Source organism: Quercus lobata, chromosome 2, assembly GCF_001633185.2.
Source record: "Quercus lobata isolate SW786 chromosome 2, ValleyOak3.0 Primary Assembly, whole genome shotgun sequence".
Taxonomy (NCBI): Eukaryota; Viridiplantae; Streptophyta; class Magnoliopsida; order Fagales; family Fagaceae; genus Quercus; species Quercus lobata.
Window position 1 is genome coordinate 69,496,524 of NC_044905.1, and position 70,573 is coordinate 69,567,096.

The window sequence follows — 70,573 nt, forward strand, 5'->3', positions numbered from 1 at the left end:
AATATTTTTAACACACACACACGGGGAGAGGGGAGAGAGTTTTAAATAAACTTACAGTGGTATATATCCAAAAAGACCTAACTCTTAAATATACAGCACAAACTTTAAACCTTTTTAACTCAACCTCATTTTTCCAATGTGGGATTAACCCACTATTTTTCTTTTGAGAATACTAAATATTTTTAACACACACATATATGGGGAGAGGAGAGAGGGTTTTAAAGAAACTTACAGTGGTGTATAACCAAAATAGCATAACTCTTAAATATACAGCACATGCTTTAAACTTCTTTAACTCACACTCATTTTCTAATGTGGCACTAACCCACTATTTTTTCTTTTGAGAATACTAAATATTTTTAACACACACACACGGGGAGAGGGGAGAGAGTTTTAAAAAAACTTACAGTAGTATATATCAAAAATGATCTAACTCTTGAATATACAGTGGTGTATATCAAAACTCTAGCTCATTGGTCTTCTTTGTATATAAAAATTACATAAATTTACAACCAAAGTTGAAAATAGATAGGTTTATTAAAGAAGAAGAAGAAGAAGAATAAGAGGAGGAAATAGATGGGAACCGGTGGGATTTTGGAGATGTTTAGATAAAACATTAAACGTGTCTTTTCTAATTTTGTTTTAACAATTTGAGATTTTTTTTAACAAAATAAAATTGTGTCCGACTTTTGTAAAGCAACATTTGCACATTTATCCAAATGTATTAGTTAATGAATTTCAATGATCTTCTTTTCTGCGTTCCAAAGTATTAAATGTTATAATGAAAGAAATAGGAAAGGTTGAAAACAAATCATTGAAACAAAAACAGTTAATGACATAATGTAATTCACCACCACAAATCGACATGATGGGAGTTCATATTTATAACTGGAGTTATTGTAAGATCACAATTAATTACACACATTTTTTCACAACTATCTTATAATTAAATCCACTACCATAAAAAATAAAAAATAAACAAATCCACTACTTTTTTCTTACCATTCACAAATAGTTGTGAAAAATATGTATGGAATTGGTTGTGGTCCTAAATTTTTTCTTGTAATTGTGAATTGAGATCTAGTGTATGCCCCAACAATAATGTGATGAAATGAAGAACAATAATTCCATATATTTGAATTACAAAATCAACACAAAAAATGGTATTTTAAGTCAACTTTGTTGTCCTTTTTTTTAGGTTGTTAGATCATAGTGGGAGACCTCACAAATTTCAATCAGCCTAAATGCCATTTGCAACAAGTCAATTATTCGATCTCATAATTCACACCAAATAATCATGGTTTTAAAAACCGAATCGGACATAGAACCGTTTTTTTAATTTCCGGTTCAACCCCGGTTTTTGGCCGATTTTTCGGTTATTGACCGGTTTTGGGGCTTTTAACCAGACTGGATTGGCTCTCGGTTTCTGGTTGAACCGGTCGGACCGACCAGTCCGGTCCGATTTTTAAAACAGTGCAAATAATCAATCTTTTGATTCAATCTATATGAAAGATAAATCATATTTCCCAACACACTTCAAATAGAATAATTGGGAAATTGTTTGTGACAAAAAATATATATATATATTTTTTAGAAAGTGTTTGTAAAAATATAAACAAAAAAACTTCACTAAAGAAAACAATAAACAACCTTGGCAAGTGCACAACTATTAGGGCCCGTTTGGTAGAGGAGTTTAAGTAATGTTGTTTGTAGTTTTTTAAAATACGTGTGGGTGAAAAAGTGTATGCAAATGTGTGTAATATTGTTTAAAAACTAAAAATGAGTTATTTAACAACTCTACCAAACGGGGCCTTGAGACACTAGATATTTATTTCTCAAAAAAAAAGAAAAAAAAAAAAGACACCAGATATTTATTATTAATATATAACATAATAAAGAACAAAATGGAATAATTGTTCATGAAATATCAAATTGAGTAATTTTTTTTTCCTAAAATACCCCACTTATAAAAAATGGTCAACTTTAAAAATGTGTCTTTTGATTTATATATAAATACTTAAATAGAGATACAATAAGAAAGATTTTTTATTTTTATTTTTCAAAAAAGGCTTTTCTCCTTTCTCTCTTATTGTCATACTTTTCTAAACGTGTTTAATGATTTATAAATAGATATTTGACCACCCCCCCCCCCCCCCAAAAAAAAAAAAAAAAAAACTAAAAAGTTGTTACAGATAATTGAAGAGTTAGACCTTAATTTTTCTTACGTTAGGCATTGTATCTTGAAGCTACGATTTTCATGAGATCACTTCCACCATAATGATCAATCTCAATTTATCAAAATCTCTCTTTTCAATTCAATTTTATCTTTAAGTTCTTGTTTTTCTGACTATAGTTTGTATTTCACTACATCATCACGTATAACTTTTCTTCTCAATCTCTTGTCGGCGTCGTCGCTCTCCTTTTTTGTGTAGTCAAACTCTAATCATGCAACCAATATTGTCCAAAGATAGAAATAGCCTCCATTTGACAAAAATTATTTTTGTCGACTTATTTTACTATTTAGCTTGTTTTTGGTATTATTCATTGGTTCCACTGTACTATTTCAGCTAACTTTTACCTTTATTTACAGTACTTTCAACAAAAAGTTTTCAGTTTTAGCAAAATAAGCAGATTTCAAACGAACCCATAACATAATGAATTATTTGTTATAAATATATATATTCACTTGGTACAATCGAATCTTAATTTACATCTACTTTTTATTATTAGATGAAAACACCAGTTGGTTTTTAATATAAGTGTGATTTAAACTTTAAATTTTATTATTTGACAATATAAAATTTTATCAATTGAACTAATTGAAGGAAAATTATTAGGTATTCTTGGAGTACCATAAATGTGTACTCTCCCCTCTCATATAAATGGTGGGTCCCACTATGAATTTAATTAGTAAGATCCATCATTCATGTGAAAGGAGAGAGTACGCATTTATAGTACTCCGGGAGTACACAATAATTTTCCCTACTTGAAACCCATAATTCACACAAAACAAGCAATACTATGATTTGCAGCATTGATGACGCCATTTTCAACTGTTTTTCTCCACAACTTTTTTTCTCAATCCCTTGCCTTTTCTTTCTTTATTCTTCTCCCTGTTTTTTTAGTTAAAATTTTAATTAGCCACCCAGCATTCTCCAAAGGTGCAGAATTGTGGATAATACAATGAAATATTTGTTTATTCTTATTTTTTATATTAAAATTAAGAAAGTAAAATCAATGAGGAATATAATCTTGCCTTTGGGTGATGCAAACATGGAAATTAATTATTCAGGACATTATCACAAAAAAAAAATGGATTATTTATTTATTTAGACACATGAAGAATCTTATTAGACTCTTGAGAGGTATGCAACATATAAAAGAAAAGTGAAAATTTTCACATGCTAATCAACTAAAGATATTCTTTAAACAGTAGAATATATAATTTCATATAAAAAAAAATCTTAATAAATATCTAATGTCATAATATATAGTTCTATATACAAATACATTCATAGTAAATAAATGTCATAAAATAATTATAAAAAATTATATTTAGCAAAAACACAAAAGAGAAAAAATATATATTAATTTGTTTATTGCATTACACTAGTTATCGACTAATGTTATTATATTGGGCATTGAGGTGACAAGAAATGAAAAGGGGTCAGGATGGTAGGTGTGAAAATATTGACCATTTAAATGGTGGTTTTTTGAATTTATATTTGAAATAATTTAAATATTAAATTACTATTTTGGCCATTCACATAATGTTTGGTAGCACCCCGAGAGAGGTAGGAAAAGGGAAAGGGCAAGAGAAAGGGGAAATAGAGGAAAAAATATATCTTCTGTAAGGAGAAAAAGAAAAAGACAAAAAAAGAAATTGCATACTATTCTTTACAAAGTTTCTTATTTTCTAAACAAATAAAAAAAAAAAATTTATAAGCTTCTTCTCTACCATTTTCACGTGTATTCAAAATAATAAGTCATAATATCCATTAATTTTATTCTAAGAAATATATCTATTAATTTTGATTTATTTTTGTTTGTCATATAAAATGACAGGTGATGTGATAAAGGAAGGTAGAAGTAAAAGCAAAGGGGGGGGGGGGGGGAATAAAGCTAAAAAGGTCGTGTCCCCTCCTCAATTGCAGAAATGGAAGCATTAAGGGTTTGTTTGGTTTCAAAAAGTGGTGTATCAATTTTTCTTTTTTTTAATTCTATCAAATCTCGATTTTGAATATAGAAAAAAAAACACTAATTTTCACAATTAGTAGTATTTGGTAATTTGTTTTGAATATATGCTTTAAGTATAGAATACATTATTCTTGGATTTGGTCATTGTTTTTTTTTTTTTTTTTTTTTTAAAGTAATTTTTCGCACTCACACACATCACATCACTTAAAAAAAGTATATTTTTTGTTTTCACAGTATTTACGAATATGCAACTGTATTCATATTCATAGAAAACGAAAATATTGAAAAGTTGTATTCATTTTCTGTATTCAAATCCACTTTATTTTTTTTTGAAAATTGAAAATAAATATTGAGTACAAAACACAACCAAAGCAATTTTTTGGTGGTGGGTCTCACAAAAAACCAAAAATGAATACTGAAAACGTCACTTTTTTTTTCTTAACCAAACATGCCCTAAATACTTTTTGTCTTCTTCTTATTTTAGCATTACTTTCTACCTTGAATTATTCGTAAAGACTGGATTATTTAGCTCATATCACTATTTCATCCAAAAATGTTAATCGTTTATTTCATTTTGAGATGTCCTTGAATACGTATTTTTTTTAAAAGACAATAATATTAAGGCAAAGAGTAGTGTTACAGTCATAAATTATTTTATAACATTTTTACAAAAAATTGATGTGGCTAGCCTCTTTTTTGGTTTTCATTTAGGCCTACAATTAATTTTACTTTTTCATTTACCAATAATCACTCACTACATTAGCAGCTTGTAAAATTTTGTGTAAAATAATTGAAATCTCTAGCATTATTCGCAAAGGCAAAAGTATTTTTTTTTGGATAAATTATTAACTTAATATTTATTTCATTTAAAAATCAATACGTCTCTTTTGTTAAAAATTTAAATTAAGGAAGATAGTTTTAGAAATCTTTACATTTTGAATAATGTTAGAGATACAAACTTTTTTACAAAAAAATTTAGAAATTGCTAATGTAATGAGTGGTTATTGGTAAATTAAAAAGTGATGTTAATGGTGGGTTTAGGTGAAAGAGTAATGTTATAGCCACAAACTATTTTACAACATTTTTACAAACGGTTGATGTGGCTAACTTTTTATTAGTTTTCATTTAGGCCTATCATTAATATCACATTTTTATTTACCAATAACCACTGATTACATCAGCAGTTTGTAAATTTGTTTATAAAAAAGTTTGTAGCATTACTTTAGGTGAAGAATAATTGTTCACACAAGACATCTGTAAAAATGTTATAAAATAGTTTATAATTATAGCATTACTCTTACATTTTTATTTGAAAAACAATACATTAAATAATATTCCCGTAATAGTTTGCCAATTTGATTTGATAAATACGAGCAAACAATATAGGAGGAAATCATGGTTGGGTTTGGTAACGGTGTTTAAACAACGAAAACTGTTGTTTAAACTCCACAACACGTATTTTCACACACTTTTTCACCCACACATAAATCTCTTACCAAATGGTCCCATATCACCCACAATTATAGCAAACGACTCAATTGAACCAATAAAAATTTAGGGGGGTCAAATAAAATGGCAATTCAACTCCAAATCGGTAGATGCCAGTGCCACCAACAAACCTCCTAATTCTCTCTCTCTCATTATTAATCTTTTATCTTCGATGGCCGTGATCACCCCTTCTCCCCCACGTCAATCACGTTGAAAGAGTAATTATTAATTAACAGTTGAAATATCCAAATTACTATATATATATATATAATATACATATTTGCAGTTAAAAACTTTAATACTTTATTATATGACTCTTAACGCATACAAATATAAATTTTTTTAGGTACATTTTGTCACTCAAACCGCAATTACACATACACATTCTCTCTCTTTCCTTTTGCAGTAAGCCTTGATGCTCATTTGTTTGCGAGGTAGATGAAAAAGTAGAGCGGGAATCCATAACAATAGGAAAACTCAAAAAAAAAAAAAAAAAAAAAACCAAAAGACAAAATATATAAAGCTATAATAAAAGGCTTGTCCACTTCACTCTCACTGCCCTCTACTGCCCTCCTCGATTCTTGTAGTAGAAACTAAATTTTTTTTACTATTACTCCTCTCTGTCCTATCACCACCGTCACCGCCACCATCAACTCTCAAAACCCTAACAAATTTTCAAATTCAAATTCTTAATCGTTAATTTCAAAATCAGGTTTGCCCGTCTAACACTCACTTTATTTTCAACTTTGTTTGATTTTCCTTTCATTTCCGTACATTTTGGGTTTTGCGTGTAGGTAGGGTTTTTTTTTTTTCCTTTTCTCTTTTGGTGTGGCGAAGATGGTTGTGCAGTCACCGAAATGTGTACAGGAGAGTAGTATTTCGAACGGAGAGGTGAGTTTGAGGACCGATTCGGAGTTTCAGAAGAGGGTGAGTCCGAGGCTCAAGGAGAAGCAGCGAGTCGAGAAGGAGCTTTTGGTTCGGCGAAGAGTGGAGCTCTTGGATGACAACGAAGAAGTTGTAGCATCAGCAGTAGGAGGAGGAGGAGGAGGAGGAAGCGAAGAAAAAAGCAGCGAGAAGAAGAAGAAGACCTATAAAAGGAGGTGTATTGGTGGAAATATGAATCAAGAGGAAGAGAAGAAGGTTAATGGAGAGGTGGCGAAGAGCGCCGAAGATTCCGAGGCCGGCAATGGCGCCGTTAAAGGCGTGGTGGCTGAGAAAAGTGACATTGCTAAGGTCAAGGAGACTATCAGATTGTTTAACAAGTACTACCTCCTTCTTGTTCAGGTTTGTTACTTTTTTTGCCCTCTCTTGTTTTTTGGTTTTTGTGTTTGATTTTGTGTTTTGTTTGTTGAAATGTGTATGTGTATTTTGGATTGGGTGTGTAGGAAGAGGAAAAGAGGTGCAGAAAAGTCGAAGCCGATAAGAAAGCCTCTAAAGTTTCAAAATCTAAGGTTAACATTATCTTTTTTTTTTTGTGGTTTTGGATTTTGGTGTTTATTAGGGTTTTTATATCTTTGAAATTGATTTTGGGGTGAAGGGGGTTGATGGGTTCTATTTGTATATTGTGATTTTGTGTTTGCTATTGTTTTATTTGCTATATTAAGACATGGGTTTGTGCAGAAAAAAGAGTCAAAAGCAACCAAAGGCTCGAAATCTAAGGTTAGCATCTACTTTAGTTATATGTTCTTAGGGCTTTGTTTTTATGTACAATGGTGTGTTTTGTATCTTTATCACCAGGGTTTTTATTTGTTTTGCTTTGATGTTGCATTTTGAAGCTTTATGGGTTGTATATTGTGATTTTTAACTGCGGTGATGTTTATGTGCTATGTTAACATACTGATTGTGCAGAAACTGGTTGTCCCTGTCCTTCCGGAAGATACAAAGAGCAAGGCCAAGCGACCTGATTTGAAGGCCATATCTAAGGCAAGTTGAGAGTTGAAGGGCTAATGGTTCTTTCTTAGAATCTTCACTATAGCTTTCTTGAAATAATTTTTTACTATGCAGTAAATCATCATCATCCATTTCACTAATAATGCTTGCAAAACATGACATTTTAATTTTAATTTTTTTTATAATAATTATCATGTCATTTTCATTTGGACCGATGTTACATTCTTCCCTCTTGTTTGTTTTGAAGGGTTTATCTCTTATGTTATATTTTGTACTAAACCTCAGTCTGAAACATTCTGAACAATAGCCACTTTAAAGCAACTCATGCTCTTAATCTAGTTTTACCCTTTTGCTCTATTAAATAGGCACTAAAATATTTTGTGTGAAACATGTAAAGTAACATGGTGTTTCATGGTATTAAAGGTGATGATGGTAATGTGGGAATGACATAAGTTCTTGAATCCATCTTCTTTGTCTATGGTCATATTTCTGAATTATGATAATGGTGAATGATGTTGGTTGTGGAGAATATGATGGTATTAAAATGGTTGCAGTTACAACGTTCTGATAAAATCCACCCCTTGTTTTTCCAAATGAAAATCTCTGGCAGATGATGGAGAATGGTGAAATATTGTACTCTGAGAAAAGAATTGGTAATATTCCAGGTCGGTTGCTAGCTCTTTTGTTGTGTTTGGTAATTTGTGTTTTGCTGTTGTTTGAACTAGTTTATAGCTTATAACCTTTAATATCTACTTGTTCACTTACATTGTAATTAGTTTTTATTAGGAGGTATTGATAAATGCTTTTTTGATGGCAGGCATTAGGGTTGGGCATCAGTTCTATTCACGGGCTGAAATGGTTGCTGTTGGTTTTCATAGTCACTGGCTGAATGGCATTGATTATATGGGGCAGAATTACAGCAAATTGGTAATTTAATCTGGTTATGGGTGTTTGAGAATGCAAGCAATACATTTTCTTCCTGTAGTTTTTCATTTTTCATTTTTCATGACAAGTATCATGATTGGATGTATAATTAATATAAGGCTGTTGTATTAAATAAATAGTCTTCTAAAATTTAATCAATTGACATGCAGACGGATCTGTTGTTTGGTTTTTTTTTTTTTTTTTTTTTTTTTTTTGTTTTTTTTTTTCTTTTGGTACTCATGGAGTTTATTTTAATAGGTAACTCATGGAGGATATTGAAAATTTGAAAATAGGCTGTACTGAAATGTTCTTTCTTGTTTTTAAAAGCTTTATGAAATGATATTGCTCAAGCTGATTCAGTGTTGGTAAAAGTGCACTTTAAGCGCTAAGGCTCCAGCACTTTTTGCCTCCAAAGCAAAGCGCACTTTAAAAAAAAGCTCAGTGTGTTTTTTGTGCTTTTTTATGTTCAGATAAATAACCCAAAACTGAACTGTAACCATTGGATCCTAACATTATTGACGTAAACCATTGATTTGACATATTTTTAGTGAAACTTGTCTTGAAACTCACAACCCTATAGTCCTCTATTATTATTTTTGTTATGCTTGTCTTTTTCTCCCTGAAACATTAACCCATCCATCTTCTTCTTATTTTATATTTTTCCCCTTCAAGTATCTGCTTGGTACCAATTACCATAATTGGTTTGTCCTGAAATTCTTAGTTCATTTGTGGGAAAATAAAAAATATGATATAATTTATTTTTGTTAATTGTTTAGTTACTTTGGTAGTTGATGTTAAACATAGTACTACTTATATTGAGCAATTCTTATAGACTTGTAGTCATTAAGTCGTATAATTAGTGATTAATATTAGTAATTAGTAACAGGGCATTATGGCTACTGGAGATTCAAGAAAGGATATTGCATGGAAGTTCTCAAATCTAGCAGATCTAAAAAATAATAATGACTTGACTTGCAATTTTTGTGGTAAAACTCCAAAAGGAGGACATATATAAATGTTATATGAATTATATAAAATGTCTTATTTCAATATATATAATTATTTGATCACTTGATTGTTGTATTGTCCATTAATAATTATTTTCAAATTTATTAAATCAATTTTTTAAAATGTGCGTTTCACTTCAATCAAGCTTGCACAAGCTTTGCGCCTAGGCTTCAAGAAGTCTTTGCACTTAGGTGCGCCTCGCTGTTATACCAACACTGAGCTAATTGGCTTTCATTAGCACTATCTTCTTAGTGGCTTTATGTTTTATAGAACTAAATTTTTATTGTCTCTTAGAAGAAATCTATTGTGGGATGCTAAGCTAAATACAACCTGCATGGGTAGCAAAGTTTGTTGGGGTTCTTGATGGGAACTAGAGGTCTTAGGTTTGAAATGGTATCGCTCAACGTTTTATTCTCATATGCTTAGCATTCGATAGCTTTATGTTTTATATACCTAAATTTTTTAGTCTCTTGGAAGCACTATCTTTGAATACTAAGCCATTTACTTCTCAGGTAGCATAGTTAGTTGAGGCTGTAGTTTGGGAACTAGAGGTCTTAAGTTTCTTGGTTCCACACTACCAATGCATGCCATTTGCAACTTACTTGGTCTGCATATTATACTTAAAAGCATTGTTATGAATACCATTCTGTTCTGTCTGGAATGGCCAGAATAGTTTGTACCAGCCTCTCAACCGGAACGAATCACCCCTTTGTTCCACTTCAAACTGAATTTCGGTTCATGCTGGCCTGTTCCGGCCATTCTGGCCGGTTTCGGTGAATTTTGGTTGGTAGAACAGTTTCGGCCAGTATTGAAAAATGCATAATTTTTTTTGATACTTTCAAGTTTAATGACTGTTATTTACATGAATAAACCTACCCATGGCACTCACCACCACTTCGCGGTAGTCTTAACACACCCAGCAGCTTGCCCCTTCTTGGCTTCTTTTTTGTGTTTCAATCTTTGTTCTTCACTCCTTCACTTCTTTTTATTTTTTGGTCTGTCCATTTTTCCTCCAAATTTTTTTTTTTGACTTTTATATTCCACTTTTTTGTTTTGTGAGCCACTACACGTGACTAACATGGGAACTTGAAAAGTAGAGTAAATGTTTCAGCCCTTGTGTCTTTTCATTTGTAGCCTCCACCTGATACTCTTTGGGCTTTTTTTTTTTTTTTTCTTTTTTCTCCCATAATCTAGTAAATAATAAATCCTATCGTTATTATATTTTTAAAATATTGTTATTATTGTTATTACTATTGTGATTATGATTATTGAACTTGAGATTGATATATTAGTTAAAATATGGACTTATTTTAATATTTTTAGTAATTTATATGGGTATTGACCAATAATATATATATATATATATATATAGAGAGAGAGAGAGAGAGAGAGAGAGAGAGAGAGAGAGAGAGAGAGAGAGAGAGAGAGAGAGAGAGAGAGAGAGAGAGAGAGAGAGAACTGCAATTTTGAAATGGTACACTGAAATAGACCGGTACCGAAATATTCCGTTCCAATAGACAAACCAAAATTGGCACCGAAACGGTATTGATAACATTAGCTCAACTAGTTGGCACTTCCTAATATTTCCAATGGAGACATCAAGGATTTAAATCCTCCCTCCCCCAACTATGGAATTATCATATACATATATATTTAAAAGAGAATGCCAACTATTTACAGTTTTGCTAGTTTATAAGTTTTTCTGTTGTTCTTTAGTGGTATAACCTTGTATATGCTATGCTATGTGTTTAGATGCTGTACTGTAAACCATGGACTAAATAATTAAAAGCAATCCCTGACTAAATGACATTTGTTCTTGTTGATGTGGTTAGGAATCTAAACCAAATTAAAATTCATGAAAAATATTCTTTTTGGAAACAGGAGGAGCACAAGGGCAAAACATTCCCACTAGCAGTTGCCATTGTTTTGTCTGGCATGTATGAGGATGACTTGGATAATGCTGAGGATGTTTTATATACGGGTCAAGGTGGACATGATTTAACTGGTAATAAACGTCAAATTCAGGATCAAAAAATGGAACGTGGAAATTTGGCACTCAAGGTGTGTATTTTAAAGCTCTCCCATGTTTGAACATTTTTCTGTCTACAACTCACTTGCATGGAACTTGTCACGATTCTCCTTATAACCAAAGTGACTTTATCTTCACATTAACCATTGTGTGTGTGTGCGGACTGGATCAACAGTTCGAGATACACTCTGTAGTTGATCCATTCTTCTTTTATTTTAATTTTTATATTTTGGGTTAGTCCTGATTTTAGCCAGGAGTTCAGTGTGATCTAATGAGGGAAATCAGTTTGCCACAAGAACTAGTGAGAGTGTATGAAGTTCCTTCTGAATTTAAAATAATATTACTTGACTTCTACCTGCTGCACTCAATTGCAGAACTGTGTGGAACAGAAAGTTGCTGTAAGAGTCATTCGTGGCCATGAATCTAAAAGCAGTTACTGCGGCAAAGTTTACACGTATGATGGCTTGTACCAGGTTATTTTCTAAAACATCTCTATATAATTTGTTTTATTTCTTGGGTCCCCATTGACTTCTATCTTGCATTAGTTTCATTTACCTCTTAATTTTTTTGAGTTTCTCTGCTTGAAATATCTAAGTCAGTGTTGTTAAAAGCGCTGAGCGCACTTAAGCGCAAAGGCCTCCTGGAGCCTAGGCGCAAAGCGCAAGCGCGCGCCTGATCGATGTGAAGCGCACAATAAAAAAAAAAAATTTTAATAAATTAAAAAAAAATGATTAATGATCAATACAACAATCAAGTGATCAATTAATCATATAAATTACAATAAAACGTTTTATATAATTTATATAACATTTACATAATTCTATTGTGCTTTACAAAATATATGCAACCATGATATTTGATGGCCATAATTACAAAATATGGTTGAATCAAAATAGAAGTATAGAACCAAAAAGGCAAAGGCTAAAAAGTACTAGAATGTTAAGTAATGTTATCTTTGCCTAACAAAATCAATGCAAATATGCAATGAAATCCTAATCTACATAATCATCATCATTCTCATCAAGCAAGGGACCATCATCATTTTCATCACAAGATTTGTAGCCCTCATAATTTTTCCTCATCCTTTTCATTTCCATCATGAGGAGCATGTTGTGAACTAGAACTTGAACCTGTAGCTTGTCCTAATGGTTCCATTCTTGATCTGAAGTTGAATATTTCTTCTTCAACTCCAAAAGCTCTAGCAACATTGCTCCATGTCAAAATATCATCATTAAACACAAGATCATCTTCAGCGAATTCTTCTACTTCATCTTCTTCTACACTTCCAATCAACCACTCATTGCTATAATCTACATCTTTCCAGGAGATTGGATCAATTGTGTCACGCAAATTATATCTCCGCTTCAAGGCTCTGTTGTACTTGATATATACCAAATCATTCATTCGGGATTGTGCTAACCTATTTCTTTTCTTGCTATTCACCTACACAATCCATATAGCCATATTAATATGCATAGATGATGATATCATGATAATTAAATCATGAAATAAATTTCACAATTAAGTCCCTAACTTTTTAGTCACTCACATGTTCAAACATACTCCAGTTCCGCTCGCACCCTGATGAACTACAAGTAAGGCTAAGAACTTTTACAGCAAATTGTTGTAAACTTGGAGTTGAAGCTCCATAAGCAGATCACCAATTAGCTGTTAAGGAAAATAAAAAATGGTCTTAACTCTTAAGTCTTAATCCTCAACTCAAACTTTATAAGAACTAAATAATTTTTCCATTTAATAAAATGGGCAAACTAATAAGTAACAACTAACAAAAGCTAAGAGCATTAGCATTGGAAAATTTCAATGCTACTCTATTTTACAATTCTAAAAAGCCACTTTATCATTATACCATTTTATTTTACAATACCTCCACATCCCAAACTTCTATTTTCCTCTTTTACTCATTAAAATAATATATCTCAAAATTATATATTTTCTCTCCCATCTCTCTCCTCTCTCTCTCTCATTTTTAGCTCTCTAAAACTTCTGCCGGAGCCTTCCATCCGCAACTCAGCATTACTACCACCGTCACTGCTGCCAGCATCACCACTACCTTCACCTCTCCCACCAGAACCTCCATATCCACCCGACCCACCATCCGAAACCACAGAAACTCGAAAATGATCAAAACCCAGTTGCCCAAATCGCATTTCAGAACGGCCCAAATTCTTAAACTCGGCTCCATGGCCAGAAAATAATGGGTGAGAGTAAGAGCAGCACGAAGAACAGGTACGAAACCCGCTAATCTGAACTGGGTTTGTGGGAATTCGGGTGGAATGTGAAATGGGTCTGTGAGAAAACCCCATGAAACAGTAAAAGAGTGGGGATTTGCGGATGAGTGATGCTGGGTTTGGAACCATTTTTGTTTCTGTGAAGATTGAAGAAAAACAGGGGATGTGGGAAAGTCTGTGTGACTGTGCGGTGGGTTTTGGTTTTTGAGGTTTTTTTTTTACACAACTAGTGTAGGATAGTGATATGGGTTTTTTGGATTTTGCTGTGCTCTGTAGTGTTGGGTTGGCTGTGCTGTGTGTTGCGGTCTGGTGAAGCTTCAGCGATGGAGAGACACAACGATGGAGAGACAGAGCGATGGAGAGATGAGAGAGACGGAGATAAAATAATATATATTTTTTTTACAATACTGCTACAGTGCAATTCTAAAGGTAGAATTGCACTGTAGAAGTATAGCAAAAAAATTTGCAATACTTGGGTTTACAATTCCCTGATGCAGATGGTTTTGAGGCTTGAAATGCCAAATTTCCCTTAGATATGACATTAGTATTTCCCAGTGCTAATGCTCTAACAAAGCAAATACCTGGTGCTTTTTTCTTTCTTTGCCTCTTAGCTATTTCCAACCCAATGAGGCCCTCTTCTCCCTTATATGATGTCAACTCTTCAAGAATCTTATCTTTTTGATTAATGTTTGGAACCAACCTTTGTATGCATTTGTATAGGCCAGCCATCACCTCTTCATCTTGCTCAATTTTAGAGCGATTATCATAAAAAAATTCTGGATTCAAGAAATAGCAAGCCGCATACAAAGGACGGTGGAGTTGACAATCCCACCTTCGATCTATTATTTCAAAGATTTCTTTGTATCTTTCTTCCCTTCCATTAAAAGATTTTTCAATTGCTTCTTTAGCTCGATCCATAGCCTCATAAATGTATCCCATGGCAGGCCTTTTCTCTCCATCAACCAATCGAAGCACACGAACAATAGGACCTGACACTTTAAGGCTATAGCCAACAGTGTTCCAAAATGTAGGCATTAGAACTGTTTGAGCCACCCTTTTTCCTGTTAGCTCCTTTGCCCACTTGCTACGGGTCCCATCCTCTGAAGTAAACATTTTTCTCAAGTTTTCCTTTTGCTTATGTATACTTGATAATGTGAGAAAGGATGTAGCAAACCGAGTTTTAGCGGGCCTAAGCAAGTTCCTTTGCCCTGTAAACTGTCTCATCATGTTTATGAGACCAGTACGGTTATATATATACCCAATAAGCTCAATTGCCCTTTTTATTGTTCTCATGATTGTAGGAAGCTTTGCAATGTCTTCCAACATCAAATCCAAACAATGGGCAGCACATGAGGTCCAATACAAATGAGGTCTTTTTTCCTCCAATAATCGTCCTAATAATGTAAAAATATAAGTATGACAATTAGTAACAATTAAGAAAAAAATAAAAATAAAATATGAATACTATTTTCTAATTTCATGAGATTAAGATATATAGTTCTATATATAACTTCTTACCTGCCATCACATAACTTGAGTCATTATCAGTTATAACTTGTATAACTTTGTCTTCTCCAATTTTCTCCACCATGTTATCAAGTAGTTGAAACATCCTTTCTCCGGTCTTCATATATGAAGACGCATCAATAGACTTGATAAACATGCTTCCCTTAGAGCAATTCACCAAAAAATTTATCAAAGATCTATTACTTTTATCTTTCCATCCATCAGACATAATGGAACATCTAGTTCTTGCCCATTCTTCTTTATGGCTCTTCATTATATCATTGGTGTGGACCACTTTCTTTTTCAATAAAGGAACTCTCATTTCATGGTAACTTGGGGGCTTCATACCAATTCCATGTCGTCCAATGGATTGAATTGCAGCATTGAAACTATCATAATTAACAGCATTGAATGGAATTGCTGCTTCATACATCCACCTTGCTATATCAACACAAGCCTTTTCTCTTAACTCTTTCTTGTAAGCATCATTAATTGTTGTTTGGACCCCTTTTCCACTCTTTCCCATTTGTGTTGATTTAGGAGGAGAGACAAATGCATTCATAGGACCTACATGCCTTGGTTTCTTTTTACTAGTGCCATTGCCACCTACATTTTGCACTTGTTTGCCAGGATTATCAACTTCAGCAACCTCATCTTCCTCTTCATCAAAAGCCACATCATCAAATTCAGCCGGCAAATTTACTTGCTCTTTTTTTTTTTTATTCTTTTTTTTTTTCTCAGCATATATTGATTAACTTCTTCCTTCACATGTTTAGGGCACTTTTGACAACCAACAATAGCTCTATAACCTCCAACCAAGTGTTGCTTAAGTCTATAAGCCCCTCCTTTTGCAACTTTCCCACAGAAATTGCAAGTTAAATCATTTTTATTGTTTTGATTAGCTAGATACGCATACTTCCATGCAATATCTTTTCTTGAATTTGAATCTCCAGTAGCCATAATGCATTAATTCCCTATAACTAATTACTAACATTAGTTAATAATTTAATCACTTAATAAATTTAAGAAAAATTCAATATGAGTCTAAGTGCTATGTTGACGAATATTAAAGTGACTAAAGTTACTAAAAAATTAAACACATAAGTAATTTCATACATTCATACATTTTTTTTTTTTTCATGAATGACCCAACTAAGAAAGAGAGTAGCTTTGGGTTTCATTAATGAGGGAAAAAAATGGAACAGGTTTAAGAAAAAAAGAAGAAGAAGAATCAGAGGAGTTGTGTGATTGGGTCGTGGGTTTCAAAATGAGGAGAGAGAGAGAATGGAACAGGTTTAAGAAAAGAAAAAAAACAAAAGAAGAAAGAGGAGCTATGTGACTGTGTCGTGGGTTTCAGAATGAGGGGAAAAAAAAGAGAGAAAGAGGAAGAGAAGAAGATTGAGGTCTGGGTTTCAAAAAGAGTAAAAAAAGAAAGGTTTAAAAAGGAAGAATATAAAAGAGAGAGAGAGAGATGTACCTTTGAATCTTTGAGCTTGATACCGAGAGAGCACTGTGATTGGGAGGGAGCAGTGGGGTTGGGAGTGTCTGATGTGTTTGTTTGAGTGGTTGTGGTTAAAAGTTAAAAAATATCTAAAGAGATAGGCTTAGGTGTATGGTAGCACACCACACTATTAGTTTTTATATATTAGATCAATGGCTTATATAAAAAATATTTAGATCTAATGGCTAAAATTAAATCAAGACTTTTTATAAAAAAATATACGAAAAGCTCAAAAAAGCGCGCTTTGCGCTTAATAAAAAAGCTCAAAAAAGTGCGCTTAAAGCGTGCTTTTGAGAGGGAGCTTCGCTTTAGAGGGAAAAAGCCCCAAGGGCTTTGCGCTTTGCGCTTAAGCGCGCTTCTAACAACACTGATCGAAGTTCTGGATGCATATAGTTAATTTGAAGAATTAAGTAATATAAACAAAGATAACTAATTGGGGGATATATTTTTCTTTCCAACATGCATGTGGTACTTTATCATACTTGGAATTGAAAATTTTGCAGTTGGTTAAAGTGTTCTTAAAGCGCAAAGCATCAAGAGTGAAGTGCTTTTTACACCTAAAGTGAATTGTGTTTTAAAAAGCGTGGCTAAAATGCAATTTCTTTGTAAAGCACACTTTTTTTGCACCTTTCTTGGGTTTTAAAATGCAATTTCTTTGTAAAGCACACTCTTGGCATGGGCCCTTGATTTGTTGAAAAATAGTCACCTTGTGGTGTGATAGTGATACACTACACAATAAGATTTCTCCGCATTATAATTTCTATAAGAAGAGGAAAAATATTGGAGGGCCCCATGGTTTTATTTCTTTTACATGATGGATCTAGTATGGTTGAAAGATGGATTACAATTAGTGGTTGATCAGGAGAATGGAGAAGAGAACCCAATTAATATGCTGAACATGAGCTTGTGCTCGATGATAATTACTTGACATTGGATTTTTTTTGGGGTGGGGGTGGGGTATTTAGATGAGGAGGATGATGAGGGTTACAGATCTTGCAATGCATTGCTTTTTTTAGGCATAGAAGTCACTACTTACAATTCTAGTGCTTTTTGGTCGTTGCCTTTTTGGTGTATCTGATACAACAATGTACTTCATTTTGACTATGCTTATCAAATATTAAAGTTGTGTTACTGTATAGCACAAAATAATTATATAAAATGCTATGTTTAAATTTTAGTGATTTGTTGTAGTTGATCACTTGATTATTATATTGTCCATTAAAAATTTACTACATTATGTTTGTAAAACATGTGCTTCAATCAAGCACATATTTTTACTTTGCACCTAGGATCTTGGAGGCCTTTGTGCTTAAGTGCACCTCATGGTTTCACTGACAATGAATTGTTGGCTTTATCCTGAATATGCACTACTCAAAATAAAAGACTCTACGTGGTAAAAGTAAATAATTCCTACAGAATTTTCTTTTGTGAATGTGTTCTTGGGTTAAAATTGCCTTTTTATGTTATTTCCACTATAATATTTGAAGTTTTTTTTTTTTTTTTTTTGGTCTCGGTCTTGATGGAGATATAGCCAATGCTAGAATAATGGTCAAATGACCAAATTCACTCTTTCTTGACAGTTTAAGCTTTTGGGACCGATAGCTTATGGGTTTTAGATAATACAGTCCTAAGTTCAAACCTTGTCTTTACTCTAACTCCCATTTAAATTTTTTTAAAATCTCACATGTTGTGCCCCACTTTTAAAGGGAAAATTTGGGCCCACACATGAGGGAGAGTGTTAGAATAATGATTAAATCACCCTTTCTTGATTGCTTAAGATTTTTGGGCAAACAGTAGTTTTTCAGCTAGTTTCTAAGATTTGAACAGTGTGTGATGGTTGATATGGCTTTCATGTGTTGGTTTCATTTGTTGTTCATTTGTCTTATATTTGTAGAGTTGTGAATTTGTCATATGACAATGTTAGTGATGATGATGCCCAAGATTTATAATTTTATTGTATTGATAGTCAATTTTTAAGCAGAAATTTATTTTGGTTAGAGCTAGCATTTGGTTATCTGTTCTTTTGTCTAATCTTTATGTGAAGGTCCTTGTTTGGGCACAAATAATTCATATATGAAACTTTGCAATTTTTGAGATTAAATGATGGGAGATAGAATGAGTTATTTTTGTTGAATTCTTTGTACCGCTTATGATGTAAAAAAAGAAAAATTTCATAGCTAGTGCACAAGGCCTTTGCTTCTCCTGGGTTTGTACTACTTTTGATGAGATTTTGATAATTTTGATGATAATGTTTGCAGCCTAGTTGGTTGGAGGCTTGGGATGAACTGTAGACCTAGACATCTTAGATTCAATCCCCATTAGGAGCTCCCCTAGATTACCTAATACATGGTTTTGGTGAGGTTCCACATTAGAGCTTGTTTGGCATCAGCCTTAGTTTTTAGCTTTAGCCTTTAATTTTTATGTATAACTTTTTAAGACCTCACTTTTTCCTGTATTTTCTCACTTTTTCAAAATTTTTCGAGGTACAAGTATACTTTAGTACACTTTTAGTAAAAAACTAAATAAACTGTTCTCAAACGAACACGTCATAAAAAAAAAAATTTGCAACATATGTTTGATCCAATTCTTTCAGTGGTGGGGGATCTTTTGAAAACTATTCATTGATTGCATTCTGATATTAAATTTTTTTTTTTTTTTTTGCTTTCTTAAACTTGAGAGATCTATGAATTTTTGATTTTCCAGTGCACGCAATTCGCTATAACTTTCCATTTCTTCAATCAAATTTGCTTTCTCTTTACAGGTTGTTCATTACTGGGCAGAGAAGGGTATTTCTGGATTTACCATATTTAAGTTTCGCCTAAGGCGACAAGACGGGCAGCCACTATTGACCACTAACCAGGTTTGCATATTTTCATTGATTGTCTGACAGACATGCCTATTGTTCCAATATTGATTCTGGTTTCTGGATAAGAGGAGTTTGGCATAGATGATTAGTTTGATTGGAGAGTAGGCCAGCCCGGGTTTTTTTTTTTAAATTTTTTTAATGGCATTCCCATGTCGGATTCTAGAGTTGTCTCCCCTTGAGGAAGAAAGAAGAGGGTGACTACAAGGGAAGAAGAAAACAAAAGGTCACTCTAGGCGTCTTACAGCAAATTGAGTTAGCAGATTTTATCCCAACTTTGTGGAACACTGTGTCTGTCAAGTATGATACTGACTGGAGAGTGATTGGTCTTATTGGAACCTGGCCAATGGTTTTCTGGAATGCTGTTAGAATTGCCCTTTGAACATTTGTTTGGTTGTTTGACTAGGAAATCTCAAACGTTGAAGACAGCCGAGGTATTGACATATTGTGGGTGGGAGCTTATCTTTAGTTAGCTGCTTCTGAAAGAGGAAGATACACTTTATGCTCTAGTTATGTGTCAACAATAATTGAGTATATCAACTTATCAAAAAACAATAATTGAGAATATTAGCCAAGTGATATGACAATGTTTGTACATCGTAGTCCTGGCTACTCATGTCAACTAAATTATACCATTAAGGTCCATTTGGGTTGGGAGGATGCAAACTGTAGGAAGGATAGAAAATGTTCCAGTTTTCCTTAATGTGTTTGGAGAGGATGGAAAAGTGAAAGGATAGAAACTATGATTTGAATAAATTTATAATTATACCCTTATTACATAAAGAATGGATAAAAAATATTGGGCAAAATAGTAAATTCCAACTAAAAATCATTGTATCCCCAATTTGGGAGGATGGTTTTTGATGGACCCAGTTGTCACCCCTTTCCATTCTTTCTCTTTTCCACCACACCAAACAAATTTTAACTCTCATATTCCATCCTACACTTTTTCCACCCAACCAAATGGAGCATTATGAGTAAGCAAGGTACACTAAATACACAACCACCTCTCTATTGCTTTTTGTGGAGGAATATCTAGCAACTCAAATGAAAACAGTCATTTCTGAGCAACTAATTGCAGTAGGCCTTGTTCTGACAGTGTGGAGCCATGTCACATGTTTTCAATTCTGTTTGGAGTTTGTTGAAGACTAGCTGGTAGTTACTTTTAATAAATTTCTATGATCTGAAATTTTACCCTTGTCTTTGATTACATGGTTGGCCTTCTGTAATGAGTCAGATGCCAAGCTAATCTCAGATATGATGTATACTGTTGAACTGTATTCTTTCTAATTTCTAGAAAAGTTTGGATTCCATCTTCATTTAGACTATTCTTGTTTGGCAAGCCAGTGAGCCTTTAATGAATCTTTAGTTTATAAAAGTTCTCTAATTGCAGGTTCAGTTTTCTTATGGGCGTGTGCCGCAGTCTGTTTCAGAAATACGTGGGTACGTAAAGAACAAAATATCAAGAATCAAAGATTTTATATTCTAAATTGTAAGTTTAAACTGTGCTTAAATTTTATTATCTTATGGCTAAGGTTGGTGTGTGAGGACATCACTGGTGGTCAAGAGGATATTCCCATTCCAGCTACAAATTTGGTTGATGATCCACCTGTTGCACCCACAGGCAAGTTAAACAGTTGCTTTGATACATTTATGATGGGTTCCCTGATCTTATGAATTTTTTTGAGAATGTTGGCTTGCCATGTTGTCTCAGTTTTGTTCTTTGCTAATGGTTATGAGATTAGATTGGCTTTATTTAATTGATTTTTATCCTCAACAAGCCTGTTTAAAGCACTTCATTGAGTTCATTGTTTAGCTTATTTGCCAATTAAGGAAAGTGAGGTTGAGTTTCTTTTTCTAATGTTGTTACGTCCAAATTTGCGATGTTGGCATGAGGCTCTTAAGTTTCTGAAAACTTTCTGAAGACACTAGGTTGGCAGAAGAGATGATGGGGAGGAGCATAGAAAATAAGGGCCACATAAAATAGAGGGAGATGTGTATTGGCTTGAGGTTGGGATTGCTAAGGTGTTCAGATGGGCTGAAATATTGAGCTTAAGTTCAAGCTCTATTTTTGTGTGTTACAAAGAAGCTTGGATGAGCATCTTTACAAGCCTAGCACATTCTTCTCTTGAAGAGTATTACAACCAAGAGCCATCTCTAACATTTCTTTTGTTAAGGCTTTGTTATTGTATTTTCCTTTTGCGTTCTCGCTTCTAATACTGTTTTTCAGATTGAATGTAATAAAGTTCTTTGGTATGCTTGTTACATACTTAACTTTCAGGTTACAAGTATTGCAAGTCTATACAAGTTGCAAAAAATGTGAAGCTTCCCACAAATGTCCCTGGGTGCAACTGCAATGGAAAATGTGTGGACCCCAGGACTTGTGCTTGTGCTAGGCTTAATGGCTCAGACTTTCCTTACGTATCTCGTGATGGTGGCAGGTGAGAAGCTAATTGATAATATTAGGCTTGATTGAATTTGTTGAAATATGTTTTAGGTGGGAGGACTTTAGCTTGAGTTATAGAGAATTTATATGTTAATATATGATTTAATGGTGTCCTTGCATATGTTTCATCTCCCAGATTAATTGAAGCCAAGGATGTTGTCTTTGAATGTGGTCCAAATTGTGGCTGCGGACCAGATTGTTTGAACCGTACATCTCAGAGAGGGCTGAAGTATCGACTTGAGGTAGAGCTTGTTTCCTCAAGTTCCTAAAATGCTCACTATCTATCTAAGACTATCAACAAATTTAAATGATACATGAAAATCTTTTGGTGGTGTTAACAGGTTTTCCGCACTCCAAAGAAAGGGTGGGCTGTTCGATCTTGGGACTTCATACCTTCTGGGGCACCAGTTTGTGAGTACACAGGAATACTTATGCACACAGAGGATACAGATAGTGTCTCTGAGAATAATTATATTTTTGACATTGATTGCTTGCAAACAATGAGGGGTCTTGGTGGAAGAGAGGTATTGCTATTTTAACCTCAATAAATTTGCATTATGAATTTATTACTTTACTAAATCATGCTGTTCATTTGCTGTTATGTGCTATATAAAACTACATAAAGGTGTCTTTGTCCTGCCAAAGCTTTAACCTCTTAATTTTTTTTTTAATGTTTTAGTGCTTTGAGATCAAGTAGCAGCATTTCCCCTGAAATGAAGTAGGTGTATTATCTTAAAGTTTTGGATTTTATTGATAAATTGAAGTATGAATCAAGAAGTTAAATTCTGCTTGATTGAGAACAAGTCTAAAATAGTTTCATTGTCCATATGATAAGAGTTTATGGACATTTGTATCACTTGTTCCTGTGTTCCATTTTTCCATTTGCTACTAATGAAAGTATGAAACTTTATTTAAAAATTTCGAAGAAACAAAATCATGATTGAAACTGATGGGACTATGTGAATTTTTCTATGGTGAGAAACTAAATGTCTGATTTATGATCTGCTGATTTATGCTGCCGCCCTTCATCTACGTATGAATTAATGTACTCCTTATCCTTGTTACTTTCAAGTCGCACTGAATTTATATTGTCTGATATTTGTTCCTTAACAGAGGCGATTTGGAGATGTATCTGTACCAACAATCATTTCTTCAGACAGACATGATGATCTGAGATCAGAAAGTGTGCCAGAGTTTTGCATCGATGCAGGTTCAACCGGAAATATTGCCAGGTTTATTAATCACAGTTGTGAGCCTAATCTTTTTGTCCAATGTGTTTTGAGCTCACACCATGACATCAAGCTTGCTCGAGTAATGCTATTTGCAGCAGACAATATACCTCCTTTGCAGGTTCTTCACTGGTTCTCTCTCTGTGTGTGAGTGTGAGTGTGAGTGCCATTTGGGGTGCGGTGGGGTTCTTAATGAAGTTTTTCCAAACTTGTTAGGCTTGTTGTCTTGATTGTTAGGTCTACCTTTGCTAGATTCTCTGTCCAGATAAGATCTAGTTTTCTATTGGATTGGTTTGTTGAACTGTTGCATATTTCCATCTACCATAATCTAAAAAGAAAGTGGTTTACTGATTTTGAGCTTTTTTTTATGAGTCTAATATTATGCTGTAAAATAATAACCATATATGCTTTCATGCTAACATCATTGATTAGAAAGTGGTTCACGTGTTTAGCAAATTGTTCAACTACAAACCCATTAATACATTCCTTTGATGAATTGAGGAATGGGTTAGATTTGAAACATTGCATATGTGTAAGGATGAGTAAGGCTGGAAGAAAGTATAGATGTATGCTTGCTTATGTTAAGTGGACATGCTACTTAGGACTGATAATGCACTTGATATTTTGGTTGGACTTCCGTTACTTTTAGAGTCTCTTGCAAAGGTGGTGATGTTCATTGTTTTCTCAACCCTTTTTTTAGCAGAGCCTCTAGGTAGAAAAACAAAGTGGCGAGATTCATTGACGTGTTAATTGTGGGTTTTTTTTTGCACTGCTATGATAATTTTGTTCGAACAGTCTTTTTTGTTGTTGTTGCACTGCTATGATAATCTTGCGCTAAGAGTATTTTTTTCAACTGATATTTGAAGTGACCAACCATTTTTTTTTTCTTGTAGGAACTGACGTATGACTATGGCTATGCCCTTGATAGTGTGTATGGTCCAGATGGAAAGATAAAACAGATGGCTTGTTACTGTGGTGCACCAGATTGTAGAAAGCGGTTATTCTAGGTGCTTAATTGTGATGAACACCTCTTCCTGTCAGCTCTTTTGGTGAAACATTGGTTTGCCCTAACATTTTGTACACTGTGACTGTTCGCTGATTTGAATTATGTAACCAACTACATCCTGAGTCCCCTTTTTTGGTGGTTCGTACATCATTTTTACTCTTAGGTTCCCCTGCGTCCGTAGCAAGTTGCCTATATATGGATTCTGTAACTGAGGGACTAAGAAAAAAACTCTTGATATAGAAATTCTTGATGAAAATCAATGAAAAAACATTAAAGTTGATACAAATGTGGTTACATACAATTTAATTAGATTTTAAGATTCTCTCTTTTTCATTTATATTTTGTTACTTTCAGATTTTTCTTCACCTCTAGTGTAGAATATGGAGAGGGTTGCCAAATTTGTTGCAGTAACCGTCATCCTCTGCACTGCTGCCATATGCCTATATGATTACAAAGCTATATACATGTTATCTTTTAGTATATATGATCTTATTTGATTGCTGCTGAACAGAAAATGCCTTGTAATATGTAGCTATCCTACTTTGAAGGTAATGGCCATTTAGCTTCAATCCAACAGGCAACCAAAGCCATGAACATGACTTCATGCTCAGAATAGCTTTGGAGAGAAGGGTTATTCTGGAAACGTTAAACAGGTAACCTTGCACTTCAACAGAAACTTGTCTTTCAAATGATGTACAGGCCTAGAGGGAGGCAAACCACGTGGCAGACTGGATACTGATCCCAACCTATTGCAAAATGAAATGAACTCCAGGGATTTTTACCTGTAGTTCGAATCTGAACTCATCCTGATGGGGCCGGAAATGCCTGAGCTCAGAGGCTCTTGGCAGAAGACTGAAATGGAAGTGACACCATTTTTTGGTCTCTATATATTTTCCGCTTAAACAAATTGGATGATCTTTTTTACTTCGATATTGATTAGTAGAGCCTTTTTCTCTTTTTTTCTCGTTACTCGTTCCGTTCCTTTTTATTGGATTTCTACATATCATTTTTTTCATTAGAAATCTTTTATGTAATATCCCTCCCGTTTAAAATTTTCAGTTCCAAATTTTAATTAGACGTGAGACGTGATTTTATTTGATTGTGTGCTTTATGTGGTTTTTTCAAGCTTATTAGAATTTTTTAAATGCCAATGGTCTTGTATGTTCGATTAATATCCGTTGAGAATGGCATCTATGACAATCTTGCAGTCTCCTCAATTATCACAGAATGAAGCTTTGTAACCCTTGATTCAACTCAAATCGGGTCTCCAATTACATCTCTAGTTTTGCTGACCTGGAGAATTTTCCCTTTGGAATCTCTCCAAACCACTTCAAACTACCACTTCAAACTTGATTTTGTGGGGCTGTGTGGATGGAATACCTAGGCATTCAAGTGGACTTTAAAAATTGAATCGGACAATTAACGGGAAAGGAGATTGCTTGTTGGTTCTCTGGATTGATCAGCGACGTGATAAATAATTTTTTTTAATAATTCTAAAATTACTAAAAATAATTGAAATGAATATGTAATAAGCCGTGATAAATAATTTTTTTAATAATTCTAAAATTACTAAAAATAAATTAAATGAATATGCAATAAGCCGTGATAAATAGTTTTTTTTTTTTTAATGATTTTAAAATTACTAAAAATAAATGAAATGAATATGTAATAAGCTGCCTTTTTTTTTTTTTTTTTCAATAACATTACCCCAAGTCGTCATTGGTCTTGATGACAAAGACTTTTATAAATTGTATATGAGTTCTGAAATTATTGAAGGTGATTTGCTTTAACAAATTGGTACAATACACCAAATGTACAGAGAATTGTATGGCTACATTAATATGGGCTTAAACCTAGCATCTCGTAAATTCAAAAAAAAAAAAAAAAAAAAAACCAAAAACCTAGCGTCTCGTATGGGCTCCACTCAAGGATTCGCTTGGTGTGGTGAACTCTTTGCAAACAGTAAATGAACAATTGTGCACCAATGTATATAATTATAGAAATTTTATATGATAAAAAGATAATTGTATATTAACACTTAATCATACTTGTAGGGCCCAATAATTTGTGGCCCTGGCCCATTTATTCATTGGGGCCCAAGGCTCGAGCTGAGGAAGGTTATAGCTTAGGCTCGGTAATACAAGTACAAAATAGTCTTGGAACACAGCTGATGACGATTCAGTCCTCGGCATGTCCGAGGTCTCACTGAAAGGAAAGGCAAAAACGGTATAGGAGCAGTTTGGAAAAAATCTAAAATATCTAGGTCAATAGAGAAGGATGCACTGGAAAGTATAACGACCGGGGAAAGCTCCCCTTACTGCCATTCAATACTCTGCACCTGACAGAGCCATACTCTCCAGCTTTTACAACCACCCCCAACCACTCTGGATATAGGCTGATGGGACAAGTATCAGTCTTGGAAAAGTCGATCCTACACGTGGACGAAGGATAAGGAACACATGCTAGTATAAAAGGAAAAGTAAGCAATCTAGAGCGGTGGCTGGGAAAAATGGCCAAAAACCAGAGCCTCCCAGGCCGCCTCCAGGAGAAAGACTCCTAGGGCGAACACGATTTTAATTACGTATGCCCGCCACGAAAAACCCACTGTCTTGTGATCAAGGCCTAGCCTTTTAAACCCACGCTTTATAAATGATATTGTTTGGGCTTTTTTACGTGTGAACCCAATATTATTACGGGTCGTTACGAATCGTGTCCTTACAATACTCATTATTGTATTTGTAGTAGATAAACATTTATCACGAATGACACCACATTATCTTATTGTCTTATCTTATCTCTTTCAATTTAAGAGACTTATGATTAACTTTTTGATCATATAATTTTCTTATAATTACGTACCTTGATATACAATTGTCTCTTTATTGTGTTCAAATGTTTCACCATTTTTCTAATTATTTTTTAGTGAAGGTTACTTCTCCTCTTTTTTTTTCAGAAAAAAAAAAAAATCTAAAAAAAAAGTTGCTTCTTCTCATAACATTTTTAATTTTATAATTCTTGTCTAGGAATCATTGTTTCAAAAAAAAAAAAAAAAAAAAAAAAAAAACCCGGAAAGTTAAAGTGGGCTGCTTGGGTTGGAAGTATAACGAATAGGTGTTGGCTCATATGTGTTAGTAAAAAGTGTTGGACTCGGCCCATCCAAATCACGAGGCACAGCCGCATACCAAAAAAAAAGGAGCGTTTATTTATGTACAGATTTCTTGAGAAAGAAGCAGATGATGGTTCTCTTTTTTAAGGCAGATTGAGAGAGAAAGAAGGAAGATTTATTTTAGCAGAGAAGACTGAGAGAGAGAGAGAGAGCGAAGTTATTCAATAAGCTTTCACCCAGAAAAGAAACAGTGAACGATCGAAGCTTTCAGTTGGTCCGATCTGCATCTGGTAATCAAAATATCTCTCGACATCTCTTTCTCTCTTAAACCTCACTCCTCCACATTTCTGATCTCTCTCTCTCTCTCTCTCTTATACTTAGACTAGGTTGTTGTAAAAACCCTAATTTTGTTTGCAATAATAGCATTCAATTTTTGCATGAACCCTAGAACTGATTAGTATATGCTGTTATTGTCAGGGTGCGCTAACCCTTGAATTGTTTGTACACTAAATTGATTAGGATATTCAGTTTTCCTTGAATTGTTTGTGCACAAAGCTTCCACTTTTATATTTTGATTAAAAGTAATAATAGATATGGCATGGTAAAAAATAAGAACAAGTACAATAAATTATATTTAACATCAACACTAAAAGAAAAGAAAAATTAAGTGAAAAAAAAAAAATTACATTGCTGCTTTGAGGCACATGAAACTGTGTCTTAGGCGTGTCAGTATTGTGACGGACGCGGAGAAGTTTTTGTTGTGTCCGTGCTTAGGTTGCTACCTATCAATTGTGAGTAGGGATATCTTTCAAACAATAGGGCCTTCCAACGACTTAGCGCCTGCTTGTTTATTATTTCATCTTATGCTACTGAGCTTGGCTATGGAATATGTCGTTAAGTTTGAGAGTTTTTACATCAAAGAGTTCTAGATTGATAATAGATAAATGAATAGGGAACTAATGGAGCATTTGGTTCGTGGAATCTAATGCACTCTCAACATCCAGTTCCTAGAAGTTTTGGCAGGCATAGAAACATAACTTTTTGGAAGCTGTGCCGCATTGCATTATGTGGTGTTTTTGGCGAGAATGGAATGCTAGAAGTTTTGAGGGATGTGAATGGACTATCCTTGAATTTAAAGCCTTTTTCTTTCGTACTTTGTTAGATTGGAGTTTTGCTTTTCATTCTCCTCCTTGTTTTACTCTTTTAGATATGTTTGAGCTTTGTAATTTGAATTGATGTACTTCTCCTTCTCCCTGAGTACACCCTCGGTGTACTTGGTATGTTTCTTTTTAATAAATTTTTTTCGTTACTTATCCCAAAAAAAAAAAAATACAGTTCCTGGGAATATGATTCCTTATAAATTAGATGATTGGAAATGTAATTATATCCACTTTTGGTTTGTTAGGAGAATATGAGGCCACCATGTTGGGTTTATTCTTAAGTCCTTTAGAAATTAATTATTCTCCTCAAAATGTCAAGCGTATTACCCGTCACTTGTGCGTGGCTTCTACAAATAAATAATGAAAAATATAGTATGAACTGTGAATTAAGTCAAATCCCTTAAAGTGAAAGTTTATCATTTCTGATTTACACATAAAAGACTAAAATAATTATTTCAAATTCCTTTGTTTCATTGTTATCAGGGGGGATCAGGCCTTGTCTATCAAACTGATTTATTTTGTTCAAACACTAATCAGTTCTGAATAGAAGAAAAAGAAAAAGAAAAAAAATCAAAGTTAACAATAATTGTTAAAGGTGAATATATATAAAGGAAATTTAATGCATAGCATAAGAGCATAAGCACCTGAGAATAAAGAAGAGATGTTTGATTAGAAAAGTATTCTGTTTTAGTTAGTCAAATGGTATTAAATTGGGGGTGTAATTGTCACTTCTAAAAAGAAGAACTTTCCCAAGTTATGGGAATGTGGATACTTTAAAGTAAATTCACAGTCCTACAAACGTGAGGGGTTTTGTGCCCATCCCTTGAGCTATTTGCAACCAGAACTAGGAATGCTCTGGAATGAGGAATTCACTTAAAATTCTCAGGAATCCTAAAAGATTATCCCAAATCAAATGAAGTGTGAATCTCTATTACCTATAAAAGAAAAAAGAAAAAAAAGAAGTGTAATCTCAAATATAAAATATATTATTTTTTCCTCTGTATTTTGGAAAGGGCAATTCTACATTGTAGTGTTGATTCTTTCTTTTACTAGTTACCACTTATTATTATCATCAAATCATTATGCCAATGGCTATCATACTCAAGTGGTATGTTTCCTAAAATATTGGTGGGGTCTTGGGTTCAATCCTTGAGAGCAGATGGATTTGGCTGTGGGAAAGCTACCCCCATCTTTTTGCCTTCTATTACCTAATGTCTATTTCTACATATATTTGTGTGTTTTTGTATGTGTACACATCTTTTTTCCTTTTTATATATTACCTGAATCATCTGTTAGCATTTTGAAATAGCTTCTAAATCTCTTCAAAGTTGCAAATATGTATGCTTTTGATTCATGTTCTTGGATGCTTTCTAAATATGTTTTGATTATCATATCTCAACATATGTACTTCAAGTGCTTAAGTTGGGTCTTCTGCCTGTTTGTGTGTGCTTTGGCTTCTAGGTTTGTCCTATTTTGCTCTGCTCTAAATTTTTTTGTAGGTTAGCCTTGTTAATGTTATTTCATTTTGGTTATTTGCTCATTCAAGTCATGATAGTTTCCTTTTTTATTAGTCCAGGTCTAATTCAAAATGTCTCGGAGATATGACAGTCGTACAACAATCTTCTCTCCTGAAGGTCGTCTCTTCCAAGTTGAATATGCAATGGAGGCTATTGGAAATGCAGGTGCCGCAATTGGGATATTATCAAAAGATGGGGTTGTCTTGGTTGGTGAAAAGAAGGTTACTTCCAAACTCCTGCAAACCTCAGCTTCCACTGAGAAGATGTACAAGATTGATGATCATGTTGCATGTGCTGTGGCTGGAATAATGTCTGATGCCAACATCCTAATTAACACTGCTAGGGTCCAAGCCCAACGCTACACTTTTGCTTACCAAGAGCCCATGCCTGTTGAGCAGCTAGTTCAATCTCTCTGTGATACTAAGCAAGGGTACACACAATTTGGTGGCCTCCGGCCTTTTGGCGTTTCATTTCTTTTTGCAGGATGGGACAAAAATTTTGGGTTTCAGCTTTATATGAGTGACCCAAGTGGAAACTATGGAGGTTGGAAAGCCGCAGCAATTGGTGCAAACAACCAGGCTGCACAATCAATGCTTAAACAGGATTACAAGGATGATATGACAAGGGAAGAGGGGGTCCAGCTTGCACTGAAGGTGCTCAGTAAAACAATGGACAGCACAAGCCTAACTTCAGATAAGCTTGAATTAGCTGAGGTTTTCCTCTCTCCTACTGGCAATGTGAAGTATCAAGTTTGCTCACCCGAGACTCTGAACAAGCTGTTGGTGAAGTTTGGGGTGACCCAACCAGCCGCTGAGGCTTCTTAAATTATGTTAATCTATACTGTTTCATTAAAGTACGTTTTCTCAGGATGTTTTGTTGTATTTTCATAATTCCTCTTTTGTATTGGATTGCAACCAATGTGTTTGATCTGTCCATCTAATTCCTCTCAGATGTTCCTAGTATTTAATCGGGCATGTAGCATAAAACCTAATTTCTCACATTCCTGGTATAACTTGTTTTATTTGGAAATTTGATCTACTTCTTTTTGGTTATTTTAGCATGGAATTTGTTTCATCTTTGTGCAATTTATGTATTGTAAGAGGTGTATAGATGGATTTAAAGATGATGTCGTAGTAGATGCTGCACTCCAGTTTTCTGGAAAGAGCTGAATGTGTAATGTTGGTTGCTTCTATTTGTATTTTTCCTCGAGCTTAGCTTCGAGTAACAGATGACTTGGGTGACACACGAGGTCCTTTAGATCCATCGGATTGCCTATTCTCGATAAACAAATTCAAACATTTTTGAAAACAAGTCTACCCTTATAATACCATGTTATCACTAATCCTTGATGCTCATGAACATGCATATTTGGATTGAATTAAGTTTCCTGAATATGATTTGAATGATGGAGCTTGGACATGATTTTCAAGCATGTGATTATCTTCGATTTTTGGTTTTCGTAAATGGGTTGGTCTCATATATCAATATGGCTTGGTCATTCAAAAGCATTTTGAGGTTTCCAAAAGCCAAATCCATCTCATTTTTTAAACACCACCTTACTCTAATAAATTTTTATTTTTAATCTTAAATAAATTTAAGTTACCTTAACAATCAGCCAAAAAAAAAAAAAAAAAAAAAAAAGCTTTATCTGTTTTGGTGAAAACAAAACCTGCAAAGGCCCAAGCCTATTAACTGCCAATTATCTGTGTCGGGCCGTGATTATTTAGACCCGCCACCAGCACCAGCACCACTGATATTCCAAAGCCAAGGTAGGGGCGAGGGAAACAAAGTCAGAGCGAGCAAGAAGCACAGAGATTCGAAGGTTCAAGTTGGGTCTCTCTTGATGCATTATTCTGATTCGTGTTAGTTTATCTGTTACTTGTTGTTCAAGCTAGTAAGCGGACCCTACTTGTTGATAGTTGAGCAGGACTATCAATCCTAACCCAATAGCTACTACATGCAGTTTAAGCAAAAATGTGAAAAAAGGTAACCAACCATGTTTCGCGCCAGAGCCACTTGGGTCCGATTCGCAAAGCCATTATTCAATTCCAAAACCAGACCATTTTGCACCAACAACAACAAGACGACCAAACCCACAAGCAATAACAGTATCAGTGTCAGTGAAAACAATGCTGTTGAATCCAATGTGAGTAATGATTACCACCAAGCGTATAAGCAGCTGGACAAGCTGGACATCATCACTGCCGCTAAGATGCTCTTCACGGATCCTCCCAAGAAAAAGAAATTCGGGTATTGTTTTGCTTTTTAGCTACTTCATGTCGTAGCAACTGCTTTTGGGTTCTTCGGTTTTAAGCTTCTTTTTGGCATTTCGTCAAACACTTTTGCTTCATTTGTGTTTTGATAATTATGAATTGTGAATGCGATGGAATTTAGGAATGAGGATAGTAATTTGGACAAATAGAAGAAAAGTTAGTGAAAATTAGAGTGGTACCAGTTGGATTTGAGGATAGTGAAACTCATTAAGGTTGTATAGACTTAAATGTTTAGTTATCTTTCATTTTGACTCTGATAATAGTTTCTTAAGCCTTATAGCTCTGTTGGTACCTCTGCCTCTCCCTGATGGAAAGATTGTAGTTTTGATATGTGGGGGGCATAGTGCCCTTAAAAATCTATTTGTAACAAAAAAGAAGTTTCTTAACAACTGTTTGTTACAAGTTTGATGGATAGGAGAGGTAAGCTTGATGGTTTCTTAGTATGTAAAATGTTTAAAAATTGAATGTGGGAAGGTAAATTGGAGTGATGACAAAACTAATTTTGTCCAAAATGTTGATATATGAGTCGGGTTCATTGTCATTCCTCTTATCTAGATGTAATCTCTACCATGACACGCACACATATATTTGAATTACATTTTCTGTAGGCTTAGGCATATTTAATATGGATCCTATGCTGTATGTATTTTGCATATCATCTTCTAATAGACATTTTTGTTCATCAGCACAATTATCATCCTAATAGGAGAGTGAATAATCCATGATATTCATCAAATATCATTTTCCACAAGGGTTAGCATCTAGCTAAAACAATATCTAGCCCGCTCACACCTTCCATTCTGCATCATACCATGTGTATACCCTGGAATGTCATAAATTTAGATCTTTTCAGTTGGTTTCATTCTTGTCAAAATGGATCCACATTTATATCCTAGGGGTTTTATTCTAATGTAATCTATTGGTTCATTGCTCAATATGCTACATTCATTCCACAAAATCTAGGATATTGTATGAAAAAGTGCCTTTTCTGGCACCTTGTGATTCTTAGTCTGCACCCTATGAGTAAAATAAAATATGTAACATTCTCTGCTTATGATAATACTCCACATTGTTTAAGATATCCATGTATTTTGTCTGCTGAACTTTTGAATGTATCCTACTTCATGTTCTGGCTGCATATTCCATATCCATACTTGATGTTTTTGAGTGCCTGGAATGAGCAACATTTCATTTTTAAGTGTTTACAGAAATGTTGCGTGCTTGTTTGTCAATGTTTTTATACTGTAAATTATTTCCCAGAGGAATGATATATTAGTCATATTGTCCATATCTAAAACCCTCTTTGCATTTTCATTTCTATTATCAATGCATATTCTTACATGTCTCTTCCATGGTCAGGTTTGATTTCCATCTGGTACAATTCTTCTTTGCCTGTATGCCTTCCTTGGGTATGTTAATTTATACATCTTAACATATACAAAACACTTATTTTTTAGACATATCTTGTTGGGATTTATTTTTAGACATGTCTCTAGGGTTGGTGCTACTATCTAAAAATACTTATTTTTTGTGACAGCTGTATATTTGGTGGCTCAATATGCTCGCTATGATATCAGAAAAATGGAAGCAGTAAGTAAAGTTTGTTTTTTCCCTCTTTTCTTTACAGGCCTGCAATGAAGTCAATAAGATTATTGGCCTTTCTTGGATTGTTTTCTCATTTGTTCCCTCTTTGTTTATAGACTGTTGATCCTTGTTTCTTTCCTTAACTATATATCCTCAGTTCTTTCATATATGCATTGGAATTCCTTGTTAACAGTTTAAGGACAGTCATGGTGCATATTGATCCACTTAGCAAGTTCTCTGCCAGAAAACCTTAATGCATTATAATTACTGTATGGTACTAATTATAACTTAAAAACTTCTATGCCATCAAATTCTGATTCTTGTATCTTTATAAATTGTGCTTCTGCGATTGATGTCTATAGATTAGACAGTAGTTTTCATTTGACAATAAATTGTGAGAATGTGAGGAGCCAGCATGTACAACTTTTGTAGGCACTCTGCCTTTTCCACCTCATATGTCTTAATATCGGGCTGACTTTCATGGAAACCTTTCTTGTGGAAGGGAAAATATCACAGAGTCGCATTAGTTAAACATTTGGCATGAAACAATTCTGCTTTATAAGGAAATCATGCAAATTACTCGTGAAGAAACTGACCATGAGAATTTGAAACAAAGGAGCGTTCTACATGTAGGACATTTGTATTCCACAAAGCTTGTGAAGAAAAATGAATTTATACCCTGTTTATTCTTCATTGTATTCTTTCTTGATGGCAGTGACAAACTCTTGATGAAACATTTAGTGTAAGTAACCTAAATTAATTCTCCATATTGATGTGAGAACCCTTAATTTAGGGGCCTTGTTGGGCGTGTAATTTGGAACTTCCTCTCAGTTATTGATATCAACAGTGACACAGCACTTTCAGTACAGTGGTAGTTTATGCTTATTGGAAGGAAATAATATACATATAGTTTAGCTCAAATACTGGAGACATCATGTTCTAAAATAGCCACCTCCTTTTTATAGTTAACTTCTCTCATCCAGGAAGCACAAAGAAATATTTATTTTTATTTAATTACAAAAGTCAATTGTGTTTTTTAGGTATTATTAGTTAATTAGGTTAATGGTATTTTATTTCCTAGAGTTGAGGTTGTTTTTGTAATTCAATAAATGGGACTTCCCAAGCGAATTAAAATTTCCCAAGTCATTGATATTAGAGTTTAGTAGGCTATATAACTAATAAGGGTAGAATTGTACTCATTACTAAATTATAGTTTGCTTGATTAATGAAATTTCTTTGGAAAATTTCCATTGGTTTGGTGTTGACTTTTTTTATTTTTTTAATAAATTTTATTGATTAACAATTGGATTGCACCAAGTACATAGACATATACTTAAGTTGAGCTCATAACTAAGGGCATTTTTTTTTTTGGATAAGTAATAAAACTTTATTGCAATCAAAATAACAGACCCAATTACACAGAATGTACTATGGGTGCAATACAATTAAGATCCCAAAAAACAATGATCAATCAAAACAGGAAGAGAAGAAAAAGAAAAAGAAAAAGATCTAACTAAGTGCTAAAGTTACGATAATCAATAAAATCCAACAAGCTTGAGAAAGAAAAAAAAAATCCTGCCATTGTCATCCATTCAAACAAAGTTCTAATATGTTGTTGTTTCATATATAAGATTGTTTGCTCATATCCCTCAAAGCTTTGCACATTCCTCTTCCTCCAAATACACCACATAAAAAAAAAAATGAAGGATGGCCTTTCAAATCCCACTATTTGGATATCGACCAAAACATAAAGTAACAACCCCTCTAGGCATCACCCATTGAACCCCAAAAAGGGCAAAATCATATTCCACCACTTTAGCAACGAACAATGAAGAACCAAGTGATCAACTATCTCCTCTTCCCTCTTACACAGACAACAAAAACTCACTGAAATAATGCTTTTTTTCCTCAAATTATCCACTATTTAGATCCAACAATGACACAATTTAAGTGAAGAAAGCAATGCCTGTCCTCTCCATGGACTCACATAGAAACTGAGTAAAAGATCCAAAACAGAAGAAAAGGGCTCCAACTCACAATCTAGTACTGGATGTATAAAATTCAACACCATATTAATAGAGTCCTTACGAAGTAGCATATGGTCTGCTACTGGAGCTTCCTTATCACTTGTCATCACACATCCACCCAAAATTTATTTCTGGTGGCATCCTCTACCTCAAAGAGACTTTAACCAACCCTAGGTGTTGATTTATAGAGGTTCTCTCTTCCTTAGTGTTGACTCCTAGGTTATCTATCATTTGTTTTTCTGTTTTTCAATTTTATTATTTTAACATTCTAGTTTTGTCCCACATCATTCTCTCTCTCTAAAAGAAACATGATGATATCACCTTGTGGCATTCATTCACATCTCGCTTGCCACATGCTATTGTTGTGCTTTATTCAATCATTAATGGTCTGCTACTGGAGCTTCCTTATCACTTGTCATCACACATCCACCCAAAATTTATTTCTGGTGGCATCCTCTACCTCAAAGAGACTTTAACCAACCCTAGGTGTTGATTTATAGAGGTTCTCTCTTCCTTAGTGTTGACTCCTAGGTTATCTATCATTTGTTTTTCTGTTTTTCAATTTTATTATTGTAACATTCTAGTTTTGTCCCACATCATTCTCTCTCTCTAAAAGAAACATGATGATATCACCTTGTGGCATTCATTCACATCTCGCTTGCCACATGCTATTGTTGTGCTTTATTCAATCATTAATGACTACTGAAAAAAAGTTTCTAATGATACCTCTAGTGGGGATTAATGACCACTTTGAAATTTTAAATTTATTAGTGTTGTGTTTGGATGTGGGGACTAACAATCAAAGTATTTGAAGAATAATTATTAATATTAATTTATTGATATTAATTTAATAACACAAGATAATTTCAGATTTGGGGATTTTTCTCAAACAAAGACACTTGTGATGTTATGTATTTAAAATGACATTTTACATCTAATGATTTCAAAACCACTTATTAATTAAGCTCCAATTCATTCATAAATTTCATCAAGAGAAAAAAGTTGAACTTCTTATCTTTATTCAATTCACTAAATTACAAATCCAAATCCAATCTTTCCTAAATGTTTCTAGTCAACAAACCATAGTCGAATTTGAAACACATTTTATTTCCCTCTCATAAAAATTCAATGACTTTAGTAGTGTTGTTTCAAATAATTTTTGAATTTATGTTACTCCTGTGTGGAAAGTAGATTCCTAATTTAAATTTGTCCATAAGTAAAGGACAACGAGCTCAAATTACAGTCTTATCCAAAACAAAAAGATCAAATTTTGACCAAGCAAACTACTAAATTCATGTGGAAGCTGTTGGATAAAAAGTATTTCTTTTGACAGTAAGAATTTCACCCCCACCCCCCCACCCCCAACTTTTCCAAGGGTTGGGCAACAAAGTTGGGGGTAGTTCTCTCCCATTATAACCACTATACATAACTTGCCATTAGAGGTGGCAAATTTCAAGCCAATTTGCAATCGGGGCATTTAGAGTGGAATTGACAACAAATTCCTTCCTGCCTAAGTTCATACATATAATTTTGGAAATATGGGCACAAGTGAACATTGACCAAGTACTTTTATATCTGAACTTATAGCACTTGGACCACTCTACTACAAGATATGACATTTAAAATATATTTATTTGATTCTAATAACAAAAATTATGTAAAAACTGTCATTCCACATAAATCTTTTACATAAATATATAGGTGCTCTTCTGACACTCTTGACCTTACAATGGTTTCAAAATTGCTGCTCTCTAGCTCTCACTCTGCAAAGCAAGCCCATAACTGTTCAACTCGAAGGTGGGGGTTTAAGCTTAGTCTCTAATATTACACCATAAGACTTTGCCAGTTGAATTATCTAGAACCTTCCTAATTAAGAATCAATTTGCAAGATTGGAATTGACACTATGCTTCTATTGCACACTGAAGTACACAACTAGTATTTGGTTAAACATTTGGAAGCCTTTTAAACCACTTCATTTTACATGAAATATTTTGAACATAGGCAAACACTCAGATAGTATCAGCGTTTGTGCAGAACCTAACAGTTAACACAGCCTCATAAACTGCTAATATGGCTAATCTGTATGCTTTTTGTTTATTGACCTTAGGCTGTAATTTGAAAATCGAAAGTATCAATATATGTTACTTTAAAACTCTCCCTTTTTTGTCCCCTAAACGTGAGGAGTAATACATAACTATGTGCAAATTATTATAATGCGTCATAGTTTGGATAAAATCTATTGCCATTGTATAACTTATTTAAAACACAAGATCTTGATGGCATGGCTGTAATTTGACAAAAAGGTTAAAGTCACTAAAATGATCTTAATTTTTTAAATTGCAGACACTCCTCTATACAATTAGTCTGCAGTATTAATTGGAATAATGATATCTGTTTTTGAGATTGCTTCATTTAGTTTTAATCCTTAATTTCATAGAAGTAGCATTGTAAGGTTCAACATGTAAGAAGAATGCTATCTTAAGTGAGATCAAGCAGTTTCATTTTAATGGGGATCAATTGCTGGATGTTTGTCAGCAATCGATAACTTTCTACTAACTAGTATACCCCTTTCTTTAGGTTTTCCCCCCTCCTGTTTTTCTTGGATTTTAGTTGGTTTCCTTTTAGATTATTTAAAAAAAATTACAAAATCTTAGGAACTGGAGCAGAAAAAGAAGCAAGAAGAAGAAAAGAAAGCAAAAGAAATGGAGTTAAATGCCACAGAAGAAAAAGAAGCAGGATCTGATTCAGAGCTTTTGGAGGTGAAAGTGAGACTGGATAAACTTGAGGAGGCTATAAAGGAGATAGTGGTTGAAACAAAGAAGCAACCTGCTAGTGGTCTAGCCAAAAATCAGAAAGAGGGTAGTGAGAAAAAGGATCTTGCCACTGAGCCAACCAACACCAAAAGTAGATCAGAACCCAGCAATATTGTAGGTAAAGATCATCTCAATAAACAGGAACCTGTGGAACCGAGAAAAGGTTCCTGAAGCTTCCCTGCAGGATCAGAAGGGCAAGACCCAAAATGGAGGGTCTTCTCAAGATGCGAAAACATGAACACAAGCTTCTTCAATTCATGTAGATATAAAAGCACAAAGGTTTTGTTTTAGACAAAGCATGCACCTGAATTGTCTTCTTTTTTGGGGGGAAAGTCCAACAATCAATTTGCATGGTTTTGGGATCAGCACAAGTTACAGTGGGAGATCCATTGATCAAAAATTTTAATTGCTTATTAGCGGAAATTTTATGCAGCTGATTTGTCTCTCTTGTTGGGCATTTTCTGTGCTTGCAACATGTAAGAGTATTTAATTATAGATCTTATTTTCTTCCTTTATTTTTTTTTTCGTGATAAGTAGTGTGAATGCCTTAAGGAGAGTAAATTTTGATGCATCACATTACCAAAGAATGTGAGTTATTGGTTTCAAGCTGTGGTGATCGACTGGTTTTTATTGGTTAGTTTACATACCTTAATCTCTCTGAACCAACAAGCTCAGAGTATTGTTCCATGGTTCTATCAAATATTAATCTACCTTGTCCGTACGAGCTAGATATGGATTTCAAAGCAAAGGTGTACAATATGCCTTATCATTCAAAAATTTGAATGATGACGGTTTATACACTGTTAGATCCAAAAATAAAATCTAAATAATGAAATAGACGAAATGTATAGTTTTTGAAATGGAGAAGATCATGTGGTATAAGGTATTACAGCTCATAAGCTTTTTATTTTCTCGTGTAGCTGCATGCACATGTGCACGCAAATGAAATGAAACCAAATGCAAGGGCACAAGAATTTAGCAAATTCCATACAACAGCACGACCTATTTTTAAGTTTAAGGCAAACTTTTGTATGGCTGCACATTCTCTCAAAAGTCTCGTTCACTGAATCAAGTTGTAGCATGAAATTCAAAAAGATGAATTGAACACATGTAATTGATTTTTCACCTGTAGAAGTTGGGTTATGTTGGTATTAATTTAAAATATTCCAAGTTATTATGGAAGTGACAAGTGGTGTAATTAGAGATATTACACTTGTAAGAGCCCCATAATGTCGTAGGAAGCAGAAGTGACAGTTCCCATGACATTATTATTCATGTAATAGTGCATACAGTTAAGTAACATCAAAGTAGTTTCAAAAAGTTACAAACAACATTTACATCATGACAAGTGTCATTCAAGCCTCTAGAGAGAGAGAGAGAGAGAGAGAGAAGTGGAAGTAACTAACAATTGTCGATAACTGTTGTGCCTCAAGTATAAATAGAGGACACGTTCTTAAGAAAAAAACACCATTCTCTACTAACAAACTTGCTTTAGTAAGGTTTTGTAAGTTGTTCATGCGAGTTACTTCCTTATAACTTGTTACTTGTTTAATCTTGTTTCTATGGATCCACAACCTTAGTTTGATCTCAATTCTTAGTTGTTACTTTTGTTTGATCTTTAATGCATCAATCTCATTTGATGTTTAGAATGTTTATTTAGGCTTCGATCTATTTCCTATGCAAAGTACTGAATCATTTGATCTATTTATTGTTTAGACTAATTAGGCCTTGATCTGTTCTGTTTGCAATGAAACTTAGCTTAATCATGAATTGCTTAGCTTCCTGTGAATCAATGGCATTGGATCTTACTTAGATTTTAGGTCTGGTACTTGTTAATTTAGAATTTACTTGTATTCCATAAGTTTACTGTTGAGAGAAATGGACCATGGAATGAAAATCATCTTGCTTATTAGTTAAGTAGGTAGATTTTGTAGTGAATCTACCATTGGTATTGGGAAAACAGATGAATTTATCTTCTCTGATTAGTGGAGCAATGCATCATACAATGCTTGAATCATGAATGAAGTTATTATGAAGACTACCTCAAATAAGTTCGGGGACTAAAGTTTTTCAGTCTGTTAGCTATATTATCTTTGAGATGGTGTTAAAAATCGCATTGCATAAGCTTATTGGACGATAGTTTTGGAAGGTTGCAAATCGATTAAATCTAGAAATTAGTGCCAAGAAGGTGTGATTCATCTCTTTGAGACCACTGGTGAAGAAAGCATACTTAAAGTCTGGTCACACCGGGAACCACCTCAATACAGTAAAAAGATCACAAATAGATTAGGCTTTGGAGTTTTTATTGCTCCCTTGTTGAAAATGGCTTGTTTGATTTCAACATCATTGTGGACCATACAGAGGTTTTGATTTTCTTCTTCTGTGACGGTCGGGTGAATTAAATGCTCTAGATTGAAGTTAGGTGAGGAAGAAGCTCTTGAGGAGTTGAAAAGACCAGAGAAGTGATTAACAAAGCAATCCTTAATTGCCTCTCTACCCAGAGATCCAATTTCCATTGTGCTTTTAAGAAATCAGTAGCATTCTTTCTCCTTGTAATTATTGTTGAGAGGTGAAAATACCAATATTTAAGTCTGAGCTCGTTAAGCCATTAGACTCTAAATTTCTGTTTCCAAAAACTCCTCTCTTATAAACCATTCATTGAGTTCAATAGTAAGCTGCAGTTTCAATTCCAGACTATTGTTACCGGATTCTACCTTTTGAACTTCACCTATTCAGTTTGCAATTTACTATATTCAGAAGTGGATGTTGCCAAATATATCTCTATTCCATTTCCTAAAGCATAGCTTTTACTAGCTTCAGTTTGGAAGAGAGAACCTTGAAATATATTTCTCCAGGCTTGCTTAATAACTAGGCGACAAGTACAGTTTTGAAAACTTATAACATATGATAGATAATGTACTAAATGTTCCCTTAAAAAGTTAGCTTTTCTAGATAAGATCAACAAAAACAAACTAAGAAACATTATTGCCACCAACTCCTTTTTGTTTTGGCAACATATGGAATGTTTTAAACATAATTGTTCTTTTAAGTGCTGTAAACATGTTGATGCCACCGCCAATGAGGTTGGCAAGAATCAGCTCCAAGGGGTTTTTCAGGGCATATATGACTCATGAGTCAAACCTTTTGATCCCAGCTGGGCCCTGAACTCGTTCAGTGCAAATGTCACCTTGAATCATGGATCAATCTGCATTCTGGCAGCATAAAAGATCATTCTATCTTTGCCAAGGACAATAAGATCAAAAAGGTCACACAAAGAATGATGAATCATTTTGAGACGAGAAATGGGGGAAATAAATGCATAATGTTTGAATACATGCGAACTCAAAGTGGCAATAACTATTCTGCCTTTGTGAAGATCTCATTCTTGGGTGGAAGAAGAGAGAGAACAAGAGATTTACAAGATCTAAATGGGGCAGGTCAAGGCAATATTAACACAAATTATGGATACTGAAAGGTATATGGCACTACAAGTCAGTCTGTAGCTGAAGATAGAAACGGGCTCAAATACAATTTACAATTTGCAGGTGCATCATGCATGCACACAAAAATTCACATTGACTAGGTGATTGAGTGGACAGCCGAAGCACAATGCATATTCACAGTGCAGTGGTCCGACTAACTTCAGTTTTTCCTTAATGCTTTTTCAATAGTACACTAGGAAAAAAATCAGGTAGAAGTGCAAGTACATACAGATAAAAAGAAGTCAAGAATCAAGATTCAACAGAAAAGGAGAAGCTAGCATAGTGTGCCTTACAAGATGCTGGGGTTCATCGGGTAATCAAGCAATAGACTCGTCCGACTCTACTTTGGACTTCATCCTATACTTTCGGCCCGGTCTCTGTGAGCTGTTACTTCCATCTTCTAATGGTTTCATTTCATCTTCCTCCATTGCACAAACTTCATTGTCTTCCATGGCCCAAGCTGCAATTCTAACAGGCAAGCCTCTCCTACGCATAAATTCCTTGCCCAAATCATCCCTGTTTTGCTTTGAGACAGTAGCATTGTCTACCATTATAGTATCACCTGTTTTCCTTTTTGGTATAAAGGTGACTGATGGAAGATCATTGGAAGCATCCTGTTGCTGTGAGGCCATATCATTTGACCTATTCAGCAGCTTTAAAAAGTCCATATAGGCTTGCTTGTTAGATTCCTCGTCCATGTCGCTAGATGAATCAAAGGTGTAATGTGTATATTTTGAAGGATTCCGTATATAATCCGGAACTGCAGAAGAAAAGTTAGCCTGATTTAAAACCATAGCATTATCCACAAAACCGGTATCCATTGGGACATCATTGTCTCCTTCAGAACCTCCACCACAATTATCTTTACATTCAGTTTCAAACCGGACACGTTTGTCTGACTTGGAATCCGATGGACCATCCTTTCTCTTCAGAATAGATTTCAGTTTAACACCATCCTCAGACATGTTACTTTCATCCTCTCTCGCCGGTGCATCTTTCTCAGAGACTCGCAAAGAATCAATTTGTTGAGCTGCTTCGGCATCTTCTTTGAGCCTAATTTTCGCAGCAAAGTGATTCGCACGTGGGTCTCTCTCAACTTCCTCAATCGAATCAGGTAGCTCATAATTAGAATCTATAGCTATACCATAATCATTTATATCCTTCATATACAACCGTTCCTCAGGCTTTTCACTATTAACAGCCAGTTTGTCATATTCATCTTCCTCTTCCTGCACCAAATAATCCAATATCCATTTAGACAAATCCCACACCACTACTATAACATCTAAAACCCCATTAAATTAACACAGTACATTACACACAAAATTAGTACCCATAATCACACGTGTTGCATAAAGTGGAATTACTTGCAAAATAAAATTTTCCTTACCTATGCAAAACAAAACCCATGTCAAGTTTTAGTGTTTTGACCATGTAATAACAAGACACTACTAAATCATAAAAACCACATTCCAAATACCTCGTAATCCAAAGTACAGTCTTGGCCAATAGAGCACTTAATTTGCCACTCTTCGTCGTTAAAGTCTTCCGGTTTAATGGAGGCGAGTGAACCGGGTTCGTTGTCGTTGTCGTTGTCGTCGTCGTCAAGGTCATCGAGGTCCTTCACCAGCTCATCCTTCAAACTCAAATCCACCAAACGATTTTCCTGCTGCTTGTGATCATGGTTTGTCAATAAGGAATGGGAGTCGGGTTCGGAAATGGTCTTGTCTCTGACCCATTCTTTCCTTTCGATTTCGTCGTCTGTGAGAGACCACAGAGACGAAGATGGAGTTGTGGCTGTTGGGGTTGAAGCTGATGCTGAAGAAGAAGAAGAAGAAGAAGCTAGAGAGCCGAAGATTTTATCAACTCGGACTTTGAAGCTGTCGTCCATGGCTGGTGCTGGTTTTAAGGAAGGAAGGAAGGAAGGAAAGAATCAGGGTTTTGAAAAGTTACACAATTTTGGGGGTTTTGAGAATGAGAAGTTTTTGGAGTTTCGACTATTTTATTTTTATCATTGTCTGGCTGCGAATCCCACTACTCCAGCCTTCGCCGTTCTTTTTCTACAGTCTGTTGGATGCTATTATACGGCGTGTCGTTTTATTTTAACCATCACTCGTAGAATCTGAGCTGAGGTCTCGTCACTCGTGATATTTACGAGTAAGTCCTCGAAGCCTCTAGTCAGTATCTTATGGTCACTTTTAAAGGGGTTTCTTCCAATAATACTAAAGTGTATAATTGGAGTAATACTATTTTTCGTAATAATTCCCAATTAATATCACTTCATTATTTTTCAATTACTTTTCTCCAAAAAAAAAAAAAAAAAATCACCAATTACTAAATGTCAACTCAACATAAAAAATTATGAAATTTAAACATATTGTAAAATAAGAGAATTACTTATTTTTTGTGTTTTTATTTGGCCACTCAGTTTATTTTTTGCAGCACAGGAATGATTTTTAAAAATTTTCTTAACTAGGACTAAATTGTGTGCTTTAGAAGAAAAGGTCTAAATAATTTTTTTAATAAAAAAATTATAATTTTGCGTTTTTTTATTGTTTATTAGAGATTTTTTTTTTCAATTTTATGTTGATAATGCAATTGGTTGTAGAATAATTTGAGGAACAGATGCCTGCAAAAAGGATTAACTAGAGAATATTAATATAACATATTAACATCTACCACAGTGCTTTAGATGCTTAAGACATCAATCATATTCCTCTTTTTTTTTTTTTTTTTTTTTTTTTTTTTTTTTAAATTTTATTTATTTATGTTTTATGCGAATCATATTCCTCCTTGAGTGGTTTAGCATAACTTTTTATATGCATACCTAGCTAATTTCTTTCGTTACTTGCCCCTTTTAAGCTTTTTTTACTTGGGATTACTTATTTTTACCATTATTTTAAAAAAAAACATTTTTACCATCTTTAAATTGTAACTAGAAAGTTAAGATTATTTTCAACCGTCTAACTAAACACAAAATACTCTTTACAATAGAGAGTGAAACCATAAAACATTGCTATAATAGTCTCTATAAATCTCCAAAAAAAAAAAAAAAAGCTCATGAACAATACCTCTCTAGGCATGTAGGGTTACTGTAGATTAGCCATTGAATTTATTTCATTAAAAAATTTCAGCATATTGTTATTCTTCTGTTGATTTGAAGGATGAAAAAAATTTCTACCAAAAAAAAAAAAAGAAGGATGAAAAAAACTATAATGTATTTTTAATTTAGTTATTCTCTCTAGTTCAGTCCAAATCTCCAACCTTGTTGTTTGTATTTTTCAAGTTCCAAAACAAGGTTGTTTTGGTAGAGTTAAGATGGGGGTTAGACCGAACGACTATATTAAAAATGAACAAAAATAAAAGGATTGGAATGAACTTAAAAAAAAAAAAAAAAAAAACCCTTAACTAGAATCACGCCTTTGTAATTTGGAATTTAGCCCCAAATAAGCACTCACAAGTGAAATTTTTTTTAACTAGTTTCCCCATACACATGGAGGGGTATCATCCACCTAACACCTTGTGACATTTTAGATTTACTAAGACCAATCTACTCTCATCCCAGTCAATCCAAAATATCAATAATTTTTTTTCTTCAAAAAATTAAAATCAATATTTTGTATGCTTCACTTTTCTCAAAAATAAACCACAGGATAAGGTCATACTCTATTTTTATAAGAGATCATACTCATCTTGAAAATAACTTAATTCTAAAATTAATTATATGTTACTATCTTTTTTCATTTAAACACACTCAAAAAAAAAAAAAATTACAGTACTATGTATCAAAATTTGATTAGAAACTGTGTCAATTTAATCTTTAAATTTTAAGTTTCTCATAAAAAAAAAAAAAAATCTTAAAATTTTAAGAGTCTTGAGTTATTTTTACAAAATTACCCTATAAAATAATATCACTTCGGGACAAAAGGTTAATTATAAACGAAATCAACCTCGATTTCAGCCACTAATTTTATGAATAAAATGATCTTAAAAACATCATTAAATAAAAATAAATTTCAATTAAACTTTTATAATTGAAATTTGAGTATAGTATACTAGTTTAGTTTGGCCAAATACAACAGAAAAATAAAGAAATGAAACTGTCTTTCTCAAACCCCAATTATCATATCAGTTCACATTTCTTTGAAGTCAAGAAAACTCTGTTATTATCCGCGGACAGAGAGAGAGGCAGCAAAAGACACTATGCAAAAAAAATAATGAACCTCAAAGTGATCACTGATCAAAAAGTCAAGAATTAGCTAGCTTGTACTATATATAGGAATATGACACATTTTATCTGCTAACTCAATTTCTCTTTACTTATTATAGTAACTCTTCTTCAATCCACTTCTTTGATTTCCCTGCTGAAGAAGAAACAGAATCCCATCAGCAGCCATGGCTTTCGTGCTGTTCTTCTTGTTGTCGCTGATTTTGTTGGCTTCATCAGAATCCGCGTTCATAGCCTACAACACCACGCACAAAATCGTCCCAGATAAGATCAACGTCCACTTGGTCCCTCACTCTCACGACGATGTTGGTTGGCTTAAGACTGTCGATCAGTACTATGTTGGCGCTAACAACTCCATTCGAGTACTCCCATATTGCTATTTTTTGACTTTCTCACACTCTTTATCTTTGTTTGTGTTAAAGACTGATTTCTGGGTTTTTGTTTGGTTGAATAGGGAGCTTGTGTGCAGAACGTGTTGGACTCTGTAATTTCGGCTTTGTTGGATGATAGCAATCGCAAATTCATTTATGTTGAGATGGTACCCATTTTTTGTTTTCTCTTTAAATTGTGTTTTTTTGATATGGGTATTTTTTTTTAAAAATAGTGCATGTGAAGGACTAGGGGTTAAAGTAGTTATGGTTGAAAAATTTGTTCAGGCATTCTTTGAAAGATGGTGGAGGCAGCAAAGTGAGGGTAGGAAGGTTAAAGTCAAGGAGCTTGTCAACTCTGGTCAACTTGAATTCATGTATGATTGATTAATTTCATAAGCTAATTAATGTACTAGTGCTTTGTGATTTTAGTAATTTGTTGATTTTGTTGCACACATTACAATTTTTTTGGATTTTGAAGAAATGGGGGTATGTGCATGCATGATGAGGCTACTCCGCATTACATTGATTTGATTGATCAGACCACTCTAGGGCATCAATTTATCAAAGACGAATTTGGTAAGGTTCCTAGAGTTGGTTGGCAGATCGATCCTTTCGGGCATTCTGCTGTGCAGGCTTACTTACTTGGTGCAGAGGTATGCCTATAAAAAAATTTGTAGCTCTCTTTTGTGTTCTTTTTGGTGCTAGAAATTCTTTATCTGTTGCAATCTAATAATGGGTATTTATCGAAGTTATCATGGATTGAATCAAGGACCTAGTCATGTGGTAGATTTTTTTTATAGTTTTTGTGTGAGTGTTATCGTCCTAATGTGTCTGAATTTCTGTTGCAGTTAGGATTTGATTCCCTCTTTTTTGCTCGAATTGATTACCAAGATAGAGCTAAGCGACTAAATGACAAGAGTCTTGAGATTGTTTGGCGGGGTTCCAAGTCTCTAGCTTCATCTTCACAGGTTAGGGAGGGACATGATGTCTATATTCTTTTACCTATTCAAAGTGTTCGACTTGAGAATTTACTTCTTGTTTTATGCGTTCTACTTTGATGATATTTTATGTACTCTTTTGACTCATGTTGCAAACTTCATATGCAGATATTCACTGGGATATTCCCTAGGCATTATGACCCTCCCGATGGCTTCACATTTGAGATTAATGATGTTTCCCCTCCTATTCAGGTAAAACTTTTTGTGGTAAAAAACATACATATGGTTCTCCTGAATTTTTGCTCTAGAGGTCTTATTGAAATGATATTTTTGATTGAAGGATGATATTCTCCTGTTTGACTATAATGTTCAAGAGCGAGTTAATGACTTTGTAGATGCTGCATTGGCACAGGTAAGCAGTAGAAATTTTTATCTCATCAATATTCATGTTCCTTATTGTTTGCACAACGTGAAGGTTAATTCATAGCTTCAAATGGCCATGTTGTGTAATGACTAATTTGAATAATTCAAGTTTAGGAAGTGATTGAACTTGAAGTACTTCACCAAATGCACATGGAAAGAAATGCCTTTAATCCCACTGAAGTTTTTTAGCTCAATGATTATTACAGATAAAAAATAGACTTTCTTCTTTTTTCTAGGCTAATGTAACCAGGACAAAGCATATTATGTGGACCATGGGGACAGATTTTCGCTATCAATATGCAAATTCATGGTTCAGGCAGATGGACAAGTTCATTCATTATGTCAATGAGGTACTTAATTTTTAGAAGCCTTTTCAAAGATTACCAGATTAAGATTACATGGCTTCATAGGTTTACGCCTTTTTGTCATTTCTGTCACTGTTTTATATGTATTGTAAATTTATTAAAATTTTTTATTGGAATATTCTCAGGATGGGCGTGTTAATGCACTGTACTCAACCCCGTCCATCTACACTGATGCAAAATATGCAACAAAAGAAAAATGGCCTCTCAAAACCGAAGATTTCTTCCCGTGAGTTTGATATTATAATTTTGGCACTCAGCTCATCTTTGTTTTACAAACTTCGAATTTAAATATATAAACCATGTTCAGGTATGCAGATCATCCAAATGCCTATTGGACTGGTTACTTTACAAGTAGGCCATCATTTAAAGGTTACGTCAGGATGATGAGTGGTTATTATCTGGTAAGATCTTGGTCCTTACTTCTTCTATTATGTCCTGTCAGGCTATCTTGGCATGCTTTGAACATTTAAATCCTTTTGTGTTCTACGATTAGGCAGCAAGGCAATTGGAATTCTTCAAAGGCAGGAACAAATCTGGGCCAAACACCGATGCACTAGCTGATGCTCTGGCAATTGCTCAACACCATGATGCAGTTAGTGGTACAGAAAGAGAGCATGTTGCTGCTGATTATGCAAAACGATTGTCGATGGGCTATGCAGAGGTGCAACTTAGTTTGATTTCCAACAATAAGTTATGATTGTTGACATTATAAAGTTTTATGTGAATGTCTAATACTGCCGAGTTATACTTCTCTGCAGGCTGAGAAGGTGGTTTCCTCTTCGCTTGGTTTCTTGGCAGACTTGAGATCAAGTACGGGACAAGGAAATCCAGTAACAAATTTTCAGCAGGCAATATACAATATCGACTTTTTTTTTTCTTCGTATATCATGTACTCTCTGCTTTATATTACATCAGAAGAATCGTGCTATAAATTATTCTTTCTGGTATGGTGGCAAATCATTTGACACTAAACTTCATATGACTAATATGATTATTAGGTCATGTTACATGTCATCTTTTGTATCTGCTGCAACATGAACTCTGGTTTGTTTCACGCTCAAATTTTGGTGAACTGCACTTTCATACTAAATTATAGCCTGTTGGAAGATCTCAAGATGATGTCTTATCTAACAACAGACTATCCAAGATCTGAAGTTTAGGTGTTTTTGTTTCTCTTAATTTATCATGTGTAAGAGTGCTACCTTGTCTTCTAAGAACTTATTCACGAAAGGTATAAAAAAAATCATTGAAATATTATTCTGCCTAGCGTTTGTAAGAAATTTTGGTGAAGGCTACATGTGCTCACCCTTTTCCTGACCATTTTGTAGCTCATATGAACTCTGTAATCAATTCTTAATTTTAAATAATAACAGAGTTAAATGTTCTGCTGACTTCTGTCTCATGGAAATTTTGGGTACTTGGCAGTGTCCTCTTCTTAATATAAGTTACTGTCCTCCATCAGAAGCTGTATTGTCAGATGGTAAAAGCTTGGTAAGGTCATCATTTTATTTTAAACTTTTTGATTTTATCCTTCATTAAAAATTAAAACTAAATCTTGCATTTTGATATATTAATTATTGTCTTGTATTCTCATTTGCTCTGCAGGTTGTTGTTGTTTATAATCCCTTAGGATGGAAGAGGGAGGAAGTAATACGAATTCCTGTGAGTGCTTCTGTTCTTAGTCTTTCTTACGTAATTGAATTGAATATTTTTCACCAATGCTTCATAGCCAGCACTTGTTATCATGCTCCAAAATTAAATTTATTATCATATTGTTTAGATTTTTCTTCATCCCTTGTTTATCTAATGGTAATTATCTACATGTAAACTGCTTTTTCATAAGTTTAATCATTGTTTATTCATTCTGATCTTTGGGCCTTTCTGATACTACTCCCTGCCACTTAGAGCACCCTGAATAGCATTGCTTTTAATGACTCTGCATAGCTTATGATGTAACCTTGTAATAATTTGCAAATTACATAAAAACAAACCATTGTTTCGGTATAAATTAACATTATTTTATTTGACCATCCAGAAATCAAAATCTGAGATTGTCTCATAAGTTGTATTATAAACATGTATGCTCTCACTTGCACAGACACACCACACTCACACAGCTCATCTACATAGAAAGGTAACCTCTTATTACCTAAAATGAGTGAACATATAGAAGAGGATGTGAATCGTAAGATAAGAGCATGGTGGATGGAGTGGAGAAGCACATCAAGAGTATTATGTGGTTGTAGAATACCTATTAAATTAAAGGGATAATTTTATAAGACTCGTATCAGACTTGTTATGCTCTATGCTACTAAATGTTGGGCAATTAAGAAGTGACATGTTCATAAAATTAGTGTAGCTGAAATGAGATTGTTTAGATGGATAATTGGAAATATAAGGAAAGATAGGATTTGTAATGAGGATATTCGCTTAATGATGGAGGTGGTCTCTATTGATGAAAAGATGAGGAATAGTTGCTTGAGATAGTTTGGTCATGTGTAGATGAGGGCAATTAATACACTACTGAGAAAGGGTAAGTTGATTCAAGTTGAGAGCGCAAAAAAAGATAGAAATAACTAAAATAACATTTAGAATAGTAAAAAAAGACATGTCAATTAAGGATGTTAAAAATAGTATGACTTTGGACATAATAGAATGGTGGAAAAGAATATATGTGGCCGACCTAGGACTAGCCTATTGAGGATCCATAGCCAACTCCAAAATTTGGGACTAAGACTTGATTGTGGTTGTTGTTATCAAAAAGCTCCTATCCTTTTGTTAGGGTTAGAATTTACATAATACTTTATAGAAGTCATTCAAATCTTAAAAAAAAAAAAAAGAATTAACTTTACTTACAAATAGCTTACTGCAAATTGAACTTGCTACAGGTTTCTTCTGATAAGGTTTTTGTTCAAGATTCTGATGGGAGAGAAATTGAATCTCAGCTTCTACCTTTGTCAAATGTGACTTTGAGCATAAGAAGTTACTACGTTAAAGCATATATGGGTACATCCCCTAATGGATCACTTAAGTATTGGCTTGCCTTTTCAGCATCCGTACCTCCTCTTGGTTTCAGCACTTACATTGTCTCAAATGCAAAACAGACAGGTTAGGAATATCTTTTCATTTACACTTCCTACAAACATAGAACTATAAGGAAACAGTGGTACCAAGTTGCTGACATGAAATATTATTTCCATCTTTCCACTTATTGAAATAAAGGTCCAAGTTCCACCATCTCAATGGTTTATACATCAGAAGGAAGCACAAGCAATACCATAGAAGTTGGGCAAGGCAGTTTGAAGCTAATTTTTACTGCAGATGAAGGAAAACTTACTCATTTTGTTAATAGCAGAAATCTGGTATGCTATATTGTATAAGATACAGTTTCAGTGTTCTGTTGTATTTTGTCCATGTGACTTATCTTTACCCTGGGATATGTTGAATCCCAATATGCTTTCAAGATTATGATCAAGTAATTAAACATGGAATATATAGTTAATGATCTTCAATCATAGCCTTTCTCTATATATTCTAGAATGATGAATGTAATGCTTACATTTTGACAATCTTTTTCTCATTACTGAAGGTCACAGCATCTGCTAAGCAATCATACAGTTATTATTCTGGAAGTAATGGAACTGATAAAGATCCTCAGGTAGTCAAATCTGTATACATCAAAGCTTTATTATGTCTTGTGAAACATCATTATTCCACTGTTATTATATTACTTGCATCAAAATTTCTGTTTGCTTCAAATGTTGAAAGAAAGTTGTAAGATCTATTACCATTTTATAATTTTTCCTTTTGTTGAAGGCTTCTGGAGCATACGTCTTCCGCCCAAATGCTACGTTTCTGGTTGAATCTGAACACCAGGTAATCATGTTCTTCAAAGATCTTCCAGAATTCATCAATAAATCTCTCTCACTATAAACTCATTGCTTACAAAATTTGAGTGCCTGATTGCAAGTTAATATGCATATCTGTTCCAGGATCCTTTAACAGTTCTCAGGGGTCCAGTATTGGATGAAGTACACCAACAAGTCAACCCATGGATATCTCAGGTTGTTTGCTTTTCAAAAGAACACACAGACATGCACACACACAGGCACCAAATTTTGTACTGAACCTTACATTTTCTAATGCAGTAATATAAAAAAGATTAATTTGATTTTCTCATCCACTAAAATTATATTGATAAATCATTTACTTGATTCAAGAAAGCTTTCTGAATGCGTATGTCAAGAGATTTGTGATGGTGTCACATGCATAAAGAGGAAGCTGCATATGTTTTGTGCTATAGTGATTGAGCTGAGAGAGAGAAACCAAAGCAATTGTTTATAGGTACTGTTGCTGTATTGCCTCTGTTGGTGGAAATGTGACGAAGTAGGTTGAGGATGGACATGGATGCATTTGGAGTTGGCCTAGGTTGTGCTGGATGCAATATTATGCACCAACTTCTATGGGGGCCCCGTTGAATTGAATTTTGGTGAGGGTCACAGGTGAGTGTTGTCAGACAGGAGAGGCTGACGATTATGAATATATATTGGGATAGCCACCATTGAGAATGCTGTATGTGGGCATTGCTAATGAAAATTCCATGTAGTGTGCTTTCACCCGTGACCTAATTTCTTTGCAGTTGTGGAGGAATTGTGGAAATATGACATGTGTTGGTTTTAATTAGTCTTATTGAAATCCTTTTTTTAGATTTATCAGTGTCACTTCATGAAATAGATAGTGCTTTAAAAGAGGAAGCAGTGAGATCAAACAGTTCTATTAGATCCTGAGGCGGTTATATTCTAATTTCCTGCTGAATCTCTTTTTGAATGATAACTTTATGCTGTGTAAGAATCTGTTGTCTCTCTCCCCCACCCCCTAAAAGAAAAGATTTTTTTACTTCTACTTCCATAATATTATGCTCGTTGTGTGGACAGATTACCAGAGTATTCAAGGGAAAAGAGCATGCTGAAGTTGAGTTCAGTGTAAGTTAACTTCTCTTGTATGTTGATTTATTTAAGCGATTACTTTTCCTCCCTTTTGTGGTTTGATGAGATAGCGTTTATGCAAAATAGAAATAGAAAAATAGAAGACGAAATCACACAGGGAACACAAACAATTACATGGTTAGAATGCCCATGGGCAGCGTCAATGAGAAAGTTTCACTAATAAAATAAGGAGATTACAAAGGCGGCACAAAAGGACTCTCACAAAGTCTAAACCCCAAATACACCCAAAGAGCTATCTTTCTCAAAAGCACACAAGAAGAGAATCCTTATTTTCTCTAAGCTAATGCCATGGCTTGAACCCTCATTTTCAAAACAATCAAGATATGTATATGGGTGCTCCCTGTATCACTAAAGAAGACCTAATAGAATCGGCTAGTAGAGGTTCAAATATTACTAGGGCTAGGTCAATAATATTAACCAAAAAGGCCTCTGAAACAACATGGTTATTATATGTTTGAGAAATCACTTTGAGGCTTTATTTGTGTACTATATTTACATGAATTGTAGATTGGACCTATACCTGCTGATGATGGGATTGGGAAAGAAATCACAACTCAAATCACAACAACAATGAAGACCAATAAGACATTCTACACTGATTCTAATGGACGTGATTTCATCAAAAGGGTATGGCAATACTTGCTAACTGTTGTTTCTACAATTTGTTTCTTTAAGATTTAGCTGCATTACTTATGATTGGAACAATGTGAATGATTTCGACTGTTGTATCTGCTATGTTTTAGGTGAAATTCTCCTCTCTCTCTCTCTCTCTCTATATATATATAAATTATTTTATTAATAAATGGCATCCCACCCGGGGGGGTGGGGAGTTGGGCATATAGCTCAAATAAGACAACATTATCGTTATCATTAAGGATGAAAATTTGAATGGGGATATTTTGGAAAAGAAACATACATGATATGCTTGATTAAAAAATTGCACTCAGGGTATTAATTATAGTATTGACTTTCATTTCAAGGTTTGGCCTCATACTTCTAATTGATTTGCAGGTTCGGGATTTCAGGACAGATTGGAACCTACAAGTGAACCAACCGATTGCTGGAAATTATTATCCTGTATGTTTTTCTTTTGCATGAAATATTTTGGCAACTATTCTTTTGATAGATATAAAATGTTAGGAGCTTTTTTAATTTATGTGAATTCTTATATTCATATTCCAGCTTTTTCTCTGCTTTTCCAATCTTTATATATTCATGCGCCTTTCAGGATACACACAACACATTTTTCCCCTCCCTTTTCTTGGACAGAAAATATATCATTTTGATACAAGTGTTGTCTTAAGTTAATGCTATTAGTTTCTTCTTTAAGAAAAAAATTCTTTCTCAAATGTGATGTCTAGCAGTCTCCACAATGTCCTGCATATCAAGCAAAATTTGTTAATTGAAAGAAGTATCAATTGAAAAATGTTTCATCGGGTATATTCTACTGTTAAGTGTTGACATTACTTCATGGCACTCAGATGCTCTCTGGTAAGCCCCAAAAGCCAGTCAATTACCACCACCAGTTTAAAGTTTTATGTTGCATATAAAGCATGTTAAGTTGTACAGTGGTTCAGTGTCCCTTGCATATAAAGCCTGTTAAATTGTACAGTTGTTCACTTTGTCCCTAAAAAGGCATTATATGGAAACTAGAAACCAGTCTGCCTGGACACACCAAATCCACACCCAATTTCATAACATGTTTGGGTGTCAACTTTTCGTTGGATTACATCACTTACACATGGAACTACCACTGGTACTTAGTGAAAAAGTGCATTTGGGTGAACCAATTACAAGTTGACACTAAAGCATATTGTGGATTTGGATATGAGTTTGGGTGTTTCCCTAGAGTTTTCCAGAAACTAAAGGCAAGCCAACTTTTAGAAGCTCTTGCTTACTTGCCTTTTAAGGAATATTGGGTTTAAAGATGGCAAGCCTCTTTGAAAGCATTCAAGGAGATCTCTCTTAGCATTTATCGTCAAGCATATTTGTCAAGCATATTTGTAATGAATTCGTTTTCTATGTTGTTCATTTTTAATAATTCTTTTGCATAGCAAATCTTTTTCTTTTACCTTTACTCCATTGCTTCAGATCAATCTTGGAATTTATGTACAAGATAGCAGCATGGAACTCTCAGTATTGGTGGACCGCTCAGTGGGAGGAACTAGCTTAGTGGATGGTCAAATAGAGTTGATGCTGCATAGGTTTCTTATATCTCTCACTGCTTTCTATGATAATCAATTATAATCAATTATTATGTACTTTGATTCTGTTTTTATCCATTTCACTTGTATAAATCGAATTTCTTGTTCCTTCATGATCTCTGATGTGCTTCTCTGTTTCATAGGAGGTTGCTTCATGATGATTCAAGAGGTGTTGGTGAGGCATTAAATGAAACAGTTTGTGTCCTAGCTAAATGTGAAGGTTTAACTGTAAGCATCCTTTTCTCAAAAAAAAAAAAAAAATTGTAAGCATCCATTACCATGTCACATACAAGAACATGTGGTTCTATCGTTACTATTTTCTACCTGATCACTGTACATGTGTAATTTGGCTTCTGGCTGTCTTTAATAGCCATTTCCCTCAAGGCTTTTACCTTATTAAACCTATTCTTCTCCTTTTTTACTGCTGCCTTGTTACTAAATATCAAACTTATTTTTTAATTTATTGTCCTTTATTTGATGATAGACCATCAGATTATGGTTGCTTTTTTTGCTACAGTACACATTAACATTTTTTGAAGGCGCTGTAATAGAGATTGAGCGTAAACCCATATATTGCTATTTCTCATTTTACTGCAGCTGTCACCTCTTATTGATCTATGGCTATATTGCAGGTCCAAGGAAAATTTTATCTCAAAATTGATAATATAGGAGAAGGTGCCAAGTGGCGCCGCACAGTTGGCCAGGAGATTTATTCTCCACTTCTCTTGGCCTTCACAGAGCAGGTGAATGAAAAATCTTGACATTGATTTGTTGCCATGGGGTCACAATACTCAGGTGATTAGTTTTCCTTTTTTCAGGATGGAAATAATTGGATAAATTCCCATGTACCTACTTTCTCAGCAATCGATCCTTCCTATGCTTTACCAAACAACATTGCTGTGATAACCCTCCAGGTAATGGGTAAATTCCTTATGAATATTTCTTCTAAGTTGGGCCCCGTTAATGTTAATGAGGACAGGTTGGTTATAAATTTTTTTTATTTTTTATTTTTCTTGATATTGTAGGAACTTGCAAATGGAAAAGTGCTTCTTCGGTTGGCTCACTTGTATGAGGTGTGCTTATCTGCTTATAAGGCTAAAAGTGGTCATTCTGGATACCAACTCAAAAGTTTATTAAAAAAACAGATACCAACTTTAAAGATTTGTATGGGCTACCCTTAGCCTTAAGTATTTTGAAGTACAAATTCAAGAAACTGGTTTGCTTTTTAGGTTGCTCTATCACATTGCTCGTCATGTAGGTTCTGTATGTTGTGGAATGAGTCAAGACATACATTCTCATGCAAACTGTGATTGGCTGTTGGTTTCTTTTTCTCCAACTTTGTTTCTTTCTCATGCATATTTAATTATGTTTGCCTGTCAATGTGTGATGGGTTCACATATCTGCTAGCTTCAAGTTTTTCTTGCCATGGTTAAAAATTTTTCATCTATTCCCAACATCTTTCTACAGTTTCTTTCTACTTCTTTGAGAACTGTTTTGCAATTTACTGTTGAGTAATTTTGAATCGGATATCGCTGGAAATGGAGGTAGTCATTGCAATCTACAATGATCTTACCAGAGTAGCAGTGTTGCATTATGAATCAGTTGCTTTCAAAATGCCCAAGTCCTGCTCTAGAACCAAAAAAGGAAACTCCTGGCATTTGTCTGTTGTCTTATGTGCCAACTTGAATATCATCTGAGAAGAGTTTTTAACAAGTGACCGATAAATTTTAAGCATTACTCTTAAGCTGATTTATCAATTATTGCCCTTTGGTTTACATATATACATCAATCAATATATATTCTAAACTCGACTTGGTTGCTCTTTGATGTGTACAAAGATTGGAGAGGACAAGGACTATTCAGTGATGGCGAGTGTGGATTTGAAGAAGCTGTTTCCAAAGAAGGAGGTAAGAACATTAAGTACATGACTAAATCACTCTTATCATTGGCAAATATGTTGTTGAATCATAATTCTTAGTTTCATTCCATATTCTTTGCAGATAAGTAAAGTCACAGAGGTGAGTTTGTCTGCCAATCAAGAAAGAGCTGAGATGGAGAAGAAAAGGTTAGTCTGGGAAGTAGAAGGCCCTGCCGAAGAATCCAAGGTGGTAAGGGGAGGGCCTGTAGATCCAGTAAAGCTAGTGGCGGAACTTGCCCCAATGGAAATTCGGACTTTCTTAATTGACTTCGATTATCTCCAAATGTTTGGTTCTTGAAAGAGAAGCTTAGGTCTAAGTTGCATTTTGGTCTAAGGTGAACTCTTTGCTAAGCTTCACTTCTGTATGTGCTAATGTCACAGTGTGGAAATACCTCTGTACAGTACCCATAATTTCAAAAAAAGAAAGAAAAAAGAACTGATAATCAGTTTTTATATTATTGTAATTCATTAGTGGCTGAAGTTGAAATATCATTTGTAAGCGAAAATGCCTGTTTGACCCTCGTGTGTAATTGATATCTCAGTAAGAGCAAGAAGAGGTCAGCACCCAGGTACCACATGACCACCATTTTCGTGTGAGAGTAATTCTAGGACTACACTATTTTTTATAATTATCCTACGTGATAGATTGTGACGGACTACCAGTTTACTTATACATGGTTTCAACATTTTTTCTCCAACTCTCACAATCTGCTACATAAGAGTTGTGGCACAAAAAAGTGTAGTGTTAAATTTTTATCTTTTTGCTTGACTTCTTTCTTGCATTTTAGATATAATATTTGATCAGCATTTACTGTGTCAATAATGCACTCCGTTTGCTACGTCATATATTGCGCTAATTGATTTAGGGACTAAAAATGGTGAAATTAAAATGTAGGGACCAAAATGGAAAAAAACCAAAATGTAGGGACTAGAAGTGCATTTATGTCTTTTATTTTTAGTTATTTCACAATGTTGAATTATCACTTAATCATAATGCAATTTCTAGTTTGGTTAATATTTTTAGGACGAGTTTGGCTATAGTTTTTTTTTTTTTTTTTGAGAAGATTTTTTCTTTTTACCTTTTCAGTCTTAGCTGTTTTTTCAAATAATATAACTTTTAGGTTTTATTAGGAACTAAACTAGTTTTTAGCTATTTGTTACACTTTAACATAAAACTTACCAAAAATTATATCTTTTTGATAAATACTATGCAAATAACTACCAGAAATAAACAAAATCCAAACGGACTCTTAGCTTCCTATTGTTTCTCAAAAAAAAAAAAAAAAAAGATTCTTGTTAATATTAAAAAATTGTTCTTTTGATTTCGTTAACATTCTTCTTTGTTTCTTCATTCAGTTGCCAAACAAATTGCCCCTCTACTAGCCATTGTTACTAGCAGTAGTGGGCCTTTTTGGTTGTATCAGGCTGGGTTGCCTCCTACAGTATTGAGCCCAAATATTCTGAGTAAGGGAGTTGAGACCGGTCCAACTGCAACTCAATTTGGTCCGGCTTGTGCGCAAACTATGCCTCGTCTGTTAGGAGCACGTTTACAGCGGGCAGAACGTGGTGCTTATCCTCAGTTTCTGTCGCAGAAGGAACTTTTTTTCAGTTTCTGCCGCAAAAGGAACTTTTCTCCAGTTTTTGCTGCAGGACTGACTTTTTTGCTATGTAGCAAAACTTTCTTCCGTGCAATAAAGCTTCCTGCTGTGCAATAAAACTTCCTGCTGTGCAGTAAAGCTTTCTACTGTGCATTGAAGTTGTTTGCTGTGCATTAAAGTTTTTTGCCGTAAAGCCTTTTACTGTGCAATAAAGCTGTCTGCTGTGCATTAAAGCTGTCTGCTGTGCTTTAAAGCCTTCTGCTGTGCAATAAAACCTTTTGCAATGTGAATGACTACTCTTCATTTTTACTGCAGAAATACTTTTCTACTTCCTGCACATAAACAAATCTAAAACCCAAAAAAAATACCCATCAAACAAATGTTAGTTTAAATGGGTTAGCATATTCTCAAATATATACATACATATATATGAGTATATATACTTATACATATTCACATATACATATATAAAATATATTTTGTAGAACATGAGAAACAAAATATATGTATATATATACTTATGGCAGGATAATGATTAGTTTGTGTCAAAAGTAAAACACGTAATAAGAAATAAAGAGGAAAGTTTCAGCAGAAAAGCTTTAGCTAGTATAATAGCTAACACGGTAAATATAGTGAAAATGTGCTACAGTAGAATAACTAGTACAAAAAGTAAAGATACTACAGCAGGACAATTGATGCAGCAAACGTAATAAAAACATGCTACGGCATAATGATTAAATACAGCGGATATAATTTATAATGAGAGAAATCAAATACATTTGCAATCAAAATCAAGTATTGAATCTTCCCATAGGATAAGTAAACCAAGAAAGAACCTAAACCCCAATTTGAACAACCTTGTCATAGGCTTTTGTCATCATAGTTGTGCATTTTGGAGAATAGGCCTAAATGGCTACTACCTATTACTTTTGGGGACATCAAAGAGTGAGTTTGCTAAGAGGGAGGGAAAAGATGGTCTATTGATGCATGCCTCTATTCTTGCCGTATTTTCTCTCTTTGTTTTACCATTTTCTTTCTTTCTCTCCGTTCTTTTTTATTTTTGGTTTCTTACTACTCTCCTGCCGTGGGTAGTTCCCCCTTTTTGGTATTTCCTTTTCCTGGGTCCTCTCTTGGTGCTTACTACTCTCTTACCATGAGTTTTCCCCTTAAGTGCTTCCCCCCCGTTGGATCTCTCTCTTTCGGTGTTTTTCTCTCTTCCTTGTTTTTCCTCCTCCCCTTTCTGCCATGGTTTTCTCTTCCTTTTATAGTGAGCTAATTCAATGAGATTTCTCCCTTTTACCTCTAGGGCTTCACCAACTATTTTTGGTTTGTTGTGGACATCCCTTCAAGATTACCCACCCACCCATTGGTTGCCTCTGCCATTGCTCAGTACATGTTTGCTGCACCACTACTCATTTCACGACAAAATTCCATTTTGTTTGTTCCTGCTGTAAACCTCTACCTCTAGGTGACTAACCAATAAGGATTGGGCTACCTCACTTCCTAACTCTATGGCATGCATTAGATGGTCTCAACCATTTATTACTTCTTTTGGGTAAGATACCATCCCAGCAAGATATATTCCCAAAAGAAGTCACGGCAGGAAACCAAATATAGACCCCCTTTTCCCCTCACCACCAAACCACACCCTCTGAATTCCCTTGACCGTGGGCCCACCTCCTTTCTATTGGCTGGGTACAGGTTAGTGGTGCCTTGGCTCTTCTATGTTTATCTCCCATGCCATTTCTACCGTAGCAGATTAGCTTTGTTTTTTTCTGCTGCGTGGTTGTCTTATTTCTTCACGCGTTTCTTGCTGTGTTTTGTCATTTCCTTTAGTTTGACTCTTCCTTCACGCAATTCTTGCTGCTAACACTTCCTGCTGTTCCTTGTTTCTTTTCATCTTGCTTTTTAATTTTAGTTATCATGCCTATCTTTTATACAAAAGGATTTGGGTTTTGTGGGCCAAATAATATTGACTGGATCAAAAGGGTCTTGGGCCTAATTTATCTTCATCTGCCGAAACCATTTTGCCAGGGAACTGTATTCTGCGGCAAATATGTATTCTGCGGCAAATTTGCGTTTTGCTATAGATTGCTTTCCCTTACATTTCTTTTTTTGGACCTCTCTTGCTCTTTGGTCTTCTTGGTGGGTCTTTGGGCCTTGCTTTTCATCGGGCTTTCTTCCTCATGGGCTTTTGGATATGAATTTGCAAAAATGGGCATCAACACTAGCACACCCACCTAAGTTTTTTGGAATGTCCATATGAACATTCTCTTAGTTGTGTACTTTGACTTATTTTCTTTACTTATACTCAATTTTGGTATGTTTTCTTTACTTATTTTCACTTATATATGAAGAAGACAGGGGCGACGCTACATTATTCTCAGGGGGTTCAAATGAACCCCCTGACTTCAAAAAAAAAAACAAAAAAAATTATATATATAGAATATTTTTTTTCTAGTTTAATACTATAAATTTAAAAAAAAAAAAATTTTTGCACACCCTAACTTAAATTTTGCACACCTTTATTATAAGTATTTTCAACTCTAAGAATAAAGAGCAAGTGTTTGTGAATTGTAAGTGTCACTATTTTTTATAAATTTTTATTATGTGTGTGAGTGTGTCTAAAATTGATTGTATGTATTACTTTTTGTTATAATGTTATTTGTGTGAATTATGATGTGTGTGGATGTTTATGTGTACAATATAAATATAATATAAATTTATATAATTTAATAATTAGGAAATAGAGATGGCTTGTTACATGTGTGTGTGTTGTTATCCTGTTATAATAACTTTTTGTTATAAAGTTAGTAAAATTTAAGAAAAAAAATTGTAAAATTAGTGATTGTCCAAGCATGTGATTGGTTAAGTAGATACAATAGTGTATAATTTTATATATGAATGAGTGTAGTTGTGTGTGTCAATAATTAATACAAAACCAATGAGTTTAGTTTAGTCATTTAGTTTAAAATATTTTTATAAAAACAATACCAAATAGATAATAAAAACTGCATAAAAATAAAATGTTAGATAAACTTAACAAAATAAAATAATTGTAGGCTCATACTTACTCACATTGGCAATAGGTACTCATAATTCAAAATTTGAATACTTGTAGAAGGAAATTGTAAAATTTCATGTATTATTATTTTTTTTTTTGTTGGTAACTCGATATATTTAAGTTCTTTTTTTATTAAAATTATTTAATGAACCCCCTAAACAAAATTCCTGGAGCCGCCACTGGAAGAAGATCATGGAGCATACCACAAATGACAACTTAAGAATTACCCACAATTCAAGACACATATGAAGATATTCAGTAGTAGTTGGCTTAAAACTCTTTAGTTTGCTAAGCAGTAGTTGGTTTAAACCTCTCTTTTTGACATAATAAATAAATTATTAAAAAAAGATGTGTAAAATTGTGGGACTACTAAACTTATGTGACACAATATTAGAATGTCAACAAATGGTTAAACACTTCGGTTTTATATTTTAGTTATGAACTTGCAAAAAATATTATTTTATTAAGAAATTAAGCAAAAATTTATTACATAGTTTCAGAACTTCCATATAATAAAAATGAAAGAAAAAAAAAAACTGAAAGTAGATTTTACTTTCAGAAAATTATTAAGCAAAAACTATTGGTGCCTTGGCCTAGCTATGATAATGAGCAATTATTTAAATAAAAAAGAAGAAGAAAAAAATTATTAAATACCCCTTTATTAAAATTTGTGTTTAAACTCCAAGAAATTACCCAAACACATTTACATGAAGGGTTATAAACATAGAAAATTAATTAAATTTAAAAGAAAATTTCACTACAATAACCAAAAAAAAAAAATTTAACTTGATTGTAGAGTTAAGCCGAAACTCCAATTCAATAATTAAAAACAATCCAAATTTATTTAAAAAAAATAGAAGTTGAGTAAAAGAGAGAGAGAGAGAGAGAGAGAGAGAGAGTCACATGATATTTGAAGTTTTTGTTATATTTGGAATCACCTGAAACTTTGATAGGTAGTAGAATTTTAGTTAAATTCTATGAGCTAAAAAAATATAGGAGAAAGTCCAAACTAGATATACTTAAAGGCACACTTCTATTTTAACTTTTTAAGACCAACTTGCATGAAACTTTTGACATGTTAGGCCTTCATATGTCAGTGTTTTGTTGTCTGGATCAATTGCTCTTGAGAACGACCATTTGTTATTGCATATTTTAACCAAAATTTTAAGTTTTTAGCTTTTTAATGTCTTGTGTTTTTATACATATTTCAATTTATACTATAGTTTATTTCCAAATAAATTATGTTTCTGTTGGAATTATAAAAAAAAAAAAAAAACACATTTCATACCTGGAATATTAATCCAAAAAATTTATGTAATATCATTGTACTTTTTAATTATATTCCTTTAAAGAATATCGAATTCTCTCACACATTGTGTGGGTCAACAATTAGTTTGACCATAATAAAACTTGGACTATTTAACCCACACAAATGATAATGTAGTACTGATCCAGTTAATGGGTGTTCTTAGAGAATTTAGAAAAATTTTAATACAACTTTTATGGCAAATAAAAAAATTTGTCAAAAAGGTTAGTTGTTGTTTTTTTTTTTCCTATAAAAATTTTCTAAACTTATTTTCTTAACCAATTTTCTTAGAGCAGTTTTTAACTTTCTAGAAATTTTGCAAGTATGGAGGATATAATATGAAGATGTAATCTAATGGTGGATTTGTCAAAATTAATCTCTAATAAAAAGATATTGAGTAAGATTGTAGCATAAGTTTATAGCCAATTTTGTAACTAAATGTTGTCATTTTTTATTTTATAGGTAACTCTGACCCCACACACACATATAAAGAGAGAAGAAAGACTATCAGCTTTATTTACTCAAATTAGCCATATTGGCTTGAACAAAATTCAAAGATTGGGAAACATCCACCAACCACATGGTACAGTTTGAAAAATTTATTGCTAATCTTGCCAAACTGTGAGTAGCTTTATTGTCATCTCTCTTAGTATGAGAGTGAGACAATGTGGAAAAGGAACTAGAGAAGAGCAGTGGCGACTTCAGGAATTTTTTCTAGGGTATTCCTCAACAAGCACAAATTACACAATCTAATAAAAAAAAAAATTTATATATTGACAACAACAACAATAAAAAAACAGGCAAATACATAAAGTTTACAATTGCTTTCTACGAGTTTTCATATTTTGAAATCGTTGCATGATAGTCTCATTATTAATGCTACAATCTACATCTTTTTCAACATACACAACCAAGCTACATTTGAAATTTTTGTTTAGTTGTTTCATTAATTTGTTTGTCTTTTATAAACTATAATTTGTTATATTGTTATTTCATTAATTATAAAATTATTAATTGTTGTTTAGTCTAACATAATTTAACTTATTTGTCTTTTATAATGTATTGTTTAATTATACTGTTTTAATTATTGTTGTTTAGCGTAACAATAAACTATATTGCTTTAATTTGTTTGTCATTAATTATACTGCTTTTTTTTTTTTTTTAGGGTGATATACTGCTTTAATTTGTTATATTGTTTAGTCTCATGTGCATATTACACATTTACACTAAGATGTGTAGCCAGCCATGTGCGGTACACATTACACATCCCATGTGCAGCACAATAATTAAAGTAGTGTAACCCGGCCCCATGTGCCCATCTACCCCTACCCCACTTAACAGACAAGCACAAGCCTCATGCCTAATGCCCTCAATCACAATAGCCAGTTGCCAATCAGAAAATTTCACAATCACAAATCACAATATACATTACAATAAAAGACAATCAGTATCTCACCAACACCATCACACATTGACCAACACCAATGGATAAGAATAAGATAAAGCCAAATTTAAAAAGTCAAAAAACAGGCAAATAGGCAAATATTAAATTATTAATAAAGCTAAAGAGTAAAGGCCAGCCAATCACAGACTATTTCAAAAGAGAGAGAGTTAAAGAATAAAGAGAGACACTCTCAATGGCATTTTTCATTTTGTAGTTTTCATTTCAGATTCAGATAAAGAAAGAGAGACTGAGAGACTGAGAGAGAGAGAGAGAGAGAGAGAGAGAGAGAGAGAGAGAGAGAGTCAGAGAGAAAAAGAGAGAGAAATACCTTGAGGGATGGAGCACGAGCACCGAGCATTGGAGCAGCTTTGCAATTTGCGATAAGGGGCGATCTGCGATGAGGGAGGGAGCACCAAGCATCGAGCGATCTGCAATGAGGGGCGATCTGCAATGAGCGACGACGACGATGACGAAGACGAGCGAGCTGCGAGCGACATGACCGTGGGTTTGGTTTGCTTTGTATTGGGTTTGGGGTTTGGTCTACTTTGTATTGGGGTTTGGGGTTTGCTCTGCTCTGTATTGGGGTTTGGTTTGTGGGTTTGATTTCTGATTGAGTGATTTGCTAATTGCTTTGTATTGGGGTTTGGCTTTTATTTATTTATTTATATTATTTTAAAATTTGAGAGTGTTCCTAATTTTGTGATTGAGGGAGTTCTCGATACAGATTATATATAAAATTTTTTTAATTATTATATATAATTTTTTTTTTTCAGTTCAGGGTGTTCCTGGGAACACCTTGAGCTGTACGTGGCGTCGTCACTGGAGAAGAGGCTAGCATCCTTAAATAATAACCCATAAGTCGCTTACCCTGATTCCTCGTTTTCCAAGGCCTTTAATACTACCTCCGAATCTCCCTCTAAAATAGCCCAATGTATGCCAAACTCCAAACCAAACTTGAGGGCTCTACTTGCTGCCATGGCCTTGACCTCAACTGCTTGATAGGCTTGGGATAGTTGTTGAACCAAGGAAGCAATAACCAACCCTTGGTTATCCCGGATAACAACTCCAATACTTGATTTGTTCATGTACGGCACCGAGATCCCAAGACCCATATAGGCCCTTGGGCCCAGGCCCAACGGGAACAGCCCCATTGCCCTAAGCCTTTCTTGGATCTGCCTTAGCGTAAAAACTAATTTTGGGTCTTGAATTCTGATAAGTGCTCGGCATAAGCTTTCCCGAACAAGCGTATGAACCGTGTCCGGGAAAATCATGATATGCTCGGTAAACAGCATTACCGAGCACGATTGACTAAGCTGGAACCAAGTTCCAAAGCCATAATTGTTGCACCCCACTCTCACCTAAATACCCACTTAAATCAGATAATATTGGACTTTCAATAGCACTAACGGAGGCTGAAATCGTAATCTCACCACTAACCTTAGCTATAAATAGCAGAAGTTTGGGAGGAAGAGGGGGTTCAGAAAAATAGAGAGAAAACAGTCAAAGGAGAAGAAGATACTGAGTGTTGCTTTGAGTCTCTCTGCCGAGAACGACCCAGAGTAGGAAATCCTTAAACCCACTACAAATAAATTGTGAGCCTAAGTGAATTAAGGCCCAACAGTCTCATCCTTGGTTCCCACAATTGGCGCCCACCGTGGGGCTCTCCTATGAAACTGTGGTTCGACTGAGACTCAAAGAAGGGAAATGTCTGAGGAGCGATCAGGAGGGCGTGCGCCGAGCAGCTTCATAGGATCTTCTCGGGGATCAACCTGGAGGGAGAGAAGGCAGAAAAGGCGGGAGGATAGGGAGCACCCCAGAGGAGAGGAAAGGTCCGGATTGGGAGAAGGGTCGGCCCAGACACACCGAACGATTTCAGGCGTCTCGGCGCATCGGCAGTATGATGATAGAGACCGAGAACTGGAGCGGTTGCGCAGATTGGTAATGGATTTGGAGTTGGAACCAAGGGGTCGGCGCCAAGAAAGGAATCGGAACCCCTAGCAAAGGAGAAATCGGGGCGAGGAGGGCTCCAGCCGATCTGGTACGCAACGATTTCGAGACCGATCACGCTCTCAAGAGTCACACCGGCACTCCCGGGAGACATGTCATCAACGGGACCGTTCACGGTCGCATGGATACGATGACCGAGGGTCAGAATCGCCGGAGGAACGGCAGCACCACAATGCCGCCATGGACTCCATGAGCCGAGCCTTATGGATGGCTGCCCAGTCGCCGTTCTCCGACAAGATTGAACGGGCCCCTATGCCGAGCAGATTCACGCGACCGCCATTCAATTCCTACGAGGGGAAGACAGACCCCGTGGAGCATGTCAGTCATTACATCCACATGATGTCTTTGCTTGCACACAATGATGCATTGATGTGTAAAGTATTCCCCTCTAGTCTCGGCTCAACGGCCCTAAGATGGTTCAATGGGTTACGGAAATGCTCCATACATAGCTCCGCCGAGCTGATTCAAGAGTTCGGCAGTAGATTCGTGACATGCAGCCGAGTGCAACAGCCGGTTGACGCGCTACTTTCCATAAAGATGAGGGTCGGAGAAACCCTTCGGAGTTATGCCAGCCGATACTGGGAACTCTACAACGAGATTGGTGGAGGGAATGAGAAAATTGCGGCAAGCACCTTCAGGATGGGGCTCCCCGAAGACTCTGAATTACGGGAGTCGTTGAGGAAAAGACCCCCTGAGGACATGAGGCAACTAATGAGACGTATAGAGGAGTACAAACGCCTGGAGGACGATCGGCTGCAGAGCAGGGGGAAAGCTCCGTTACTTGGGAGATCTCGGCAAGGCGTTGTGCCGGCAAGACCCAAAAAAGATTTCAGAATGCAGGAACCAGAGGTGCAAATCGAAGGGGTTAATGTGGCGTTTAAAGAACCCGTGCACAAAATTTTGGAGTGGATCAAGAACGAGTCATTCTTCAGGTGGCCAAACAAAATGTGGGGCGACCCGTCTCGGAGGAACCAAAACCTATACTGCACCTATCACAGAGACAAAGGACACACCACCGAGCAGTGTCAGGTATTAAAAGATCATCTTGGGCAGCTAGTAAAGGCAGGGTACCTGAAAGAGTTTGTTGTAGACTCCACTGACCGAGAAGCCGGCTAGGGCGTCCAACAGAAAAGGAACCCCCTCCCGCCTCCACTGGGGTAATCGAAGTCATCCATGCTGCACCAAGAGGAACGGCAGCAGCAAAAAGGGTATTAACAGTGGCTTGCACGGGAGGAGATTCAGCCGAGAAGAAGAAGAAAGTTGAACGGCTGACCATCTCGTTCGGAGAAGACGATTTGGAAGGAACGGTCCAACCTTATGACGATACTTTGGTGGTGACAGCCCGGATAAGCGGGTTCCTGGTGAAGAGGGTAATGATCGACCAAGGGAGCGGGGCTAACGTCATGTACCCAGACCTCTTCGAAGGGCTCGGATTGAAGACCCGGGATTTGGCGAAATATGACACGTCGCTGGTCTCATTTGACGGGAGAGTCGTAATTCTCGAGGGACAAATCTCTCTCTCGGTGGACATGGAAGGCAAGGGAGTTATAGTTACCTTCATAGTAGTCCGATCATTCTCACTGTATACCGCAATCCTGGGGAAGCCATGGATTCACGCCATGAAGGTTGTTCCGTCCATCCTCCACGTGAAAGTAAAATTTCCCACTGAGTATGGAGTTGCCGAGGTGAGGGGGAACCAACAAGTGGCGAGGTAGTGTCTTGTCGCCGCGGTCAGATGGAAAAATGAACAGCTTGGACAAGCTGAACAGGCCAAGAAAGAAACTTCATAGCAATTACAGAAGCCCCGAGGGGAAACGGGGGCGGACGTGGTCGAGGAGGTATTGAAGGTTAGAATTCTTCCAGATATTGACAGGTATTTCCAGATAGGTACAAGCATGAATGACCGGGAAAGGGTAGAGATGTTGTTGTTCCTTTTGCAGAACGTAGATGTTTTCGCATGGAACTCATATGAAGTGCCCGGCGTAGATCCTGAGTTCATTGTCCACAAACTCAACGTGGACCCATCATTTCCCCCGAAGAAGCAGAAACCGAGAACTGCATCAAAGGAACATGTCGACGCAGTAAACCTGGAGGTCCAGCGGCTGAAGGAGGCCGGAGTCATAAAAGAAATATTCTTCCCGAGATGGCTAGCAAACACTGTTGTAGTGAAGAAGAAGAACGGTAAATAGAGAGTTTGTGTGGACTTCACAGACTTGAACAGGGCGTGTCCCAAGGACCCATTCCCAATGCCCAAGATTAACCAACCAGTAGACGACACGTATGGGCACTCGAGGATGAGCTTCCTGGATGCCTTCCAGGGCTACCACCAGATTGCCTTGGAGCCCGAGGATCGAGAAAAGACAGCATTTATATCCCTGAATGCAAATTATCACTACGAGGTCATGCCGTTTGGATTGAAGAACGCCGGGGCCACGTACCAGCGGATGATGACGAGAATGTTCCGAGAAAAAATTGGATGTACGGTTGAAGTATATATTGACGACATGGTGGTAAAAATCAGAAAAGAGTCACAGCATACGGAAGACCTCCAGGGAGTATTCGAGATACTACGGCGGCATAAATTGCGCCTGAATGCCGAGAAGTGCACTTTCGGTGTGGGGGCTGGCAAGTTCCTAGGTTATCTGATCTCTACTCGGGGAATAGAGGCTAGCCCCGACCAAATAGAGGCCGTGAACCGCTTCAAACCACCAAGCAATCCCAAGGAGGTGCAAGTGCTCACTGGAATGTTAGCCGCCCTAAATTGATTCATCTCCAAGTTTGCCGATTGCTGCCGGCCGTTTTATCAACTTCTGAAGAAGTGGAAGGGGTTTCATTGGGACGAGGGATGTGATGAGGCTTTTCGAGAGCTGAAAGAATACTTGGCAAAGGCGCCAAGGCTGACGGCCCCGGAGCCCGGGGAGGATTTGTTTATGTACCTCTCAGTCACCGACCATGCCGTAAGTGCTGTGTTACTAAGGGACCAAGGAGTACAAATGCCAGTGTATTACATAAGCAAAACCTTGGTAGATGCCGAGACAAGGTACCTGCCCCTGGAGAAGTTAGTTTTAGCCCTGGTGCACGCCACTAGGAAGTTGCCACATTACTTCCAGGCTCATACGGTGTTCGTCCTCACCGAGTATCCATTACAGTCACTGTTAAAGAGATCAGACTTCATAGGCCGAATTGCCAAATGGGGGACTCGGTTGGGATCGTTTGACATAAGATACCGACCTAGAAGCTCGGTGAAGGGACAGGTTCTCGTAGATTTCATCGCAGAATTCACACCCAAGAACGACGGCAAGGTAATCTGTAGTGCAGAAATTCGCCCGTGGAGGGTATTTGTGGATGGCGCTTCAAATGCTATGGGGGCCGGGGCTGGTATTGTCATAATCACCCCTGAGG

The 70,573-nt window shown here is 35.0% G+C and overlaps 5 protein-coding genes across 9 annotated transcripts; 4 read left to right on the forward strand and 1 right to left on the reverse strand.

Annotated features, from left to right (window-relative positions):
• The first annotated feature begins 6,223 nt into the window (after nucleotides 1–6,223).
• On the forward strand, nucleotides 6,224–24,669 carry LOC115976353 (histone-lysine N-methyltransferase, H3 lysine-9 specific SUVH4). Of its 2 annotated transcripts, XM_031097577.1 has the most exons (17): nucleotides 6,224–6,397; nucleotides 6,480–6,969; nucleotides 7,071–7,136; nucleotides 7,306–7,344; nucleotides 7,534–7,608; nucleotides 8,186–8,240; nucleotides 8,393–8,502; nucleotides 11,389–11,568; nucleotides 11,911–12,009; nucleotides 19,554–19,652; nucleotides 21,049–21,098; nucleotides 21,191–21,279; nucleotides 21,937–22,096; nucleotides 22,238–22,343; nucleotides 22,443–22,625; nucleotides 23,215–23,451; nucleotides 24,224–24,669. In XM_031097577.1, exons 2-17 carry the CDS (start codon nucleotides 6,523–6,525, stop codon nucleotides 24,335–24,337), a joined length of 2,109 nt encoding a protein of 702 aa, XP_030953437.1. In that variant the 5' UTR covers nucleotides 6,224–6,397; nucleotides 6,480–6,522; the 3' UTR covers nucleotides 24,338–24,669. The 2 variants fall into 2 exon arrangements, with proteins under 2 accessions (XP_030953437.1, XP_030953439.1); XM_031097579.1 differs by lacking the exons at nucleotides 6,224–6,397; nucleotides 6,480–6,969; nucleotides 7,071–7,136 and having other exon boundaries at nucleotides 7,312–7,344; nucleotides 8,130–8,240.
• Nucleotides 24,670–27,511: 2,842 nt separating this feature from the next.
• Nucleotides 27,512–31,176, forward strand: LOC115976354 (proteasome subunit alpha type-4-like). Of its 2 annotated transcripts, none has more exons than XM_031097581.1 (2): nucleotides 27,512–27,732; nucleotides 30,174–31,176. In XM_031097581.1, the coding sequence occupies exon 2, from the start codon at nucleotides 30,191–30,193 to the stop codon at nucleotides 30,941–30,943; it is 753 nt and encodes a 250-aa protein (XP_030953441.1). In that variant the 5' UTR covers nucleotides 27,512–27,732; nucleotides 30,174–30,190; the 3' UTR covers nucleotides 30,944–31,176. The 2 variants fall into 2 exon arrangements, with proteins under 2 accessions (XP_030953441.1, XP_030953440.1); XM_031097580.1 differs by having other exon boundaries at nucleotides 27,513–27,732; nucleotides 30,179–31,176.
• A 641-nt stretch (nucleotides 31,177–31,817) lies between these two features.
• Nucleotides 31,818–39,479, forward strand: LOC115976355. 2 transcript variants are annotated; one of them, XM_031097583.1, is made up of 5 exons: nucleotides 31,818–31,941; nucleotides 32,083–32,369; nucleotides 33,752–33,801; nucleotides 33,930–33,982; nucleotides 38,659–39,479. In XM_031097583.1, the coding sequence occupies exons 2-5, from the start codon at nucleotides 32,116–32,118 to the stop codon at nucleotides 38,986–38,988; spliced, it is 687 nt and encodes a 228-aa protein (XP_030953443.1). In that variant the 5' UTR covers nucleotides 31,818–31,941; nucleotides 32,083–32,115; the 3' UTR covers nucleotides 38,989–39,479. The 2 variants fall into 2 exon arrangements, with proteins under 2 accessions (XP_030953443.1, XP_030953442.1); XM_031097582.1 differs by having other exon boundaries at nucleotides 31,819–32,369.
• A 2,223-nt stretch (nucleotides 39,480–41,702) lies between these two features.
• On the reverse strand, nucleotides 41,703–44,457 carry LOC115976356. Of its 2 annotated transcripts, XM_031097584.1 has the most exons (3): nucleotides 43,780–44,371; nucleotides 42,593–43,528; nucleotides 41,703–42,029 (listed from the first exon to the last, which is right to left on the reverse strand). In XM_031097584.1, exons 1-2 carry the CDS (start codon nucleotides 44,188–44,190, stop codon nucleotides 42,617–42,619), a joined length of 1,323 nt encoding a protein of 440 aa, XP_030953444.1. In that variant the 5' UTR covers nucleotides 44,191–44,371; the 3' UTR covers nucleotides 41,703–42,029; nucleotides 42,593–42,616. The 2 variants fall into 2 exon arrangements, with proteins under 2 accessions (XP_030953444.1, XP_030953445.1); XM_031097585.1 differs by lacking the exon at nucleotides 41,703–42,029 and having other exon boundaries at nucleotides 42,332–43,528; nucleotides 43,780–44,457.
• A 1,965-nt stretch (nucleotides 44,458–46,422) lies between these two features.
• On the forward strand, nucleotides 46,423–58,444 carry LOC115976357 (alpha-mannosidase At3g26720-like). Its single transcript, XM_031097586.1, has 29 exons — nucleotides 46,423–46,889; nucleotides 46,982–47,065; nucleotides 47,184–47,272; nucleotides 47,377–47,551; nucleotides 47,747–47,866; nucleotides 48,005–48,088; nucleotides 48,177–48,248; nucleotides 48,496–48,609; nucleotides 48,750–48,850; nucleotides 48,932–49,025; nucleotides 49,118–49,285; nucleotides 49,383–49,472; nucleotides 50,050–50,115; nucleotides 50,230–50,286; nucleotides 51,513–51,732; nucleotides 51,847–51,986; nucleotides 52,214–52,282; nucleotides 52,441–52,500; nucleotides 52,617–52,688; nucleotides 53,559–53,606; nucleotides 54,138–54,257; nucleotides 54,642–54,707; nucleotides 55,722–55,834; nucleotides 55,978–56,062; nucleotides 56,467–56,577; nucleotides 56,653–56,748; nucleotides 56,860–56,907; nucleotides 57,673–57,741; nucleotides 57,835–58,444. Exons 1-29 carry the CDS (start codon nucleotides 46,695–46,697, stop codon nucleotides 58,048–58,050), a joined length of 3,042 nt encoding a protein of 1,013 aa, XP_030953446.1. The 5' UTR covers nucleotides 46,423–46,694; the 3' UTR covers nucleotides 58,051–58,444.
• The last annotated feature ends 12,129 nt before the right edge of the window (nucleotides 58,445–70,573 follow it).

What these genes read in the sequence shown, in the direction of transcription:
- LOC115976353 (XM_031097577.1), top strand. Translation starts at nt 6,523, where the DNA reads ATGGTTGTGCAGTCACCGAAATGTGTACAGGAGAGTAGTATTTCGAAC. An exon ending in CTAAAGTTTCAAAATCTAAG is followed by an intron (nt 7,137 to 7,305) that starts GTTAACATTATC and finishes GGGTTTGTGCAG; the next exon opens with AAAAAAGAGTCAAAAGCAAC. An exon ending in GGCAGAATTACAGCAAATTG is followed by an intron (nt 8,503 to 11,388) that starts GTAATTTAATCT and finishes TTTTGGAAACAG; the next exon opens with GAGGAGCACAAGGGCAAAAC.
- LOC115976354 (XM_031097581.1), top strand. Translation starts at nt 30,191, where the DNA reads ATGTCTCGGAGATATGACAGTCGTACAACAATCTTCTCTCCTGAAGGT.
- LOC115976355 (XM_031097583.1), top strand. Translation starts at nt 32,116, where the DNA reads ATGTTTCGCGCCAGAGCCACTTGGGTCCGATTCGCAAAGCCATTATTC. An exon ending in CCCAAGAAAAAGAAATTCGG is followed by an intron (nt 32,370 to 33,751) that starts GTATTGTTTTGC and finishes TTCCATGGTCAG; the next exon opens with GTTTGATTTCCATCTGGTAC. An exon ending in ATATCAGAAAAATGGAAGCA is followed by an intron (nt 33,983 to 38,658) that starts GTAAGTAAAGTT and finishes ACAAAATCTTAG; the next exon opens with GAACTGGAGCAGAAAAAGAA.
- LOC115976356 (XM_031097584.1), bottom strand. Translation starts at nt 44,190, where the DNA reads ATGGACGACAGCTTCAAAGTCCGAGTTGATAAAATCTTCGGCTCTCTA. An exon ending in ACTGTACTTTGGATTACGAG is followed by an intron (nt 43,529 to 43,779) that starts GTATTTGGAATG and finishes TATTTGGTGCAG; the next exon opens with GAAGAGGAAGATGAATATGA.
- LOC115976357 (XM_031097586.1), top strand. Translation starts at nt 46,695, where the DNA reads ATGGCTTTCGTGCTGTTCTTCTTGTTGTCGCTGATTTTGTTGGCTTCA. An exon ending in TGTCGATGGGCTATGCAGAG is followed by an intron (nt 49,286 to 49,382) that starts GTGCAACTTAGT and finishes ACTTCTCTGCAG; the next exon opens with GCTGAGAAGGTGGTTTCCTC. An exon ending in TCAACCCATGGATATCTCAG is followed by an intron (nt 52,689 to 53,558) that starts GTTGTTTGCTTT and finishes TTGTGTGGACAG; the next exon opens with ATTACCAGAGTATTCAAGGG.